At 59.0% G+C, this 67,988-nt stretch overlaps 3 protein-coding genes across 5 annotated transcripts; 1 reads left to right on the top strand and 2 right to left on the bottom strand.

The window, feature by feature from the left end:
- Window positions 1-4,830: 4,830 nt before the first annotated feature.
- On the bottom strand, window positions 4,831-6,526 carry LOC113626559 (tryptase-2-like). Of its 2 annotated transcripts, XM_027118311.1 has the most exons (6): window positions 6,476-6,526; window positions 6,139-6,199; window positions 5,834-5,972; window positions 5,424-5,689; window positions 5,108-5,271; window positions 4,831-5,034 (listed from the first exon to the last, which is right to left on the bottom strand). In XM_027118311.1, exons 2-6 carry the CDS (start codon window positions 6,197-6,199, stop codon window positions 4,870-4,872), a joined length of 795 nt encoding a protein of 264 aa, XP_026974112.1. In that variant the 5' UTR covers window positions 6,476-6,526; the 3' UTR covers window positions 4,831-4,869. The 2 variants fall into 2 exon arrangements, with proteins under 2 accessions (XP_026974112.1, XP_026974113.1); XM_027118312.1 differs by lacking the exon at window positions 6,476-6,526 and having other exon boundaries at window positions 5,801-5,972; window positions 6,139-6,313.
- Window positions 6,527-24,554: 18,028 nt separating this feature from the next.
- LOC113626560 (tryptase-2-like) lies at window positions 24,555-26,206 on the top strand. Of its 2 annotated transcripts, XM_027118313.1 has the most exons (6): window positions 24,555-24,581; window positions 24,858-24,918; window positions 25,086-25,257; window positions 25,369-25,634; window positions 25,787-25,950; window positions 26,024-26,206. In XM_027118313.1, exons 2-6 carry the CDS (start codon window positions 24,858-24,860, stop codon window positions 26,186-26,188), a joined length of 828 nt encoding a protein of 275 aa, XP_026974114.1. In that variant the 5' UTR covers window positions 24,555-24,581; the 3' UTR covers window positions 26,189-26,206. The 2 variants fall into 2 exon arrangements, with proteins under 2 accessions (XP_026974114.1, XP_026974115.1); XM_027118314.1 differs by lacking the exon at window positions 24,555-24,581 and having other exon boundaries at window positions 24,756-24,918; window positions 25,086-25,224.
- Window positions 26,207-28,158: 1,952 nt separating this feature from the next.
- CACNA1H (calcium voltage-gated channel subunit alpha1 H) lies at window positions 28,159-58,259 on the bottom strand. The gene is made up of 32 exons (XM_027117920.1): window positions 54,601-58,259; window positions 54,362-54,495; window positions 53,773-53,870; window positions 51,471-51,630; window positions 50,799-51,117; window positions 50,578-50,670; window positions 48,640-49,417; window positions 47,011-47,453; window positions 44,953-45,104; window positions 43,997-44,182; window positions 43,165-43,282; window positions 42,714-42,869; window positions 42,438-42,528; window positions 42,072-42,280; window positions 40,064-40,474; window positions 39,455-39,555; window positions 39,169-39,292; window positions 39,022-39,090; window positions 38,715-38,899; window positions 38,311-38,437; window positions 37,987-38,112; window positions 37,670-37,759; window positions 37,261-37,453; window positions 35,313-35,464; window positions 34,381-34,490; window positions 34,047-34,180; window positions 33,779-33,849; window positions 32,200-32,278; window positions 31,333-31,454; window positions 30,809-31,241; window positions 30,537-30,694; window positions 28,159-29,936 (listed from the first exon to the last, which is right to left on the bottom strand). The coding sequence occupies exons 1-32, from the start codon at window positions 54,691-54,693 to the stop codon at window positions 28,941-28,943; spliced, it is 6,711 nt and encodes a 2,236-aa protein (XP_026973721.1). The 5' UTR covers window positions 54,694-58,259; the 3' UTR covers window positions 28,159-28,940.
- Window positions 58,260-67,988: the final 9,729 nt, after the last annotated feature.

A 67,988-nucleotide genomic window follows, 5' to 3' on the forward strand; every position in this document is an offset into this window, starting at 1 on the left:
AGCCCTGGAATCAGGCTCTCCACTGACTGAGGCCCCCTGGTGCTGTGGCTCAGGACGCCTCTCCTGATTAGGGTGCAGGCACCTCATGGAGACTTCTGGGTGCGTGAGGCGTCTCCCAGCATCTCAGCCACATCCTACTCGGTAGCAAATTGCTGTTGTGAGCTGAGTGAGGGTTGGAAGGGAGGGGGTGATGAGAGGGGCTGGTAGTGGGGTGGTGGGGGCACTGGGAGAGGCTGAGGAGCAAGCAAGACGCAGCAGTGGCGTGGGTTAGGCACCTTGCAAGATTTCTTCTGAGCGGGGCCAGAGTTCCCAAGGGCCAGAGATTAGGAAGGAGGAAGGGACCCATGAGCCCCAGGGCCGCCCACCGCTCCAGACCCACACGTGACATGCTTCATCCACCACGACCCCAAGGAACGACGTCAGTTCCCTTTTATAAATGAAATCAGCTGGGGGTCAGGAAGATTTGCTGACTGGCCTGAGTTCTCACAGCTAGAAAATGACCACATCCCAGGGGCTGCTTTGTAGATATTCATTAGCTGAAAGTCTGTGTGCCCACAGCTCAGTCCATGCTAAGTTACTGTTTTTCCGGGACAAATATGGGTTTGTGCTCACATATCTCAAGACAAATACCTTTGGAAAAAGACTTCCATGATTCAAACTTTTTTAAAAAATTCAGCTTTATTATGGTATCATTTAAAAACACACTTATTGGGACTTCCCTGGAGGTCCAGCGGCTAGGACTCCATGGTTCCACTGCAGGGGGCACGGGTTCGATCCCTGGTTGGGGTACTAAGATCCCACAAGCTGCAAAGTGGCAAAAAAAAAAAAAAAGAACCACTTATTTAAAATTTGCCAATTTTAAGTCTACAGTTCAAAGACTTGGACAAAAGTATACAGCCCTGTAACCACCACCACCATCAAGTTTACTACATTCCCACCATCCCAAACATTCCCTCCTGTCCCTTTGCAACCAGTCTCCTCCCCACACAGAAACTGGAGAGGGAGCAGGGAAGTCCTAGGATGGGGGAGGAAGGATAGAGGAGGAGCTGAAGGCCAGGCTCTACTGGCAGGCTCCACCTGTTCCTTCTGTACACCCGGCAGGGAGGGCCTGTCACCTGCATTTGTCCCTATGTGGACACTGTGGCCTGGTAGCAAGTGGCCGACTCAGGGGCACACAGACTACAGCAGGGCCAGGTCAGACCCTATGCGACCTGGCTGCAAAGCCTTTTCTCCCCACCTGGGCAGCGATTGGAGTCAGTGCCACCCCCTCCAGGAAGCCCTCCCTGGCTCCTGCTGAGCATACTGTCTCCTCTCCTCAACCCTGGTCTTTGGGGTTTCTCAGGAGGGTCCCAGTTCAAGGTCCAGACTGAGCCCAGTGGAGACAGCTCAGGACCTGTGACTGGAGTCTCTGTGCCAGCTCACCCCCTCCCCCCATTGTCTCTTTCCCCCCACCTTTCCCCAGGTCCCATGGTCTCCATCAGTCAGGCACAGCACCAGCTGCCCAGCTGCCCTTCCTAACTGTCCTCTGTCCGGCCAGGGCCTGATAACAGCTGATTAGGGCCCCTGGGAGGGGCTGGGACTTTCCTGCCCCTCCCTCCTTCCTGCCCCAGCTCCCAACCCAGCTCCTAAGCACCGGGACCCTTGTGGGTCCCTCTGAGACCTTCTAGGTCAGCCACCCCCTCTTAGGTGGGGGGAAACTGAGGCACAGGGGTGGGTAGAGAGCTGCCTGATGATCCACAGGGTGGGGGAGGGGGGCACAGACTTGTCTTCTTCCCACCAGCACCAGGCCCGGAGCCACGGCTTGGACATGTGTGCTCCACGTTTGACCTGGTGACAAATAAGGACAAATAAGGATGACAGTGACACCACCTCTGTGTGGGGGGCCTGTGCTGAGCCCTTGAGGACCGCACACCTGGGAGGCTGTCCCCATCAGCCAGGCATGGGGTGGGGGAGGGAGGAATCGGAGCCCAGGCTGCCCCTCCTAGGGCCCAGGAGGCCTGGGGTCACCCTGTATGGAGGGCGGAGGCAGGTCTGGGAAGACCCAGGTCCTCTGACTCTGGGAACCCCAGTGCCATCCCCGGGTCCCACTTCTGGGCCCCCACCTGTCCCGGCTCAACTCACTCCAGCACTGGGGACCTCTCTCCCTACCTGCACCCCATCACATGGCTCCCTGCAGGGCCCTTAACACCCCCAGGGTTCCAGCCTGCTGTTGAGAAAGAAACTCAGAATTCCATCCCCTCGATGTCCCCTTGATATCTTTGTGACACGGTGCTGTTTCTGTTCCCACTTGACAGGAGGGCAAACTGAGGCATGGGGCATGGGAGGGGTGTGTCCTGCCCGAAGTGCTCCCTCCCTGGGGATGCCCTCGTGGCCCAGGACGGGGTGAGGGGCCCTGTTGCCCAGCATAACTGGGTCATGTGGGCCCACATGTTGGGAGGACACCTGGACAGTCCCAAATCTAGGACTGGACCCTCCTCCTGGCTCCCACCCCTGGCACCAACAGCTCACCCACTCAGACTGTCCTCTGGCCCGAGCCCTGACCCTCCCAGATTGAGCCGTGCTCACTCTTACCTGTAGTCAGTATCTGGGTCTGGTTTTCAGGGATACGGGGACACCCCGAGTGTAAGCTCATGCCCTGCCCTGTTCCTCTGCCCCACCCCCGGCCTGCAGCATCTCAGGTCTGCAGCTCCGGGACTCCAGTGCCCAATTCTTACCCTCCCACCTACCTGATCCCCTGAAATACCCCTCCCTCCACACTCCATCCAGCCCAAGGCCATGTTGTACAGGCTTAAGAAAATTCTGGAAGTCATCACCCCAACAACAGATAGGAATGATCCCTGGTGGGACAGGGGAAGGAGGTTTCTTCGTAACATGTATGTATCCTTCAAGGGTTTACAGTGGGCATGCTCCACGTTTGTAATTAAAAATGATTCAAGACTAAGAGGAATAATGAGTAGCCTTGGCCCCTCCCCCATTACGTAGCTTCAAGTCAGAGTCGGAAGCTGGGGGAGAGCCTGTGTAGAGCCAGGGCCCTGGTCCCCAGGGCTCTGCTGGGTGGACCCTCAGTGCCCCTCGGTCCCCAAGTCTCGGCGGGGATGCAGGAACAGAGGCCGGTGGGGCTGGGGAAGGACTTGGAAACACAAAGGAAACTCTTACCTCAGTGGTTCTGGAGCCTCACCTGACATGGAAATCGGTTCTAGAGGATTAACGTCAAAGTATGTCTGTGTGTGTGAGTGCACACACATGTGCATGAGTGTATCTGTGCCTGTGTGTGCAACAATTCAAATCTTCAATCTGTAAACATAAACACCTCCAACTTTGCAAAGCCAACAAAACAATTTTCAGCAACTGTGGAAGACAAAGTGTTAATGCAGTCATTTCATTGAATACCTTAAAATGACGAAAAGAAACCGAGGACTCCAAGAGCCTCACTAACAAGGAGAAGCAGAGCTGCTGGAGGAAATGATCTGTTAGACAAACACAGGGAGTGTTCACCTCCCCTCACCCCAGGAATGAGATAAATGCAATCTGCAAAATGAAACAGCAAAAGGATGCTACTCGTTACAAGAATTTCAAATGCTGAATATGGATGATGCCTTTTGGCCACAGTGTAGTGTATGATACATTGATTTGATTATGTTTTGTGTATTACATGTATTACACTATGTGTCTTGTATCATGTTTACATTATTACACTTCGACACGATATATTACGTCTCACATTTGTATCCAGTGTGTTTCACATTGTGTCACGGTGTTGGATTCAAAGAAAACCAGAGCAACAGGGGAAAAGAGACCCCAGTACAGAACTGGGCGCCATTCCGAAGAAAGCAGGGACAAGTGGGGATTGTAGCCAAGGAGCAAGGGGTTGGTGGTCAGAGAATTTCCAAGAGGAGACAGCAGGTCTGGGGGAATTCTGTTTAAACCACCCTAAAGAGGCTTCTACTGACACATCCCAGGGAGATGAAACCTAGGGCGGGGAGAGAGGGGTTTTGATCAGATATCAAGGGAGATTGGGTACCAAGGGCAGGGGTTCTTGCTAAACCAACTCAGCAGGGTTCTTGGTAAAATGGGAGATAACCAGGAAGGGCACAGTTGGGCCCAGGAGAAGGTTCAGGAGCCTGACTAAAGTTTGATCAAGCAAAGAATCTCTGTCATTGGCAGTTATGAGGGGAGTGCTGTGATGTGCACAGGTAGGAGGAGACAGGGGAACAGCCTTTCTGGAAATGATGTAGCAACGCCCCCGGGGGTTGTCCGGGAATTTGCTCCAGAACACAATCACCAATAAGGAGACAGTGCTAGAATGCAGATCGAAAAGCAGCCTTGTTCATAAGTAGGAACACACTCCCAATAAAAGCCAGATGGGAGATAGGGGAAACAGGCGTGACTGTGAGATGAAATGAGACAATCGTGGGGGGTGCAGTCCTCTGGGGACTGAGATCTGACAATAGCAGGGGACGGCTCTTCCCTTTAGGAGATGTGTGCTCTATACAAGCCAGCATGCAGAGAAGTGGGCCTGGGTGCAAGGGGCAGGGCAGGGCCATCCCTACAGCAAGGCAGATGCTCAGGGCCCAGGGACCCACAGAGAGGGTGGCTGCACCTGGCTGGGCCCTGGACCCTTTCCTCTCCCTCAGCGACACCCACAGCCAGAAACACAGCGACGACCACATCTGCTTTCCATAATCTTTAATGAGCGTTAGTGCCCACTGCCCGCTCCCTGGGCTCGGGGCAGGGGCGTCAACAGGGGGTGCTCAGGGCAGGGGGCCAGGGAAGGTGGGGAAGGATGCCGCCTCAGCAGGAAGCAGCGGTGTGGGGACAGGAGGGGACTGACTTCTCCGCTGACCCAGGTGGCAACCCTGGGGACCGGGCTCAGGGCTCCTCGGGGACGTACTGGTGGATCCAGTCCAAGTAGTGCATGATGCGGGTGTAGATGCCTGGCCGGTTGGGCTGAGCACAGCCGTCGCCCCAGCTGACCACACCCGCCTGCAGCCAGGTGCCATTCACCTTGCAGACCAGGGGCCCTCCGGAGTCGCCCTGGGGAGGGGAGGGGTCAGCGGTGGCTGTGAGGCCTGGGCGGCTGGGGGCTGCAGGGGGACGTGAGACCCACCTGGCAGGAGTCCCTCTTGCCATTCCCGGCACAGAGCATGTCGTCCCGGACGATCGGGATGTTGTTCCCTGTGTACAGGCCAGTGTGGTATTTCATGTCACAGATGCTGTTTTCCACGACGGGGACCTTCACCTGCTTCAGGGGAAATGGCGGTGGCAGGGGTTCTGGGGGTGAGAGGAGAGGAAGGATGCTGCATCAGGAGAGTGTGGGATCACCGCCCTGAGCCGGCCGGTTGGGACCCTGTTCCCCAGAGGAAACCCCAGGTGGTGGAGCCGCGATGTGCCCAAGTCCCCCTCCAGCGGTCCCTGACACTCACGTCCCGTGTTCAAGTTGCCCCAGCCTGTCACCCAGCACCGAGTCCCTGGGCGAAAGGTCTCCGAGGCAGGGGGCAGGGTGACCGGATGGACGTGGCTGGAGATGTTCACGGGGTCCCCAAGCTCCAGCAGGGCGATGTCCGCTCCGTTCTCAACTATGTAGTAGTTGGGGTAGGGGATGACCCTTCTGATGGGCAACAGCTCGTCCTGGTAATAGAGGTGCTGCTCCCGCAGCTGCACCCTGAGGACTGTGGGGTCTTGGACTTGCCTGGGGAGAAAGAGGGCCACCTACTCAGGGGCTGAGCCACCTCCGGGACACCCAGGAGCGTGAGTAGAGCCCCAGGCCCACCCCTACCCGCCAGGCCCTGTGGAGACTCACGGTCCGATGCAGTGGGCCGCGGTCAGCACCCACCAGGGGTGGATCAGGGAGCCCCCGCAGAAGTGTTTCCAGTACTGGGTGCTGAATCTCAGGCTCACCTGCCAGGGCCACTTGCTCCCAGGGGCCTCCCGTCCCCCTACGATGCCTGCTCGCTGCAGGGCCTGGTCTGGGGCTGGGGCAGGAAGGGCCTTCAGGACACGACATGACCCAGCCATCGGGCTCAGCCCTTCCCTGTGCCAGCACCACCCTGGGCTTCTCTGAACCCACCCACCCATCCCTGGGCTTGTGGGGGGTGGGGTGAGGGGACAGAGACAGAACGGGCCCAGGGTCAGGGTCACCAGCGGCCGCATGGACCAGGCTCACCAGGAGGGTCAGCGCCAGCACCAGCAGATGGAGCATCTGGAAGGAGCGCGGAGGGGCAGCTGGAGCTTGGCTGGGGGTCTGTGGGGTTTGGGTTCTGTGGGGTGGGGTGTGTGTGGGGTGCGGGGTCTGCAGGGTGTGGGGTCTGCAGGGTATGGGGTGCAGGGTGTGGGGTGGAGGTGGAGTCGGGGCCCCTGGTGATCAGGGGCTCTGTCCAGGCCAGGGGGTCTGGGGCCTCAGTGCTCCGGATCTGAGGCTCGGCCACCCTGCTCCACAGTGACACCCAGATGTTGGGGTCCCGCTGGGGGTTCTCACCTCGGTGGGCCCAGCTGCTTTTGCCCAGCCCTCTCTCCCTGCCTCTTATCCTCACAGAGCAGGACAGGGTCAGGGGAGGGATGCTGGTCATCCAACCCAGAGGGAGGAAGTGGATGACTCAGACCCAGTGCCCGAGTCCCTCTGGCCGGGAAGGGGCCCTGCCACACATCCCTGCCCCCCACCCTGCGATGGCAGAACCGATTCCTCAGTGAGGTCAAATAACGTCCATCTCTGGGTGTTATCTGAGCAGTTAACTCTGCCATCAGTGGAAACTTATTATCTGGGGATCTGAGTGCCATCCGCAGAGGGAAGTGAGGGGGAGATGACAGGAGAGGCCAGTGCCAGCCTTCGCTGGACACTCCCCACCAGGCCCACCACCCCTGTCCCCGGTCCTGCAGTGCCAAGGCGACCACTGTACTTGTCCGTCCATCCGCCCCACCTCCTTACTCTCCCCTGAGCCTGCTGGTCACCCTTGGCTTCCAGCCCACTGCCCCACCTCAGGCCTCCCTCTAGCAGACGGTGCTCACTTATTCTCTCAACAAACTGGTCCCAGCGCCTCCAGGTGCTGCATCCGGGTCCCATGCACCGGATTGATGGAGATGGGACCCTAGGAGACCACGGTGGAGGAGGCAGGGACAACAGGTGACACCCTGGTGCCCAGGGCCCGCCAGGGGACTTGGCGGGGCTTAGGGAGCACAGAGGGCCGCACCTCCAAGGAAGGCTCTGATTGGCTCAGCCCTGGGAAGCAGACCAATCAGCAGCTCGAGGATGTGATTGCTCTGACTGGCTAACATTGGACCAACACCTGGCCAGACCGAAGGGGGTGGGAGGGGGCTAGGTGATGGGAAGGAGTTAACAGATCCCACATGGGTCCCCCTGAAGACCCTCTCAGGTGAGTATCCTTAGTACACAAGGACCACCTCCTCACTCTTGCAACCCAGTAATAACAAAAAGTTTAAGTCCCTCATATAAAATCAGTAATAACCAAATAAATAAACAATTCATTGAAGAAATGTAAATGACCATGTGCACATTAGAAAGATTTCACCTAGTTAATAACGAAAATGCAATATAAACTGAGCGATCATCTTGGGGGTCACGTTTGCAAGGTTTCTGAGACGCAGTTCCCTGTGTTGCAAGGTTGTGTCCCACGTGTCCCACGGGCTTGGGAAGAGATGCTGTTGACAAGTGGTGTCATCAAGGGCCTTAAAACAAGTGATCTCTTGACCTTACTGTGGATTTCTAACTGTGGAATGAGTGAGTAACAAGTGAAGGCCATGGGTGCATTCAGCTCCAGGGTAGCCCATGGGGAGGTCTCTGGCTGAGGCTGTGGTCTTTGGGGCCAGACACGGGGGTCCTGCTTCCCCAGGCGTCGCAAGCCACTGGCCTGAGGTGGGACCTGAAGTGAGAAGGGTCAGGGGGAGGACTCCCAGGGAGGAGCCTGGGAGATGCCCAGAGAGCCTCAGCCAGCCAGGGACAGGGGTACCCAGAGGAAAGTGGGGCTGGGCCACCCTTGGTGGGTGGGCTGCTGCCCTGGGGAGGAGGGACCTGGGGGGTGGGCCTCCCCAGGGGTGGGCTCTGGGGGTGACAGGGGGAGCATGGAGGAGATCAGAGTTGGGGGCATGTGTGTGTGTGTGGGGGACTGTCTTCTGTAGCCCTGGTGACAGCTGAGTAAAGGAAAGACCTATCCACCGAGGACATGGCCTGTGTCCCATGGCACTCATCTTCCAGGACAGGCACAGCCACCCTGCCAGCCATCTCAGAGAGAGAGATGCTCCTGTCCCTGGACTGTTGGCCCATATTCTCCAAACTACCTGGAGTTCAGGGTCCCTGTAACATCTGGGACAGTGTGAACAGAAGGACAGAGGACACAGCCAGCGCAGGACCCTCAGGGTCTCCACCAGGCATGCTCCAAGCGCTGTTCTCGTGAAAAGAAGAGATGAAGAGGCTCTGCTGTGTTGGGAGGGGAGCTCGTTCCGTGTGAGGGTAACGTGTGCTCCAGGCTGTCTCCACCTTTCCGAATCCAGCCCAGTGAGGTCAGTAAGGATCCTCCACCCAGGATACCTGCTTCCGGCCAAGATGGGGTTACAGGGGACATGTGCAACCCCCCCACTGTAGGCAGCTAGACACTGGGGAAAGTACGCGAAATAGTGGTTTCAGACATTGGGCAAGGGGCAGCGTGGGACTGCCCCTGAGAGAAGGGCAAAGGGTGAGGCGAGAGCCACAGTGACCACAGTGCACCTGGAGGCAGCTGTGAGGGGGTGGGGAGCCCCAGGCAGCCAGAACTCGTGAGGCCGCGAGCCAGGGAGGAGACACCTGCACACAGTGAGTTCCAGAGGCCCCCGGAGGGGTCCCCTGGGGTCCTGCCAGTGCTTGAGAGGAAAGCATCAACACCAGGAACAAGGTCAGGGACAAGAACCATCTGAGGGGAGCAGGCAGAGGATTCTGGGAGCTCACACAGGCCTGGGAACGTCTCATGGTCCCCCAGCTGATTGGAGAAACCTTGTGATACCTGGCTCTGGCCAAGTCCCATCAACTTAGCAGTGGAGTGAAGTTAGCACAAGAGGGACCGCTTCTCCAGACCCACCCTGACAAAGTTGACGAGCAAGGCTCAGAAGGATCTGGCAGATTCCAAATGACTTAATGGCATTCAGGAACACAGCCCCAAACGTTTGAAGTAACATAGCAAAATCCAGCCACCAACCATAGAGTGTGCACAAGGTCTGGCGTCCAATCAAACACTACTAGGCACGGTCACAAAAAGATGAATTCTGTATGACTCTCCTTGCATGAGGTCCTTAGAGATGTCAAATTCATAGAGACAGAAAGTAGCAAGTTGGGTGCCAGGGCTTGGGAATGGGGAGGGGGGTTGTTTAGTGGGATGGAGTTTCAGTTTTACAAGATGAAAAGAGTTCTGGAGATTGGTTTACCACAATGTGAATGTACTTTACTGAACTGTCACTGAAAAATGGTTAAGATGGTCAAGTTTATGTTATACGTATTTTGACACAATTTAAAAAAATAAGTTTTTAAAAATTACCAGGCATGAAAAGAAATTTTAAGAAAAGATGACCTGTAACCAGAAAAAAAGTCAGTCACTCTAAACAGATCCAAAAATGATGGCGTTCACAGGCAGGGATGCTGAAAGAGCTGTTACAAGTATGTTCAGGTAGAGGAAACGTGAGTGTGATGAGAAAAATGGAAGCTGTAAAAAGACCTGAATGAAACATCTAGACACAAACGATAAAATCTCTACATTGAAAACAATACATCCTAGATGGAGTTATTGACGGATTACACACAGAGGAAAAGAACAGTAAAATTGAAGACATACTAATAGAAACCATCCAAAATGAAGCACAGAGAGAAAAAGCCAGGAAAAAATTAACAGAATCACCTGGGAGTATTGAACAGTCTCTCATAAATTATCTGGGGCCCCGGAAGGAGAGGAGGAGGAATAAACTAAAATGATATTTGGGGAATTAATGGCCCTGAACTTTCCATATTCGGTGAAACTATAACCAGAGATCTAACCATCTCAATGAATCCCAAATAGAATAAACCTAAAGAAAAACATGCCAAAGCACGTCGTGTATTGCTGAAAGCCAGTGAGAGAGAGAGAAGATTAAAAACATCCCCAGGAAGAAAAACACAGTACACAGAAACAAAGACAGGGGACTTCCCCGGTGGCACAGTGGTTAAGAATTCGCCTGTCAATGCAGGGGACACGGGTTTGATCCCTGGTGTGGGAAGATCCCACATGATGCAGAGCAGCTAAGCCTGTGCACCACAACTACTGAGCCTGCGCTCTAGAGCCCACAAGCCACAACTACTGAGCCCACGTGCTCTGCAGCAAAAGAAGCCACCGCAATGAGAAGCCTACACACTGCAACGAAGAGTAGGCCCCGCTCGTCGCAACTAGAGAAAGCCTGTGAGCAGCAACGAAGACCCAAAGTAGCCAAAAAAAAAAAAAAAAAAAAAAAAAAATGGGGGGGAGTCATCGTTAAATCAGTAAAAAAAAAAAAAAAAGAAAAGAGAAAAAGAGACTATGTACATTGAGTTATTTAACCAGAGTAAATATCGTTCACAAAAGGAATGTGAAACAAAGTTTTTCAGTCAAACAATGGCCGAGAGACTCTATTGCCAGTGTACCTGCACTTCGAGCAATGTAAAAGGATGTTCTGGAGACAGTAGGATGTGATAGCAGAGGAAAACTCTACAGCTGGACAAAGTAAGACAAGCTCTGGAAATGGAAATGCCTGAATAAGAAGATATTTTTTTCTCATTTAAAAAACATTTAAAGGATAAAAGTTACTATTTTAAAGCAACAACTGACACAGTGTACCGTGTGGTTTATAGCCTACTTGGAGGTAAAGTATGTGACCACAGTAACACAAAAGATCTGCAGACATTTAAAGCCTATTGTTATGAAGCGAAGTTGTATGTGAAGTTGTATAATCATTTAAAAGTAACTAAAATTTTATTTTTTAGAGCAGTTTTAGGTTTACAGACAGTTGAGCAGAGAGTACAGAGTTCCGATACACCCGCCCCCCACAATTTTCCCATCATGAACATCTTGTGTTAGTGAGGTATATTGTTATCATTGATGAGTTGGTATTTTTTAAATATTTATTTTATTTACTTATTTAGGCTGTGCCAGGTCTTACTTACGGCATGCGGGGTCTTTAGTTGTGGCATGCGAACTCTTAGCTGTGGCTTGTGGGATCTAGTTCCCGACCAGGGAAACTTGGGCCCCCTGCGTTGGGAGCACAGAGTCTTACCCACTGGACCACCAGGGAAGTCAGTCCTGATGAGTCAGTATTGATACATTATTATTAACTAACATCCACAGTGGACATTAGGGTTCGCTCTTGGTGTTGTATATTTTATGGGTTTTGACAAATGCATAATGACATGTGTCCACCATTACAGTATCATACAGAAGCGTTTCACTGCACTAAAAAATCATCTGTGCTCCCCCGATTCATCTTTCTCTCCTGAACCCTTTGCAGCCCCTGATCTTTTTATTGTCTCCATAGTTTTGCCTTTTCCAGAATGTCTTAGAGTTGGAATCATATGTATGCAGTCTTTTCAGATGGGCTCCATTCACTAAGCAGTATACATTTAAGGTCTTTTCATGGCTTGAAAGTGCATTTCTTTTTTATTTTTGAATTTTATTTTATTTTTTATACAGCAGGTTCTTGTTAGTCAATATATGTCAATCCCAATCTCCCAATTCATCCCACCACCACCACCACCCCCTGCATTTCTTTTTATCACCGAATAGTCCACTGTCGAGATGGTCCACAATTTGCTTATCCATTCACCTACTGAAGACCCTTTGGTTGCTTCCAGTTTTTGGCAATTATGAATAAACCTGCTATAAACATCTGTGTGCAGGTTTTTGTGTGGACATAATTTTTCAACTCACTTGCGAAAATGAATACCTAGGAGCGTGATTGCTGGATCATAGGGTGAGAAACTGCTAAACTGTCTTCCAGAGTAGCTGTTCCATTTTGCATTCCCACCAGTAATGAACAAGAGTTCCTGTTGCTTCACATCCTTGCCAGCGTTTGGTGTTGTCAGTGTTTTTGATTTTTAGCCATCCTAATAGGTGTGTAGTGGTAGCTCATTGTTGCTTTAATTTGCAGTTTCTTAATGACGTATGATGTTGAGCATCTTTTCATGTGCTCATTTGCCATCTCTGTATCTCCTTTGGTGAGGTGTCTGGTTAGGTTTTTTGCCTATTTTTGTATTTGGATTGCCTGCTTTGTTATTGTTGAGTTTTAAGAATTTTTTGTATATTTGGACAACAGTCCTTTATGTGATTCATGTTTTGCAAAGATTTTCTCCCATTCTGTGGCTTGTCTTTTCATTCTTATAATTGTGTCTCTTACAGAGCAGAAGTTTATAATTTTTATGAAGTCCAACTTATCCATTTTTTTCCTTCATGGATCTTGCCTTTGGTATTGTATCTTAAAACTCATCACCAAACCCGAGGTCATCTAGATTTTTCTCCTATGTTATCTTCTAGAAGTTTTATATTTTTCATTTCACATTTAGGTCTATGATCCATTTTGAATTAATTTTTGTGGAAGGTCAGTGTTAAGATTCATTTTTTGCATGTGGACGAGCAATGTTGAGCACCATTTGTTGAAAAGCTTGTCTTTTCTCCATTGAATTGCCTTTGCTCCTTTGTCAAAGATCAGATGACTGTTCTATATGAGTCATTTTGGGGCTCTCTATCCTATTCCATTGATCTATTTGTCTATTCTCTCATCAATATTATCATAGCTTTATAGTAAGTCTTGAAGTTGGGTAGTGTCCGTCCTTTAACTTTGTTCTTTTTCTTCAATATCATGTTGGCTATTTCGTGTCTTTTGCTTTTCCATGTAAACTTTATTTATTTATATTTTTAAACTTTTTTTAAAAATTTATTTATTTATTTAACTTATTTTATTTTTGGCTGCATTGGGTCTTCATTGCTGCACGTGGGTTTTCTCTAGTTACGGCGAGTGGGGGCTACTCTTTGTTGCGGTGCATGGGCTTCTCATTGCGGTGGTTTCTCTTGTTGAGGAGCATGGGCTCTAGGCGCGCAGGCTTCAGTAGTTGTGGCTCACCGGCTCTAGAGCACAGGCTCAGTAGTTGTGGCATACAGGCTTAGTTGCTCCACGGCATGTGAGATCTTCCCGGACCAGGGCTCGAACCCATGCCCCCTGCATTGGCAGGCGGATTCTTAACCACTGCGCCACCAGGGAAGCCTCCACGTAAACTTTAGAATCAGTCTGTTAACATTCACAAAATAGCTTGTTGGGATTGGGATTGTGCTGGACCTATGATCAAGTTGGGAATGTTCGGCATCTTGATAACACTGTCTTCCTATCCATGAACATGGATATCTCTCCATTTATTTAGACTCCTGATTTCTTTCATCAGAACTGTGTTGTTTTCCTCATATAGATCTTGTACATACTTTGTTAGAATATTCCTAAGCACTTAATTTTGGGGAGTGTTAATGTAAATGGCATTGTGTTTTTAATTTCAAATTCCAATTCTTCACTTCTGGTATATAGCAATATATAAAATATAACAACTGACTCTGTAATATTAACCTACCCTGCAACCCTGTTACAATACCATATTAGTTCTAGGAATTTGTTTGTTGTCTATTCTTTGGGATTTTTCTAAATGGACAATCATGGCATCTTCAAACAGAGAAAATTTTATGTCTTCTTCCCAATCTGTACACATTTTGTTTCCTTTTCTTATCACATCATTGAGGACTCCAGTAAGATATTGACTGGAAGTTCTTCATTTCTGTTACAGTGTTCTTAATTTCTAGCATTTCCTTTTGGTTCTTCCTTAGAGTTTTCATCTCTCTGATTACATTACCCATCGGTTCTTGCATAGTGTTCACTCTTTCCATTAGAGCCCTTAGCATATTATCATAGTTATTTTAAGTTCTCAGTCTGATAGTTGCCAATCTCTGCCTTATCTGAGTCTGGTTTTATTACTTGCTTTATCTTTTCAGACTGTTTTCCTTGCTTTTAGCATGCCTTGTGATTTTTTTGGTGGAAACTGGCTACAGTGTACTGGCTAATAGGAGCCGAGACAAATAGGTCTTTAGTGTGAGGATTTGTGTTTACCTGGCTGGAGTTGGGGTGTGTTGACTGTTTGTGAGGCTTCAAATTCCTCTGGTGTCCTGGTCCTTTCTCTTCTGTTGCCTTTGGTTTCCCTAGAAGCTCCTCCTTAAATAGAGCTTGTGTCCACAGCCCTCTCAGTTGTGATCCAGTGTTATTATGCTGGAGCCCTGTTGATTGGGTGGGGGAAAGGTTCAATAATCCCATGAGTAAGTCTCAGTTTTTTAGTGGGCTTACAGGAAGGCTGGAGGGGACTGAGTGGCCTACCTGTCCTTCCCCAGGTCTGGTGAAGTGGTTTTCCTTGAGGGCAGGCTTCTGTCACAGACAACAGAAAGCTCTGGGTGCATTTCTAGTTGATTATTTCTGCTCTCCCTGCTTGAAACCTGAAGGCTTTTTTTCTTGGATCTTCTCCCTGAGAGCCTGGTGCAGCTCCTGCAGGAAACTCTCATCAAAGTGCAAGCACGCCCAGGACTGGTGCCCCAGGAAGTTTTAATGCCCAAGCTTCCAGGCTCAGTGTCCAGCAGCCACTCTGCACGTGTTCTCAGGCTCTGAAGCTTCTGCTCAGTGGGAGCTTCTCTGTAATCATCTGCCTGTCCAGTTTGGGGACAGAGGTTTGCCCTGTGACCTAGATTCTCCCATGGGACTTCACTTGGCCTTCAGTTTGTTCTTCACTTTCTTGTTGTGAGGATGGAAATCATGACTTCCAAGCTCTTTATGTGTCAGAGCAGAAACCGGAAGTCTATAGATGTATATTTTTCTGAGATAACGCTAATATACAACAGAATTCACAGACTGTGAGACTCCAGTTCAATGAAGTGTGACGATTGTAACACCTGTGTGACCACCACCCAAAACAAGACATATCGCCTGGAAGGTTTCCTCACGTCTCCTTCTAGTCAAGACCCTCCTCCACCACCCTCAGAGGCAGCCGCTGTCATGATTTTTGTCACTGTGGGTTAGTTTTGCTGATTCTAATGCTGCACATGGAAGTGTCACATGTGCCGTGTGGATGTCCTCTGCTCAGCGGAACGATGCTGAGTTCCACCCAGCTGGTTGTGTGCATATGGAACTGACTCCGTTCTGTGGGTGAGAAGAACTCCATGGTACTGAAGATACTCTCCTGTTTTGTATAGAAGCTTCATTGTGTCAACACCCCCGTTTCACATAAACCCATCGTGAATTAAGTTTTGTGTCTGGTGTAAATGGGGCCCCAGTTTCACTTCTTCCCACACGCTTATCTTATCAGCCCAGCACCATTGATCGAAAAGGCCACCCGTTCCCCATTCAATATCAGTGACATCGTGGTCGTGAATCAAGTGGTCCTGCAGTTCTGGGATCTATATCTACTCTGTTCTGTTCCTTTTATCTTTGTGTGCATCCTTCCCCAATGCATGGTCTTGGTTATTACAGCTCTAGAGTATGTCTTGATGTTGGAGAGGATGAGTGAGCCATCTTTGTCTTTTTCCTCTAAATTTTCTTGGCTATCCCAGGTCCTTTCCCTTTTCGTATTAACTTTTGAATCAGACTGTCAATCTCTGCAAGAGGTAGGGCCGCTGGCATATTGATTTGGATTGCATGAGGCTATAAATCAAAATGGATCTAATTGATATCTTAACAATCCAGAAACATGACACATCTCTCTTTAGGGCTCTTAAAATGTCTCTCGGCGACGTTTTGTACTTTTTGTTGTATTGACTTTGCACACCTTTCTTTAAATGTATCATTAGTGGGTTTTTTTTTTTAATTCTATAGGAAATTGTTTTGTGTTTTTTATTTTCCAATTACTGGTGGATGATATTTAGAAATACAGTAATTTTTGCATATTGATTTTGTGCCTCACAGCCTCGCTGAATTCACTTATTCTGGTGTTTGCAGAAGATTTTTGTTTTTCTATGTATGTGATCGTGTCACCCACAAGTAAAGTGGATTTATTTCTGCCGCGAGCTCAGCTCCGTCCGGAGTCCTGCAGTTTCCCGCGTGTCCACCAGAGGGAGCGCCTGGCTTGAAAAGCAGAGGCCCCGTAGCACCTGCCGGGCAGGGCTGGACAGATGCTGGGACAGGAGGGACTCGACGCCCGGCCACCCCTTACCTGCCCACTGGGTCGCGGTCGCAGAGTGGAGGTCCGACTGCAGCTGCGTCCCTGGCCTGGGACCTCCGAGGAGCAGGCGGCACTGCGCGTGGGCGTGGGAGGTGGACAGCTGGACCTGGAGTTCTGGGGTCTGCAGACTCTTCTACGTGTGACCTTGGCCTCAGTTCCCACGGGGAGAGGATGATGAGCTGGGCCGGACTCAGGGCTGCTGCACTGGTTCTTCCTCCAGGCCCAGCCTGTGGTCTGCGCCCTCCCTGCCAGGAAGGGTCATGGGTCAAGGGTCAGAGGGCGGGAGGGCAGGAGAGCCTGGGATGTGGGTCAGTTAGGGTGGCCAAAGCCCTCACTCAGTTCACCACACCACCTGCAGTCAGGTACTGGCCGACCAAAGGTCCTTCAGGTTGTCCTGGGGGCAGGGTGGGGTTAGGACCAGGATGCCAGGGAGTCAGGGAGTCCCCATCCTCTGCCTCGCATGCCTGGGCTCGCCTGGCATGCCTCCCCAGGCCGTGGGGACACAGCATGTCTGGCCAATTGGGGCTGCCCCCTGGGCCGGGTATTCCTGGCTGGTGGTCTCTGCGGGACAGTGGGGGAGGCTCTGGTGTAGGGGACAGGCTGTAGGGAAAGGGGGGCAGCAGCCCTGTGCTGTGGAGTTACCCAGATACAAGTCCACACATGGGACCCCAGGCACCGACTCACAGTGTGGATTGCACACTGAGCCCTTGGTGACTTACTACAAAGATGCAGTAACCATGAGAGTGTGGTATTAATGGAGGGTAATGTACAGATCAATAGAACAGTAGCCCAGAAAAAGACCCACACGTAAATGGTCACTAGTTTTCAAGAGAGGGTAAGTGTGGCCTTCTTAACAAATGTTTCTGGAACAACTGTGTCACCTGTGTGGGAGAAGACAAGAGACTTGATGCTCGACTTGTAATTCATTCCAAATGGATCTTACACTTAAATGTAGAAATTAAAACTGTAAAACACCCAGAAGAAACCATAGCAGAAAATCCTCATGACCTGAAGGAAGGCAGAGGGGACTCAAAAAGCACTGAAAGAAACAAAAAATTGGTAAATGGGACTTTGCCAAAATTTAAAACTTACACTTAGAGTGACACTGTTAAGAAAATGAAAGTACAATCCCCTAACTGGAGAAAAATATCTGTAATGCACGTATCTGATAAAGGACTTGCATCCAGATTTAGAAAGAAAGGAGGGAGGGGAGAGAACTCTTACAACCCTCTGAGACAACACCCAACATGATTTAAATGGGCAACAGCTTGTGTAGATACTGCCTCAAAGATGAACCACAACCAAGAAACACCTGCTCACCCATCGGGAAAGTGCAGATGGAAGGAGACGCTGCCACACACCCTCTGAAATGCTGGAAAGTCACGGGCTCTGCCCACAGTCTCCCCCACCTTCCTCTGAGCCGTGCAGTCCAAAGCCTGGGCTGGGCAGATTCGGGTGGGAGTTGTGCTCGCCCGAGAGGGGGTCACGCTGCAGAGAAGAGGCGAGGGTGCTGCTGAGCGAAAAGGCTTGTGCTCGGGAGAGAGTAACGGGTGGGAGATGGTGACACGTGAGCACTACCCAAACAAGTTGAGGGATTAGGGACTGGAACCGGGTTTCACCTGCCAGAGAGGGCTGCCGGCAGGTGAGGGGATTGCAGTAAACCCCGCAGTGTGGAACTGGGACTGGGGAGAGCTGGTGGTTTCAATATAGATACTGAACTGTAGATGTGAGGTGTGGGAGCCCGTGTGTGCTCACGTGTCAGCCCGTGTGCGCATTCCCTAGCTACATCCCGGGAAACCCCAAGAGCCTCAGCGTCACCCGTCACAAGGTTCGGTTTCTAAGCACCATTTGCCCCCGAGGCGCTGGGCTCCCTGGAGAAGTGACGGGAGGGGCCTGGAATCCTCTTGTTCAGGGAAACATTCAAAGAGAGCTGAGACCTCCACAAAAAGACTTGAACAGCACCGTTCACAGCAGCTCCATGTTCATGCCCCCAACAGGAAACAGCAAGAAGTCCCCCCCCAGGTGCGAGATGAACATCCTGAGGTGCAGTCCTGCTACCCAAGTGCAGACAAGGCAGGACAACCCACCGTTCACGAGTGTTTGGAACCACCTCCCTGGGTACCAGGTGCTGCCTGGGTCACCCTAGGACTGAGTGGGACCGTGAGACTAAGGGCTAAGGGGCCACACAGGGCATGCACTCTGTTGATGAAGTCAGTTCCCATGGGGTGTAGGGAGTAGTCTCCACACTGCCGTCCAGGCTGGACGTGAGCAGCCGAGGGACGGGATGGGGACCCGAGGGAGCCAGCTTCTCGCCTGGGTGGGAGGTTCCAGATCAGCAGGGGTGGAGGCTGGAGTGACCCCTGTGCTGGTGCATCCAAGGTGGAGATGTGAGTCTGAAGTAGAGTGCAGCTTCACGTAGACGCAGGGGGATGCGTATAAAGTTACCATGGCTACGAGGATACACACCAGTCAGTATACACACAGCCTTGCTCTGTCAGCCGTGGGGGCCTGAGGGCAATGACACCCCAAGAGCAACGAGCACATCCCGTGCCTGGATCTGGGTCTCTAAGTCCTCCTGCAGTAAAGGGAAGTGGTCTCCTCGGAGAAATGATGCTGGGACCGATTCTGGGACTGAGGCAGGAAATACACCAAATGAGCCTGGAGACTCTGTCCCAGCCCAGAGGGGCCCAGGGAGATGAGACAATTAAATGTCAAGTGGGGCCTGGACAGGGGGCCTAGGACAGACAGAGGACACTAGGGGAAAAGTAAGGAAATGTGAATAAACTATGGACTTTAGTTAAGTAATGCATCATATTGGTTCATCATTTTAACAAATGACTCATACCAATGGAAGATGTTAACAAGAGAGGAAGGGACTTCCCTGGTGGTCCAGCGGTTAAGACTCCGCGCTCCCAGGGGGCCTGGTTTCGATCCTTGGTCAGGGAACTACTAGATCCCACAGGCATGCCACAACTAAGAGTTCGCATGCCACAACTAAGGAGCCCTTGAGCTGCAACTAAAGAGCCTGCCTGCTGCAACTAAGACCCAGCAAAACCAAATAAAACAAAACAAAACAAGAGAGGAGCTTGGATGAGGAATACACGGGTGCATCTACACTAACGTTGAAATTTTTCTATAAATCTAAACTTGTTCTAAAAAATTACATTAAAAAAAAAGAAATACAGAATACAGTTTGAGGCCCAGACTGAGTCCAGTGGAGATAGCTCAGGCCCTGTGACTGGAGTCTCTGTGCCAGCTCGCCCCCCTGCCCAGTGTCCCTGTCCCCAGGTCCCGTGGTCTCCATCAGTCAGGCACAGCACCAGCTGCCCAGCTGCCCTTCCTAACCGTCCTCTGTGCGGCCAGGGCCTGATGACAGAGCTGATTAGGGCCTCTGGGAGGGGCCGGGACTTTCCTGCCCCTCCCTCCTTCCTGCCCCAGCTCCCAGCCCGGCTCCTAAGCACACGCTTGGGGTCCCTCTGAGATCTTCTAGGTCAGCCACCCCCTCTTAGGTGGGGGGAAACTGAATCCCGGGGTAGGGTGGAGAACTGCCTGATGATCCACAGGGTGGGGGAGGGGGGCACAGACTTGTCTCCTTCCCGCCAGCACCAGGCCTGGAGCCGTGGCTAAAAAGCGCATGCTCCACGTTTGACCCGGTGACAAATACGCATAAGGATGACAGTGACACCACTTCTGTGTACGGGGCCTGCGCTGAGCCTGTGAGGACCACACACCTGAGAGGGTGGCCTTGGGGGAGGGGACCTGTCCCCATCAGCCAGGCACAGGGTGGGGGAGGGTGGAATCGGAGCCCAGGCTGCCCCTCCTAGGGCCCAGGAGGCCTGGGGTCACCCTGTGTGGAGGGCGGAGGCAGGTCTGGAAAGACCCAGGTCCTCTGACTCTGGGACTCCCAGGGCCATCCCTGGGTCCCACTTCAGGGCCCTCACCTGTCCCAGCTCAATTCACTCCAGCACTGGGGACCCCACTCCCCACCTGCACCCCATCGCATATGTGGGGGGCAAAAGGATGGCCCCTCCAAGATGTCCTCATCCTAATGCCCGGAACCTGTGATCCTGCCAGTTTACAGGGCTTCGCAGATGTGCTTCTGGTGATGAGATGGGAGGTTACCCTGGGTTACCTGATGGGCCCAATGTCATCATGTGAGTCCTTAAAAATCACAGACTCTTCCCCAGCTGTGGTCAGAGGAGCCAGGAAGAAGGCTGCAGTGTCAGAGAGCTGCACCACGTGGCTTTGAAGATGGCAGAGGAGCCAGGAGCCCAGGAACGCAGTGCCTCCAGAGGCTGCAAAAGTGAGGAGACACATTCTCCCCTGGAGCCGCCAGGAAGAGCACAACCTGCCGACACTTGACTTTAGCCCAGGAGACCCATGTCAGACACGTGACCTCCAGAACCATAGGGTAATAAATGTGTCGGTACACGACAAAGTTTGGTAACTCCTTCCAGAGGCCATGGGAAAGGAGCACACCACACTCCCCGCAGGGCTTCCTACCTGCAGGGCTCAGGCCTGCTGCCTGGAAGAAACGTCACAGGCACCCATGATCCGCTGTGTAATCTGGGTGGGATGGGGGAGGTGGCAGCACAAACTGAAAATGCAGGGCCCCTTGTTAAAAAATTATTCCAGATCCCAAAACGGTGACAGCAGAGCAGTGAGTGGGCACGAGGCCTTCTGAGTGTGGGGCTCCAGGTGGTGGCACAGCCCACGGGCCAATGAGGCCATCCTGGCACTGTTGTGTGGTCCCCTGGATGTGGTCTCTGTGACATGGTGCTGTTTCTGTCCCCATATGAAGGCAAGCAGGCGGAGGCACAGGGAGGGGCATCCTGGCCCCAGCGATGCCCTCCTGGCCTGGGGCGGTCTCTGCAGCCCATAAGCCTGGGGCCCCGGAGTGCAGGGCCCTGAGCACCCAGGTGCCATCCCCTAGGGAGGATGCTGGTTCAGCTTGGCCCTTCTCTGGGGTAGAAGCGCCCCCGAGCCCTGCCGCCCCTTTCCAAGGCCCAGGGTGCCCCCGACATAGAGAACCCACAAAGCGGGGGCGCTGCTTGCCTCAGATCTTGCTCCAGTTAGGAGCTTCCTCCGGGAGGCCACCATCTGCCCATCCTCGGGGGGAGCAGCCTGACGCCGGGAGGGGGGCTGGGGCTGGGGCTGTGCCATGACCCTCTCCTTCTCCCTCCCCCAGGCTGCATCCTGCTGTGACTCGGTCTCTACTGAGTGACCCTGGGATCCGCCAGGGCAACAGCAGCCTCTTCCAGCCATAGAATAGCTGCAAGGGCTCGCTCAGGATGGGGAACCCCGGGGCCCTCAGCACCCACCTTGCCCGATGGACCCTGGCCCTCCCTACTCTTTGTCCTAACGTTCCGGGAGCCCATCTGCAGGGACCTTTGTCTCCAGCCCTCAGCACCCCAGGCTCTTTCTCCTGCCACCACCCCCTGCAGTGACTGATCCCCCTCCATCTGGCTGGGCAGGGTCCTGGTGGTCAGATCCATCAAGGGCCATCTGCACAGAGGCGGATCCTGAGAGAGCAGAGCCCTGGGGCCTGAGTTTGGTTGGGGTCTGTGAGGGCACAGGGCCAAGAAGGAGGGCAGGAGGGGTCTGGAGAGGGCCAGGTGCCCCTCCCCCTGCCCTGTGGTCACCCTCAAAGGCCTGCCAGCAGCGGGAGCATCAGTGTGCTCGCCTGGTCACTCCGAGGCCCTCACGTTCTCCCACCAAACTGTGCAGCCATGGCTGTCAGTGGGCGCGTTCCGATCCAGATGAGAGGATGCTGCAGGAGACGCAGCCAGTGTGGAGGGGGGGCAGGGGGTAGATTTAGAGCCTAGGCCTGGGATCCTGGTGTGGCAGGAGCTTGCCTTCAAGACTAGACAGGGGGGACTTCCCTGGTGGTTCAATGGTTAAGAATCTGCCTGCCAATGCAGGGGACACAGGTTCGAGCCCTGGTCTGGGAAGATCCCACATGCCGCAGAACAACTAAGCCCGTGTGCCACAACTACTGAGCCTGCGCTCTAGAGGCTGCGAGCCACAACTACTGAGCCCATGTGCCACAACTACTGAAACCCACACACCTAGAGCCCATGCTCCGCAACAAGAGAAGCCACTGCAATGAGAAGCTCGCACACTGCAATGAAGAGTAGCCCCCGCTCGTCGCAACTAGAGAAAGCCCACACGCAGCAATGAAGACCCAACACAGCCAACAATAAATAAACTTATTAAAAAAAAAAGACTAGATGGGGGTTGAGCACGCAGAGAATGAATTCATGTGCTGGCTTCTGCCTGGGGACCTCAGACACTCAAAAGAGCATCACTCTCACCATTAAAAGAAAACAAAAAGTCAGACAAACTGCAAGCTCACAGCTTTTCTTGAAGTCTCAGGAACTGGGGCTGCAGGGCAAACAACCAACCTGAAATCCAAGGCAAGAGAGAGACAGCACGGGGCTCGCTCTCTGGGAAGTGACAAAGAAGAACCCACGAGCCCAAGAGCTGGCTCTTTGAAAAGAAGCAAAGTGGATTAAACGTCATCCAGACTATACTAGAAAAACAGAGAGAAGACACAAACCCCAACGCCCGGAAGGAAAGAGGGGCGTCATTGCAGACCTGCGACATGTCCAACCGATAATAAACATTGTCAATAATCCGTACCCAGAAATTTGAATTGAACTAAGTCCTTGAGAGATACAAACTACCACAAAAACACTTAAGAAGAAATAGATACACTGAGTAGTCCTATGTCTATTTTTAAAATTGAATTTCTAGCCCCCCCCTCCCAACTGCCCAAACAAAACTTCAAACCCAGGTGGTTTCACTGGTAAATCTACCAAACATTTAAGGCAGAAATAACATCAAACCTACATAATTTATTTCAGAAAATAGAAGAGGAAGAAACGCTTCCCAAATGATTTGATAAGGTCAGGACTACTCTGTCTACCAAAATTAGACAAAGACGTTATAGAAAGGAAACTACAGACCAATATCCCTTATCAACATAGATACAAGAATTAAACAAAATATTAGCAAATTGAATGCAGAGAAATACAAGGGAGATAATACATCATGACCAAGAGGAGTTTTGATAAGAAAACCAAACAGAGACATTATAAGAAAAGAAAACCACAGACCAGCATCTGTCCTATAAAGAGACACCAAAATACTTAATACAATTTTAGCAAATTGAGTTCTTAAGAATATAAAAAGAATGACAGATCATGGCCAAGTACAATTCATTGCAGGAATATAAGGTTAGTTTAACATGTGAAAATCAATCAAGGTAACTCACCATATTAACAAACTAAAACAGCAAAAGTATTATCGCTTCCTTAGATGCAGAGAAAGAATTTTACAAAATTCAACACCCATTTGTGGCGAACAGAAATTCTCAGCAAACTAATCTCAACAGTGCGCTCTAGTTAAAATGCGCGGAACTGGAGAAAGCCTGAAATAGACGTACACAAGGCCAGGTGATTTGTGAGAAAGATGACAAGGTAATTCAGTGGGTAAAAGGATGGTTTTTTCAAAAATGTGTTAAAACAGCTAGACACCTTGATGGGAAAATCAGAGCCTGGGTCTGACCTAATATCATACACAACTCAGAGACTCAGAGATGTCCACAGCCAGACAGAGCATTGCTCACACCCCAGACAAACTGCAAATCAACACACTTTCTTGATCCCATTAGAGACCCGAGGTTACAGGGCAAACAGCTGACACAAAATCTGGAGGGGGCAGGGCTGAGCACTTGGTCACCTGGGACGGATTCTGCTATAGCCAGGGACAGGCGGGCCCCAGAGCCAGGTTGGTGTCCTGGGTGGGGACAGGGCAAGGCTCCCTTAGGGCACAGGAGGAGCCACTTGGGTGGCGGTGTCGGGGGAAGCAGGGGTCCAGGATGCCGTAGGGTGAGGAGGTGGGCTGGAGGCCCTGGGTGACGAGCAGGCCCAGGGGAGAGTAAGGAAGTGGGGTCGATGGACGGACAGGGACAGTGGTGCTGGGTCTGGTGGGGAGTGTCCAGCGAAGGCTGGCACTGGCCTCTCCTGTCATCTCCCCTTTACTTCCCTCTGCCTGTCCCTCTGCTGATGGCACTCAGATCCCCAGATAATAAGTTTCCACTGATGGCAGAGTTAACTGCTCAGATAACACCCAGAGATGGACGTTATTTGACCTCACTGAGGAATCGGTTCTGCCATCGCAGGGTGGGGGGCAGGGATGTGTGGCAGGGCCCCTTCCCGGCCAGAGGGACTCGGGCACTGGGTCTGAGTCATCCACTTCCTCCCTCTGGGTTGGATGACCAGCATCCCTCCCCTGACCCTGTCCTGCTCTGTGAGGATAAGAGGCAGGGAGAGAGGGCTGGGCAAAAGCAGCTGGGCCCACCGAGGTGAGAACCCCCAGCGGGACCCCAACATCTGGGTGTCACTGTGGAGCAGGGTGGCCGAGCCTCAGATCCGGAGCACTGAGGCCCCAGACCCCCTGGCCTGGACAGAGCCCCTGATCACCAGGGGCCCCGACTCCACCTCCACCCCACACCCTGCACCCCATACCCTGCAGACCCCACACCCTGCAGACCCCGCACCCCACACACACCCCACCCCACAGAACCCAAACCCCACAGACCCCCAGCCAAGCTCCAGCTGCCCCTCCGCGCTCCTTCCAGATGCTCCATCTGCTGGTGCTGGCGCTGACCCTCCTGGTGAGCCTGGTCCATGCGGCCGCTGGTGAGTCCTGACCCTGGGCCCGTTCTGTCTCTGTCCCCTCACCCCACCCCCCACAAGCCCAGGGATGGGTGGGTGGGTTCAGAGAAGCCCAGGGTGGTGCTGGCACAGGGAAGGGCTGAACCCGATGGCTGGGTCGTGTCGTGTCCTGAAGGCCCTTCCTGCCCCAGCCCCAGACCAGGCCCTGCAGCGAGCAGGCATCGTAGGGGGACGGGAGGCCCCTGGGAGCAAGTGGCCCTGGCAGGTGAGCCTGAGATTCAGCACCCAGTACTGGAAACACTTCTGCGGGGGCTCCCTGATCCACCCCTGGTGGGTGCTGACCGCGGCCCACTGCGTCGGACCGTGAGTCTCCACAGGGCCGGGCGGGTAGGGGTGGGCCTGGGGCTCTACTCACGCTCCTGGGTGTCCCGGAGGTGGCTCAGCCCCTGAGTAGGTGGCCCTCTCTCTCCCCAGGCAAGTCCAAGACCCCACAGTCCTCAGGGTGCAGCTGCGGGAGCAGCACCTCTATTACCAGGACGAGCTGTTGCCCATCAGAAGGGTCATCCCCCACCCCAACTACTACATAGTTGAGAACGGGGCGGACATCGCCCTGCTGGAGCTTGGGGACCCCGTGAACATCTCCAGCCACGTCCATCCGGTCACCCTGCCCCCTGCCTCCGAGACCTTTCGCCCGGGGACTCAGTGCTGGGTGACAGGCTGGGGCAACTTGAACACGGGACGTGAGTGTCAGGGACCGCTGGAGGGGGACTTGGGCACATCGCGGCTCCACCACCTGGGGTTTCCTCTGGGGAACAGGGTCCCAACCGGCCGGCTCAGGGCGGTGATCCCACACTCTCCTGATGCAGCATCCTTCCTCTCCTCTCACCCCCAGAACCCCTGCCACCGCCATTTCCCCTGAAGCAGGTGAAGGTCCCCGTCGTGGAAAACAGCATCTGTGACATGAAATACCACACTGGCCTGTACACAGGGAACAACATCCCGATCGTCCGGGACGACATGCTCTGTGCCGGGAATAGCAAGAGGGACTCCTGCCAGGTGGGTCTCGCGTCCCCCTGCAGCCCCCAGCCGCCCAGGCCTCACAGCCACCGCTGACCCCTCCCCTCCCCAGGGCGACTCCGGAGGGCCCCTGGTCTGCAAGGTGAATGGCACCTGGCTGCAGGCGGGTGTGGTCAGCTGGGGCGACGGCTGTGCTCAGCCCAACCGGCCAGGCATCTACACCCGCATCACGCACTACTTGGACTGGATCCACCAGTACGTCCCCGAGGAGCCCTGAGCCCGGTCCCCAGGGTTGCCACCTGGATCAGCGGAGAAGCCAGTCCCCTCCTGTCCCCACACCGCTGCTTCCTGCTGAGGCGGCAACCTTCCCCACCTTCCCTGGCCCCCTGCCCTGAGCACCCCCTGTTGACGCCCCTGCCCCGAGCCCAGGGAGCGGGCAGTGGGCACTAACGCTCATTAAAGATCATGAAAAGCAGATGTGGTCGTCGCTGTGTTTCTGGCTGTGGGTGTCGCTGAGGGAGAGGGAAGGGTCCAGGGCCCAGCCAGGTGCAGTCACCCTCTCTGTGGGTCCCCGGTCCCTGAGCAAATGCCTTGCTGTGGGGATGGCCCTCACCCTGCCCCTTGTGCCCGGGGCTGACTTCTCTGCACACTGGCTTGTGTCTCTTTTTGGTGAGTGGCATCGTGGTTTCGGGACAGATAAAGAAACACGGGCCATTTAGATGATTCTCAGGGCACCAGGTACCCAGCAATGGGGTCAAGGGCCGGAGCATCACCCCCCTCAGCCAGGTCCCTCCATTTTGCTTTTGCAGCCTGTCCCCTCCCCCAGCGCCACCCCACCCATCCCAAGACCAACAACCAGGACTACCCAGCCCAGGGGATGGCCCCCGGGGAGGGCTGGCAGGCAATCCCTGGCATGCGAGGCTGAGGATGGGGACTCCCCGACTCCCTCTGCCTCCAGGATGACCTGGAGGGCCTCTAGTTGGCCAGGGGCCAGGTCTTGACTGCAGGCGGTGTGGTGAACTGGATAGGGGCTGTGCTCCGCATCCTTGTTTCTACACAGAAACTAGTCAACTGTCCCATCCTCCTGCCCTCTAACCCTTGACCTATGACCCCTCTCTAGCAGGGAGATTGCAGGCCAGAGGCTGGGCCTGGGGGAAGAACCACTGCCGCAGCCCTGGGTCCGGCCCAGGTCAGCATATTCTCCCTGTGGGAACTGAGGCCAAGGTCACATGCAGGAGAGTCTGCAGACCCCATCACTCCAGGTCCAGCTGTGCCCCGCCCCGAAGCCCACACCAGGGCCGCCCACTCTGGGAAGCCCTGCAGTTCCAGGAGCCTCCACCAGAGGGAGCCCTGGCACCTCCTGTGAGGGGCTGGGCAGGTGGGGAGTGGGGGAGGGGCTGGGCAGGTGGGGAGTGGGGGAGGGGCTGGGTGCAGCCCTGGGCCCTATGCTGGGGACTCACTGCCCACCCGTGTCAGAGCAAATAGGCCCCGGCCTCAGCCAGGTAGAGCCCTGGATGGCACCTCCCACCACCTAGCCCAGCCCAGAGGCAGCTGAAGAGCGTCAGGGGCCTGCCGTCCCAGTGTCACTGGGCTCCTGCTTTGCTGCATGGAGAGAAGGGCTTGGACCCTAACCTGAAGCCAGCTCTGGGTTGGGTACAGCCCCCCATTGTGTTCACAGCCACGGTCTGTGAACTTGTGGAGGATCACAAGTTCTATCCTGACCCAGCCCCCTTCTGTACCTGCTCTCACGGGGAAGGGGTGACTGGGGGTCTGTGCACTAGGGCTGCGGCCGAGAAGCCAGCAGGGCGTGGGGCGGGTCTAGGGTCAGAGCCTTCAGGTAGGCAGACAGCAGAGAGGGGGGTGGCCCCTGCAACCCCAGGTGACTGCCCAGCTGGGAAGCGCTCCCACGGGGGCCTGCCCCCTGCTCCCACAGCACCCATTCCTGCTGGAAGCCCTGGCAGAAACTTGTTCCTAATTGGATCAGTCCTTGTTTCTCCAGTGTGTGAATGATATCACATAGTTCTGGCTGCCAAGATGAGCTCTACTTTTCCAGGGAAGGAGGGCTTTCTATCTGCGATCTGCCCAAGTTGGGGGGGGGGGGAGCCTGCAGGAGGGCTTTGTGGAGCCCCGTGCTGCTGCTGGTGGTGGAGGCATCACCCAGGTTGGCCCTCACCAAGGCCATGGGCTTGCCACCTACCCACGTGAGGGACCGATTCTGACAGTGGAAATCCAACGCATTTCTTAAATAAGTTAATATTTATTCCACTCTGCTTTGCCCCCCTCCCCTCCCCTTGGCTTGAGAAGCCGAGTTTTCTGCATCGGATTATTGCAAATGTTTAACCTGAATTTATAACAGAAACAAAATGAAACAAGGGGGCATCAGCTGAAACTCTCGGCCCAAGCCCCACGGGCAGTGAGGGTCTTATTGCATGGTCCCCACTCCCTGGTGACCAGCTGTTTCCCAGAGACCGGAGTCAAGGGCATTCTCCGGAATCCTGAGGGGGACAGAACGGTGGGCAGTGGGTATTGGAGGGGGGATGAGACAGCAATGAGCAGTGGAGACAAATGGATGAGAACTCAAACTGTGAGCAACGTGAAGCGTGACCACGGTGGCCTTGGGGATGAAGCTGGAGGGCATAAATGGCCCTAAGCATGTATAAAAATAAGCGGATGTGAGAATGGGGCTCTGCTAGGTGGCCTCTGCCTTTCTACTTTTGGTGTTCTCTGGTTCTTGTCCCTTGGACATAGCTCTCGTTATGGGACTGCTGACCAGGCTACTGGCACGGCCTGGGACCATGGCAGCAGACTCGGAAATCCCCAACTTTAACTGAGGCTTCGGGCTGTGGGCTCCCCCTGCTCCACTTCGCCCACAATTGCATCTGCCTCCTTCTCCCTGTTATGACATCCTTCCGGCACCTTTGCCTTCAGTGGGGCCGGACCCAGGGTCCACGTGTAACCCTGCCTGGGCCACCACCCTGCTGGGTGCACCCCAACCCCAGTGCCAAAGCCTGTGGGCACTGCACCCCGAGCTACACGGGCTTGTCCACACTGTCACCCAGGACTGGGGTGGACCCCTTCTTCAGTGGGCTCTCAGGGACTGTGAGGTGCAGCCCCCACCCTTCCTCTGGGGGGTCTCCCGAGGCCACTGGAGGCTCCGTCTGCTGGGGTTCGGGAGGTGCCGTGATGCCTGAGGAGGAAGGTCTGGGTTCTGGGGCGACACCATGGCCACCATCCAAGAACAGGTCCCCCCTGGGGCCCCCCACATCCAGCGGCTCAAAGGCAAAGTTCGGGATGGTCAGGTGCTCCGTGCGGCAGGGGACCTGGACCCGCCGTTCCCCCTTGGCGGCAGTGTCCAACCCTGCACTGTCTGTGGGCTCCAGGGGGTCCCTGTGGGGCACAGCCTCGCAGGATGGGGTTCTCCGCCGCAGGGTGGTGCTACCGCCCTCCGCTGCAGGGGCCCGGGCCGCACCCTCGTCCTCCGCGGGGGGCTCTATGGAGATGCAGGGGGGGCTCATCTTCTTCTTCCTGCGTGCCCCCAGGGCCAGCTCGGCCTCCAGGGCCCGGGTCTTCACCTCCCCGGCCTCTGGGCGGCTGTCCCCACAGCCCTGCTCCCCGGAGGGCCGCCTCTGCTCGTCCGCCCAGCCTGGCTGGTCCAGGAAGCCCTGGGCATTGACATTGTAGAGCCTGTGCAGGTCTGGCTCACCGCCCACCACCCCACAGGCAGCAGGTGAGGCCGAGGGGCTGTGGGCAGAGCTGGTGATGTGGCTGACCTCCTCGTCAGCTGGGTCTGGGGCCTCAGCCTCCTCTGCGCCCAGGACCGGTGGCCGGCTGGAGATGTAGTTCCGTCCAAAAGTGTGCTTGCGGATGCGGATGCTGGTGGGCCGCGGGGAACAGGGTGGGGATCGCAAGGAGGGCCCCAGGGGCGCCTGCCTCACTGGGGTCTTCCCACCAGGCTCTCCCCAGCCCAGGCTGCTGTCCCTGGGACCATCCACCTGCCCTTCTAGGGACTCTGTGCAGACTACCTCCTGCAAAGACATGGAGTCATATGAGACCAGCCAGAGCCCAGGCAACAGGGACCCCACCCCCCACCACAGGCCAGGAAGACCTCGTGACCCCCAAGGCTATGGGCCAGGGTGAGATGGGGCTGCGAGACACTGGTGTGGAAGCACTGTCCCCCAGCCCTAGTGTAGGGGCCCCCACCAACGCTGGTCATGCTGGGGAGGGGCCGTGATGAGCAGAGGGCTGGAGCCCAAGCTTCCATGGGCAGAATCTGCCATGGGCCTCTGGAGACCCGATGGGGCACAGAGCCAGGCTGCAACCACTGCCTGCCTGGCACCACCAGCTCAGCTTGACACCTCAAGGAGGGAGGAAGGGAGAGGGGCCGAAGTCTCAGGTGAGAGTGGTCTGTGGGTACATCCAGGCCCACAGGAAAGGTTGCTGGGGGGGCCTGAGGGAGGGCGAGGCTGCCGCCTGAGGGGACACGGGTCCCCATGGCCAGGTGGCATCATCACAGGCTCCAGGGACACAGCGCCTACTTCCCCAATGTCCCTGTCACTCATCCTTCAAAAGGGGAGGGAACCCCCACGGAGCCCCCAGGCCTCAGCTGCGGACCGGAAGTCTCCTACCTGTGTGCAGAGCAGCCGGCTGAGACTAGGGGAGCGGGCTGCACCCAGAGGGGTCAGGGCACGGAGGGTGTCGCCGCCCCTGGCCGGGGAGGACATAGCCGACGGGACCTGGAGGGATGGGCAGGACTCCACAGGCGGCAAGTGGGCGGTGACTGGGCCTGGGGCAAGAAGGTGCCTGAAATGTGCATTCGCCGCTGGCCCCACCCCTGCCCCTGCCGGCCCTGGCCGGCCCCGCCCGCCCAGGTCCTGGCTGTCTCCACATGGGGCTGTACCCGAGGTGCCCGAGGCGCCCGCGTAGGTCTCCATCTCCACCTCCTGCAGCGGGTGGGGATGAGCGGCCGCAGCGGGTGCCACGGGCCGGAACATGTAGCTGTCGTTTGGCAGTGAGAGCATCCTGGACACAGACACCTTGCGCACGACCAGCAGGTTGGGGGCGTCCGGCGAGGCACCTGAGCTCGGCAGGGCCGTGGGCCTGGGGCGGGCGGAGGGCCCCTGCGCCATCTCCAGCTCGACCTCCGCGTCCAGCTCGGCATCCTCGCGGGCCTCCTTGTTGCTCTCCTCCAGGTGCTTCATGAGCACGGCCACCACCACGTTGACCAGCACGAACTGGGCCACCAGCACGAAAGTGACGAAGTAGATGGGCGAGATGGCCGGCAGGTAGCTGAGGCAGTGCCTGTCCTCACGGGCACACTCCCGCAGCGTGTCCTGCGGGTGGAGGGCGGCGGGCAGGCTCCCACCTCCGTCTGCGGGGCCTCTCGTGGACTCCCACCGCCCCGCCCACCGCGTGGGCCGGTACCTTCATGATCCCGTTCCAGTTGTCCCCCGTGGACACGCGGAACAGTGTGAGGAAAGCCATGCCAAAGTTGGAGAAGGTGGCGTGTCTACTCAGGCCCTCGCAGGGGTTGTCCTCACTGCACTCTGCCGGGAGGGACCTGGTCAGCCCGCCTGTTGGGGCCAGTCCGCACACAGGCCCTGCCCTCCCACAGGGAGAAAGGCACGCTCCTCTGGGATGCAGGGTGGTGGCACAGCTCAGGGGCCCTGGCAGGTGGATGCCTTCAGCACAGGCCCAGCTCTGCATCAGCATGCCCCCCTTCTATTCTGAGGAGTAACAGGGCTGCCCTGGGCATGAGGCGGCCCAGATCCAGGTTGTGGGGCACTAGCTGCTGGGTCTGAGGAGCCCCTCTGGGCAGACCCTTGAACCCACTGAGCCTTCATTGACACCCAAAAGGAAGGGTGCTCCCACAGGGTCTGGGCTGCCACGAAAGGTCCCCACGGACCCCTGCCCGGACTAGCCAGAGCCTCACGCCTGGGGGTCTGAGGAAATCCTTGGTGACAATTAAGGACTTGCTGCAGCATGTCCCCTGGGGACCAGGTGGAGTTCAGGTCACACCTGCGTGTGGGCACGTGCACTCACACTCATGTGCAGCTCTGTCCTCCTGGCCTGGGTATGAACACATGTGCGTGTCTGTGTGCACGTCATGCGTCTGTCACAGCACTTTCGCATGTGCCAAGTCACCTCACAGTGAAGGGCTGACAGGAGCAGGGGCCAGGGCCTCAGCTTGGCCAGCACCCGGAGCCATCCGCGGGCTGTGTGCTCACGCATGATGCTGCGCCTTCTGGGACCCCGTGTCTGGAGTGTGGGCCACGGCGCGGCTGCACTCACCGAGCCTCCCAAACAGCTCCACTCCCAGGGCAGCATAGATAAAAAACAGGAGCATGAAAAGCAGGCCGAGGTTCCCTACCTACATAGGAGAGAAGCAGAATGAGGTCAGTGGGGCCTCAGTCTCACCCCACCCCCTTTACCCAAGACCCGCCCAGCAGGGCATCAAGTTCCTGGGGACTGCCTCGAGCCCTGTTCTTAATCCATCCCTCTTGGCCTCGGAGCTCCTGTGGCCCCCAGGGCTCCCTGTCCTGCCTGGTGCCCAAGGCCCCTCTGCTGGCCTCTGCCCCTGCTCGGCTCCTCATGCCCACCCGGCACCCAGGGTGCTGCCTCCAGCTCCTCTGCTCCCCAGAACCTGGGAGGCCTCCCGAGGGCTCTGGTGGACTCTGTGCAGGGCCTGCCTCCAGCCTCAGGGTCCCCACCTCAAGGTGAAGGCTGAAGCTCTGCAGACAGTGAGGTCTGGTCTGACCCCTGCCCGAGGCTCTGCTGTGAACTTGCCGCCCACCCTCCCAGCGTCTGCTCACGCTCACTCTGGGCTATGGGGTGGGGGGGCGGCGCAGGGGCACCCTCACACGCCTCCTCACCCTGATGTGGCTGCTCCCCCTCTTCTCCAGCACCTGCTCCGGCCCCCAGAGGCATGGCACTGGGGCGTGGCCAGGCCCGGGTTTCCCATCCTCCACCCCCACCCCTTCCCGTCACTCCCACAGACACTGGGCAGGCTGCAAGGAGAGCTGAGTATAACTCAGGTCTGAGGAATGCTGCTAAGGGGACCAGTAGGGGCCGGCTGAAGGTGGAGGGCGTGGAGGGCTGGGGGGTTAGTGGGCAGCTGGGGAGGCAGCTGGGTGGATAGAAACATGCTGGGCTGGTGGACAGACAGCTGGCCAGGAGGGCTGGATGCTGGACAGCTGGACACCTGGTAGATGGGTGGACAGACAGCTGTGTGAATGGATAGACAGACGTGTGGGTGGCTGGGTAGCTGGAAGGCTAGTTGAGAGGGCTAGATCCACGGCCAGATGGACATGTGGACGGATGGCTGGTCAGGTGGACTGGCAGAGGGACTGAGTACTGCACAGATGGAGAAATAAGACTTTCAGCTCAAGAGACCACAAAGGATCAGTGTGGTGGCTGTTGGGCACAGGACGCGAGGTCGCAGGGCCTGAACTGGCTCCAGAGGAGAGAGGCCTGTGGCCAACACCTGAGCCCTGGGTGTGGTCCTCCAAACTCGACAAGCACACCTTTGCCACAGGCTCTGCCCTCTGCCCAAATCCCACTGCGTCCAGAATTGCACTGGGGGATATGGGCACTGGTCATTGGTCTTCCCCAGAGAGACTAGACTGAGGCCCGGAAGGCAGGCAGCACGCCCCTCTCACAGCACAGCCCAGCAGCTCAGTTACTCCTTGCACCCGGCAGGGAGCAGGGTTGGTAACTGCAGTTGCCACGAGACGGGGCGACCAGGTGAACGAGTGCTGATTGACAGTGAGTGAGGCCCTCCCTGCAGCCTGTCCTCTTGGGGGTGTCTGTGATGCCCACCCTAGGAGCAGGGAAGCCAGACCCAGGCCCAGCCCCCGAGCTGCCGACCTACCTGGGGCAGCGCCTGAACCACTGTGTCCAGCAGGGCCCGCATACCCGTGGCCATCTTGAGCAGCTTCAGCACTAGGGCCGGGAGCCGAGCATTAGCGGGGAGGGGGTGGGGCCGGCCAGACCCGGACCACCCGTCCCCCCACTTCCCGTCACCAGCATGACGCACCAGTGCGGGTTGAGGAACGACACGGGGTAGGTGGACCCCTGAGCCCTGTCTACCGGCCCTCCTGACAGCCCGGAGACCCTGGCGGGACGGGCGGGCGGCCTACCGCGGGCGATGCGCAGCACGCGCATGATGCGGATGATGGTGGGGTTGATGGGCAGCGCCGCGTTCATCTCTATCTCCTCCAGTGTGATGCCCATGATGGACAGCAGGACGATGGCCAGGTCCAGCTGGTTCCACCTGGGCCGGGCGGGCAGGCATGATTCAGTGCTGGCCACTGCCTCTTCCCCAGCACCCCTAGCCCTTCAGAGCACCAGGAGTCCCCTCCCTGTCCCCTGGAAATGTCCTGGTGTCACCACAGGGCATCTTGCACCTCTACTCAGCACCGTCACCTGGGCAGGCCTCAGGCCACGGCTCTTTCCTGCCCCTGCTCCACACACCTGTCCTTGAAAAACCTCCGGAACCCAAACGCCACCAGCTTCAGCAGGGCCTCAAAGACGAAGACGATGGTGAACACATAATTGCAGTACTTGAGGGCCTCGTCCAGAGACTGGGGATGGAGTGTCAGGCTCCTGAGTGTCAGGCTCCCTGCCCGGCTGCCCCTTCCCACCCATCCTCCTGCCCCCTTGCAGCACTGGACGCCCCCCCGCCACCGCCGCCCCCGCACCTGTGCCCTGTCCACCCTGCTCCATCTCTCTCCTCTGCTGACCTGGGCACCTCCTCAGATACGGGACAGGTCTCAGCTATTACTGGATGCAGGTCTGTGCTGGGCTGGGGAGGGCCGCCTGGATTTACGCTCGCAGCATTCTGGGGACAACTCTCAGGTGGGGGAACCTGCCCCTCGGAGCCCAGACTTCTGGCCTTGCCTGGACCAGAGCCACCCACAGCCCAGGGCAGGGGCCAGCCCTCCGGATGGGCTCAGCTTCAGCCAAAGAGTCAGAGGCTCTCTGCTGTTCTAGGAGGAGGGGGCGTCCCCGTCTTTAATGAAATGGTGGCGATGCGATCAGAGGACATCTCCCTCTCTCAGTCTGGCCTTTCCTGGACTGTGAAATCCACAGTCTGGGAAGCTGCTGGACTCGGGGACACTCCCTTAGCCAGCATTTTGGATGGGACTTCTCATGGGGTTGGGGAGGCCCTTGGGGCAGATGTGCCCTGGGAGTTTCCACTGGTTTTAAAGGAAGGAGGACCCTTTGTTCCAGCCACACATCCATGTACCCCATAAACCCCGGTGAGGGCTCAGGCACTGCTGCAGACCTGGGGCCCCCAGTTCTTAGTGTGGCACCACCTCACTGAGCAATGGACCCCACCCGCGGCCCTCCCCGCTGCAGGCCTAGAGGCAGGGTGGGTGGGGTATCCAGGCAGCGAACCCCACCTTGGGCTGGTTATAGTGCTCCATGGACATGGTGATGACGTTGACGCCGATGATGAAGGTGATGAAGAGGTCCAGATAGTGGCTGGTGCACAGAGAGTGGATGGAGCGACGCGTGGGTGAGTAGTCCGCATAGTAGGGCCGGCGCTGGGCCTCTGTGGGAAGAGGGCCATGGTGAGGGGGTGGGTGGGGTGGGGTGGGAGGGCTGCCTCCCAGGGGCTGGAGGGTAGAGGTGCTGGGGGAGGGCCCAGGCTCAGACGTGGGCCTCAGGGGCAGGTCACCCACTGACCTACTCCACCAAGAGGGCCCCAGCCCCAGGGCAGACCCCAGGAGTGGGCCTGGAAGCTGAGACCCCACCTGCGTCCTGCCGTGGGGCCCTGCCCAAACCCCGCCCTGCCGGGAGCTCCCAAGCCAGGGCCTGTGTGATCTACTCTCCTGAGCTGGCATCAGGGTTCAGAGACACCTCAGTGATGAAGGGTGGGCAGATGGGAGCTTTCTTGGGGGGCAGGGCAGAGTGGCTACCACACCCCCATCTTCCAGGCTGGGCATGTGCTGCCTCCTGGCCCCCAGGCCCAGAGTCCCTCCACTCCCTGTACTCCAGGAGGCCAGTGGGCAACTGCCTACTGCCTGCTGTCTGGAGTCTGCCCGCTCTCTGGTACATCTGAGGTTGATGGCCATGACCTGGGTGGCGGGGGGAGGTTGTGCATCTCCCAGCAGGTCTGTCTGCACTAAATGCTCCATCTGCTCTAACTCTTTAGGGCAGATCAGTGCCCACTGAGCTCCCACTGGGTGAGCGCATAGCTGCCACCACTGCATAGGGGACCCACCTCGGCCACAGAAGCCCGTGGGCAGGGACCAGGTAGAGCGGGGGCCGACGGGAACCGACCCCTCCCTGGGGCCCGCATGCTCCTTGGTCTGGCATGCGGTCACTAGAAAGCTTGGCTCAGCTCTTGCAGCCAAAGGGGCCAGTGACCAGTTGGGCCAGGCCAGCACTGAGGACATGGAGTAGCCACCGGCCGGCAGGCTTCCCAGAGTGCAGCAGAGAAGCAGTCAGGCATGCAGGCCGGGCGGAGGAACACACACGAGCTTGAAGGCAGCAGCATGGACACCAGGCAGGCGAGCCAGCAACCCTTCCTCCCACTGGCGCCCGGCGCCCACCCCAGCCGTCCCGTGCCCACCCTGCGCTGGACCCCAGTGGGCTTGGCACCCGCCTGCGATGTCCACCCTTCCCTGTGGCAGTGGCAGAGGGATGGAGGTCAGGCCAGTCCGCAGCCCTGTGCAGTGGCCTGCAGAAGTGGGGGTTAAGGCATGCAGGGCGGGGGCAGGTACCTGGGTTGGGGAAAGTGCCTGGAAAGACAAGGAGATGGTCTGAGCTGGCCGCGGTGGGCAGGGCTAGGAGACTCCATGGGGTGGGCGGGCAGCTCAGCAGCCTCTCCTGGAAGAGGCCCTCTTTGCTCCCCAGCTGGGTGGGGTTTTCTAAGACCCTCTCTCTGTCTTGGATGGCTCTGCTTGCTCCCCCCACCGTGGCGTGAAAACTCATGGGGTGAACCTGCCCTTGCGGTGGTGGGGGGTGGGAACTGGGGCCTCATCCATCCCCTGTACCTCCTGGGAAGGGACCCCACCTCCTGCTGCAGCCATCCTTCTCTGAGGGCAAGAAGGGCAAGCGTGTAGAGTCACTCGGTGAGGCCGGAGTTGCGGGTGGGGCAAGGGGACTGGGGCCAGGTAGGGGGCTCTGGGGCCAGGCTGCTGAGCTGCTGCCTGCACAGCCCTGCGCCGAGCACAAGGGAGACCCGGGCTTAGGCCAGCAGCAGCCGGGTCTCAGAGCCACCCCTTGGCTGGTCCCCCGGTCCCCAGCCACCCTCCCACAGGCGAAAGGGGGGCCTCAGGCAGGTGGAAAAGGCTGGGGTGACGCGCAGGTACCGACCCGCCACCGCCACCGGGAGCGCCTTACTCCTGCGTTTCCTCTCCAGGCGCCGCTGCCGCTTCTCTTCCCGCCGCCGCGCCTCCTCGGCCTCCTGGTGCTGCCGGCACTTGTGGAAGTTCTCCACCACGACGCCCACGAACATGTTGAGCACAAAGAAGCTGACGATGAGCAGGAAGGAGATGAAGTAGAGCAGCATCCAGGGGTTGTGGTTGGGCACCGGCTGCGGCACAGGAGTGGCACGTGGGTGCCTGCCCACAAGGGCGCCCCTCCCGGGCACGGCCTCTGCCTGCAGGGTAGCTCTGACCCCCGACGTGGAACTCTCCAGAAGTTCTCAGAGGCCAAATGCGGCCTCTCGGGGGACATTCCCTGAGATGACCAAAGGACACGGGAAGAAAGGTCTGCTTGAAGGAGCAGGGCTGCCCACCGCCCACTGCACCTGCTGGTCTATGCCCACGGCGTCCAGCCCGTCGTACATGATGTTCACCCATCCGTCCTTGGATGAGAGCACGAACAGGGACATCAGCGCCTGCGAGGCCAGAGCAAGGTGGTTACTTCTGGACGTGGCCTCCTGCTGGGGAGACGCCCCAAAGGACCACACCCCCTACCACAGCCCCACGCACAGCAGACCCACCCACGACTCGCAGACCCGCCATGCCGCTCCCACCTTACAGATAAGGACGAGGTTAGGTGAGGTCACCCCCGCCAGGCTTGCCCCCCATCCCGACCACCACCCCACCCCCCAGCCCTGCCCACCTGGCCCAGGTTGTCGAAGTTGTACTTGCGTCGCACCCAGCGGTAGTGCGCAGCCCAGCACTCGGCTTTAGTGGAGATGTTCCTGGTGTCAGCGCCCTCGCAGTAGTAAAACTTCCCCTTGAAGAGCTGACCAGGGCGGGGTAGTCACCCAGAGGGCCAGGCCTTGCACCCCCACGCTCCAGACCCACCCCCACAGGGCCTCCCAGAGCAGCCGGACAGAAAGCAACGTCTCTCTCGCTGCCTGCCTGGGCCTTGGCCCTCCCGGGGCTGCTATGCTGCTGCCGACCACAGACCACCGTCCCACAGACAAGCAGAGCCACGCACCTGCACCCCTAGGATGCCGAAGATGATGAAGAAGGCACAGCAGATGAGGACAATGTTTCCGATGGGCCTGAGTGACGATATCAGAGTCTCCACCACCAGTTTGAGGCCTGGGGCACGGCTGATAACCCTGCACGAGGAGCAGAAGAAATGTGCTGTTGAGCCCACCCAAGGGAGCTGCCACCAGACAGAAAGCCCAGCGCTGCAAAGACCTCACCCCCTGCTGGCCCCAGGCCCTTTCCCTCCCCAGCTCTGCCCCACCCTCTGGCTCCGCCCCACCCTCTGGCCCCACCCCAACCAGCCACAGCCCCGCCCATTCATACCCTTACCTTCCCCAAACTCCACCCCATCCTTCCCCAGCCCTGCTCCGATCCCCGATTCAGGCCCTGCCCCACCGCCCAGTCTACCGCAGGGGCCGCAGTGTCCGCAGCAGGCGCAGCACACGCAGGATGCCCAGGATCTTGGCACCACCGGCCGACGCCATGGCCACGATGATGTCAACCAGGGACACCAGGACCAGCAGCCCATCCAGTATGTTCCAGCTGCTCTGCAGGTAGGCATGCTCACCAGAGACCAGGCCCAGGGCCACCACCTAGTGGGTGCAGAGGAGGGGCTGGTGGACATACGTGCTGCACACGGGGCCAGGGTGGGGCCACTGGGCAGGGCTGTGAGGCCGGATGGACAGATGCCTGGGCTCCCCTGGACACCCTGTACCTTCACCATCATCTCGGCCACGAAGATCGCCGTGAAGATGTAGTTGGAGATGCTGAGGAAGACGCGCTCCTGCAGAGGACAGGATGATGGAAGGGGCCAGCCGCAACGGCGGGACCCCACCCCTCCCAGGCAAGGAGGGCGCCTCACGGTGCTGCCGGGGTCAATGTCGGGCCTCTCCAGGGCGATCGTGATGCAGTTGAGGAAGATGAAGACCAGGACGACGTGATCAAACATCTTGTGAGCAATGATCTTCTGGCAGGAGATGCGGAGCCTGGGGGCCGGGGGTGGGGGTTCAGGGACAGCCCTGGCCAAGCCCTTGCTTCCCGTCCCCAAGGTCCCAGGGGAGGAGCACAGCGCTCACCACGTGGTAGGGACGCAGGGGCCCAGAGGGAGGGGTCAGCTTTCCCAGGTTTCTCCCAGGTGTGCCCCATACCTGTTCTGTGGGGAGAAGAGGTACAGGGCCCAAGGCTCGCGGCTCCGACAGCACTCGGGCTTGTAGGGCTCCAGCACTTTCTGCAGCCGGGAGCAGCAGCTCTGGGGAGGGGGGGGGTCCTCAGGGCCCCTCCCAGCCTGGGCAGCCCCCAGCCTCTCCTGCCTTCAGGCTCAGCCCTGTCCACCCACCCGGGCACTGGGTGAGGGACCTACGCTGGGAGTCCAGGGGGGTGCCGGTAAGTGGCCATCCTCAGATCCCTGCCCAGGTGGGCCTCCCAGCAAAACTGTCCAGGGCAGCAGAAGTGCCTAGCTGAGAAGGTGGTTCTGCTCTCTTCCCCTCTCCTCCCATGGGGCTCTCCTTGGCTGACCGACTCCAGCTCAGAGCAAGCCCTCAGCTGGAGGTGGGGCTGACCCTGGGGCGAATCCCACTCCAGAGCTCCCTGCGGATCAGCTGAGGCCACACCAGCCGGATCAGCTCCTGCCCAGCTTGTCCTGCTTCCCTCCCCCGTCCCAAGGGCCTCCCACGAACGCTGCTCCCGAGTCCCCACCTGGGAAACCAGCCCACGACAGGGGGAGGCGAGGGGCTGACGTGAGGCCCACCCCCACTCACATCCTCCACATCATCGTCAAACTCGGCCGTGTCCTCCTTGTGGCTGTCGATGCGCAGGAATAACTCGCTGGGCAGGGCCAGCCCGTTGCAGTCGTGGAGCTTGGTGGGCAGCAGGGCAGCCGGCCGCAGGGGCCGCAGGTCAAGCGTGCTGCGGTGGTCCAGGGACTCGGTGCGCCGCAGCAGTGTGGCACGTGTGTCTGGCGAGGCTCCCACACCAGGCCTGCTGTCCTCGGCCTCCTCGTCTGTGCTGCCGCTGCCCTTGCCCTCGCCGGACAGCAGCGACTCACGCTCCCCGCACTGGCTCCTGCGCTTGAGGCTAGGTGCGCGGCCCAGGCTGTTCCAGCTGGAGCGCCGGCTGCTCCAGGCGCTGTTGGGGCCCCAGTGGGTGCAGGGCGAGCTGCGGAGGCTGGACTGCGGGGAGGGGGCAGGAGTGAGCAGGTCAGACGCCCCCCCCCAAGTTACCCCCAAACATCCTGGCCTCAGGGGCACCTGGCACAGGGACCTTTCGCATCCAATGGCATTACCATTGACACCCATGGGTGACATCTGTACATGGATCATCTCCTTTAACGAGCAGACAGCCCTGCTAAGGAGAGACACTAGCGGCACTGAACCTTCAGTGGGGCACCTGTGGCACACAGTGGGTCAACAGCTAGCTGGAGAGACGGCCAGCAAGCGTCAAGAGCACTGAGTGGGCCTCCCGGGCCTGCTCGAGGACCAGAGGGTGGGCGAAGGTTATCAGCGGGCCTGGGACCAGCCACGGACCAGGCATCCTCAGATGCCACCGAGCAGCTGAACTGGATCTCTGGGGCGGGGCCCCACATCAGTTTCTAGTTGGCAGACTCTGGACTCACAAAGAGAAGCCGGGTGCTGCTTATCCAGGAGATAAACTGGACTGTGGTCCGGGGACTTCACCTTTGCTGCACCTACCCTCTTTGCCCTTCATCGTTTTCACCTCAGGGGTCCAGCAGGAGCTGAGCTGGAATCCTGGCTCAACAGCCCTTGTCCTCCTCCCAGAGCGTCCTAGCAGTTTGGCTGTGATGCATCTTGTTGCTAGATCACTCGGCCCACCCAAGGCTCAGCCCTGCACCTTTTCTGTTACCAACACACGATCGTCCTGCCTTGATGGTTTGCCTGGACTTTCCTCCAGGTTCATATCCCTGCGCTTTCTCTCCACGGTTAGCTTGTCCTGCTCTGCCCACCCCTCCCGGGCCCTTCTGAGAAGCCCAGAAGCCGGCTCTGGCTGTGTCTGCTGGGGGTGGTGTTTTCTGGGTTTGTCTGGAAACACCCTGTGGGCTCCAGCTCCACAGGGTGCTGTTGGTCGTGATGCACGGAACTCTCCACCCGGCTTCTGTCACCTGCTTCACATCCTTAGTTTTTTTTTGTATTTTTATTTTTGGTTGGGTTGGGTCTTCACTGCTGCACGCAGTCTTTCTCTAGTTGCGGCGAGCGGGGACTACTCTTCCTTGCGGTGCGCGGGCTTCGCATTGCGGTGGTTTCTCTTGTTGCAGAGTACAGGCTCAGTAGTTGTGGCTCGCAGGCTCTAGAGCGCAGGCTCAGTAGTTGGGGCACACGGGCTTAGTTGCTCCGCGGCACGTGGGATCTTCCTGGACCAAGGCTTCAACCTGTGTCCCCTACATCGGCAGGAGGACTCTTAACCACTGCGCCACCAGGGAAGTCCCACATACTCAGTTTTTTACACCTTTTTGCCATCCTTCTCTGTTTTCCCCATCTTGTATGCTGTGCGCTTTGCCAGCTTTTATCTATGATTGCAAATTGGAAGATAAACTTCCGGCCTGACAGTCTACTCGTCTGTTCATACTCCTCCCATAAAAACGGCAGTTTCTGGCTCCATTTATAGAAAACAAAGCACTCAGGGCCAAGGGATTCCTGGGGTATGACTGGGGGTGTGTGTGCGGGACCCTCACTCATCTCTGGGGAAGGCCTAAGGAACTGGGTGGGTGGAGCCTGAAGGTGCCCTAAGGCCAGGGCGGGGGACCATCCCTACCAGAGACTTCTGGTCCCCCAGCTGGGGGTCCACGGAGCTGCTGCTGCCACGTCGTGAGTCCAGGAGGCCAGGGGCCGCATCCAGGTGTGGGGAGCTCTTGGGGGTGGGCATGGGTGTGGCTGCCGTGCGCATGATGAGGGGAGGGGGTAGGCTGGCCTGGCCCTCCAAGTGCCCGTTGGGGGTCACCGCCAGCGAGTACATCTTCATCTCTGGGTGGGGGGAGGAGGCCGCTTGAGCCTGCAGGGCTCCCAGGAAGGATAATCTGCCCGCCCAGGACCCGCCCACAGGAGTCTCAGCTGTGCCCGGACAGGCAGGCAGCTCCCTCTCCATCCTGTCCCCGCCCCGCCCCCTCACCCGCATGCGTACCTGTGGCCCTGAGGTCTCTGAACTTGTCCAAGTCCTCCTCCAAGTGGGTGGAGGTCTTGTCTTCATCTGTGTCAGACCTGGTGGCATCACCCTGTGCCCGAGGAGCACACAGTACACGTGAGGCTCCCCTCAGGTGGAACCCCCCTACAGGAAGGCCAGGCCAGCACGGGGGCAGGTGTGGACGGAAGGGCCCAGCGGGTGGAGGACGGAATTCTCTCCATGTTGGTCTGCCCAATGTGCCTGGCTCCCACTGCCTCCCCTGGAAGCCCCCCTCACCTCCGCCTGGAAGCCCTCCACAAGGATGGCCACCAGCAGGTTGAAGAGCACGTAGTTGCCAAAGGTCATGAGGGCCACGAAGTAGAGGGCAGCCCAGGAGGAGGTGGAGGCCATGCCGTTGTAGAGGACAACGTTCCAGTCCTCCTGGGTGAGGATCTGGGGGAAAGGGGTGGCGGGGCAGAGTGGGCCCAACATGGGGCCGAGGGGGTGCCAGGACGGTGGGTCTGGCTGTAGAAATGCTGACAGGCCCTTAGGACCAAAAGGAGCTCTGGACAAGTGAGACCAGGTCCACCACCCCAGGGGCCAGAATCAATGTCCCTGCTGCTGTTCACAGCTCGTCACTCACTGTGGCCTTGGACAGGCCTCGGCCCGCTCTGGGGCTGTTCTGAGCAGGGCTGTGGCTCTCCAGGGACTACCATGTACGTGAGGGGACGGCCCCACCTGGCTTTACCTGGAACACGGTGACGATGGCCCACAGCAGGGAGTCAAAGTTCTTCCTGTCAGGGACCGTGTCTCCAGTGTCTGTTTTCAGGCTGAATTTGCAGCCAAACAGGTGCATTCCGAGGATGCTAAGGGCGGCAGACAGGGATGCGGTGAGTGCGGGGGAGGAGGCACAAGTGGAGGGATATGGGGGGTGCTGCCTGGTCACCTCCACACCCAGCAGCTGTTCCTCTACACCTCCCCCCGGACCCCAGCTTTCTGATTTGCAGGGCCCTCCCAAGTGCCCACAGCCGAGCTGTTTCCACTGTATAGGTGGGAAGACCAAGGCCAGCAGTAGGAGGGACAACCAGAGGCCACTCTGGCTTCAGGCAGCAGCCAGGACCTGAGGTGCCTGTCTCACCCAGCCTACCTGGGGCTGTCCTCTGCCCTAGCCCCCTCCCCAAGGTCTGAGGCCCCGGGCCAAGCTGGCCCACGGCAAGGGCTCAGCAAACAGCAGCTGAAGCAAGAAACTCCAGCCTGGCTGCCCCGCCCCTTCTCTGCCTCCCTCATTCTTGGCTTTTGGGGAGGGCACGATCCCCAATCCATCCATCTGGGGGCTGGTCCCATCACCCCACTCAGCTATGAGCCGTGGGAGCAGAGCCCAGTACGCCGGTGCCTGGCACAGAAGGTGCCCAGTCAGTCCTGTCGAAAGGAACCAGTGACTGAGTTTCTGCTGCCACTTTGAAGCTCCTGGCACCCCGGGCCCCAAAGCCACAGCACGGGGCCAGCGCGGTGGGAGGGGCCTCCCCTCGGGGGCAGGCATGTGCTCAGTGCCCCAGGCCTTTCCCACTGGGCGCGCCCACCTGAAGATGAAGATGAACAGCATGAGCAGCATGCAGAAAGTGGCCACGTTATCCATGGTCTTCATGAGCACCACCAGCTGGCGCCGCAGCGCGGGCATGAAGCGCACCAGCTTGAGCACCCGCAGCAGCCGGAAGGTCCGCAGCACCGACAGCCCGCCATCTGCCTGCCCGATGATCTCCCACACGCTGTGGGCAGGTCGAGGCTCAGGGGGGCCTTCTCTGGCTGCGCATCCCTGTGCCCACCCTGACCTTGGGATACCCTCTTCCCAGAAGCAGGAACACCAGCCCGGGAGCCACCGTGGCCTCCGCTCAACCCCACTCTGGGAGCAGGTTCAGCTGCATCAAGGCATCGACAGGGCTGAGGGATGGCGGTGACACCTCTGAAGCCTCCTAATCAGCTGCTGTCCTGCTGGCTGCCCGACCCCTAGAAGCTGCCCAGTCAGAAGCTTCTCAAGTGAGGGCCTTTCCTGCTCCTCCGCCTTTCAAGCTGTGCCTGGCTTGTCTATTCTTGTTAGGGTGGGGGATCCCTTGACTCCTGAGGGCCCTGCTTCCTCCTGGGGAAGGGAATTCCCCCAGATTCTCCAATTCGTTTCTGTGTTGATTTTGCTGCAGCAGACACCCCTCAGGCAAGCTGGCCTTCCTCAAAGGTTCTGAGCCCTGAGTGGAGTCCGGCTGTGAGGCCGAAGGGCCACCGAGTGCCCACTCTGTTCCTGCAGGAACAGCTCCACGAGGTTCTACAAACTTTCACCTGAGTTGCAGCTGACATACCTGTGTGTACCCGACAGTGCTTGTGGGGAGGGGTGGGATCCTGCCCCAAGACATCCCATCCCATGAAATGCTGCTGGCAGGGCCTCTCTTGCTGGCTAGGACTCTGCTATGTGTGTGGGGCTGTCTCCTGACACTGGCGAGCCAGAGCCTCCCCGGCCCCTGTGGGCTCCCAGGCGGTGGGGACCCACCTGATGACCACGATGATGCCATCGAAGATGTTGTAGGGATTCCGGATGTAGCCCAGCGGACCAAAGGCCAGCAGCTTCAGCAGCATCTCCAGGGCAAACATACTCGTGAACACGATGTTGCTGATCTCCAGGGCGTTGGTCAGCTCGTCAGGCTGCGGGCAGCAGAGACGTCATCAGGGCCCACCCACGGCTCCCAGTGCCCCTCAGCAGGGGTGGGGGACTGCTCCACTGAACTAGGAGCAGGTAAGTCTGCATCAAGGGGCCAAGGGGCTGTGGCAGCATCTCAGAAGGAGCCCAACTGGCTGCTGTCTGGAGGAGAAAACAAGGACCCCAGCGATGTCCCCTCCAGCTGGACCCCAACCTGCCTGGCCCTCCCTGTCTGGCCCTGACTGTCCCTGGCCCTCCCCAGGCCCTGCCTGACCTTCCCACCAGAATGTCTGAGAAACAGTCCACAGACTTCCCCAGACCCCACAAGCACAGGCCATGGGAAAAGGGGCTGGAGCATCTGCCTCAGGGTTCCAGGGTGGGCATGTGGGTGCACGGGGTGCAGGGCACACAGTTGGTGCCTCCCAAGAGCTGCCCCGATCCCTGGTGGCCTTGCACACCCTTCCCTGTCAGCAGAAGGCCCCAGAGGTCCCTCTCTTACTGGGGATGTGCTGGCCCGCCTGTGTGTGTGCACACCTGCACCAGTGTAAATGCTGGTATGTGTGTGTGCCAGTGTATGGCCTGTTTGTGCGCACATGTGAGTTTGCATGTACCTGCATGTGCCGTGCATGTGCACAGGGCCTCCCACGTATACACATCTGTACACATGTCCACATCTGCACAGGTAAACCTTGCTTATGTGCGTGTGTGCACGTGCGTGTGTGTATACACGTGTGTGTGCAGAGGCTCTTCCTTGCCGGGGATTCTCTCCAGCCTGCTGCTGTCCCTGCCTAGGTCTCACCCTCACAAAGAGAACCTCCCTGCCGGGGCTGCTGGAGGCTAACACTGCTGGCATTTTCCCTGAATTGCTCCAGGATGAAAGAACATAGCTTAAATGACTTGAAAAGCCCAGAGGGTGGAAAACGAGGAAGGCAACCTGGTCATTAAAAAGTGAACTGGCCGCGGGGCTTCCCTCGTGGTGCAGTGGTTAAGAATCCGCCTGCCAATGCAGGGGACATGGGTTCAAGCCCTGGTCCGGGAAGATCCCACATGCCATGGAGCAACTATGCCTGTGTGCCACAATTACTGAGCCTGCGCTCTAGAGCCCACGAGCCACAACTACTGGAGCCCGTGTCCCTAGAGCCCGTGCTCCACAAGAAGAGAAGCCACAGAAATGAGAAGACCGTGCACCACAACGAAGAGTAGCCCCTGATCTCTGCAACCAGAGAAAAAAGCCCGCATGCAGCAATGAAGACCCAATGCAGCCAAAACAGGAAAAAAAAAAAAAAAAAAAAGTGAACTGGCCTCGGTCCCCAGAGTGGACGCCCTCTCCCTGCCGGACCCAGCCGATGCTCCTCCCTGGCGAGGCCCCAGTCCCGGGCAGGGGCTACTGGGGGGCCAGGCACCACACATACAATTCCTCCTCTGGGGGCCATTCCATACCACTGGCCTCTCCGGGCCACCCAGGGGCATTCCAGTGGGCACATTCTGGCTCATGTAAGGGGGGGCCACTCTCTGTGAGAGCTGGGCTGTGGGAGTCCCATCCTGAGAAGAGCACTGGGTGGCCTGGTGAGCGCCCTCAGCCCCCTGCTGCCTCTGGGATTGTGATTTCAAACCCCCACCCCAGACAGGAGGACCTCCAGGCGGGAGCCACGGTTTCTCCATTCACCCCTCAGCAGAGGCCCAGCCAAGGAGAAGCACGAGCGTTTGCTGAGTGGCTGATAAAAACGGCCACAACAGCTGACATTCAGCTCTAACGCCATCCCTGTTCCCCATCCCCCAGAAACCCCTCTGTGGGGCCCTGTAAGAGACTGAAGTCTCAAGGAGACACGAGGAACGTGCTCCCCGGGGGTCGCTCCAAGGGCTGTCCATTCAGGCCCACTTCACCTCTGGAGGGTGCACCGGGCCGCCTACCTGCTCATGGTACTCGATGCCCATGCTCAGCGTGTTGGTGAGGATGGCTACCATGATGCCGCGGTTGAAGTACTTGCTGTCCACGATGCGGCACAGCTTGCCGCTAAAGGAGGCCCAGACACGGCCCAGCCCTCCCTGCTCGCCTGCCACCGCCCGACGCTGTGCCCTCCGCCGCGTTCCTCCTGAGTCTGGCGTGTCCGCCGCTGGGGGTGGCTGCATGGGGTCACGGCGGTCTCCATGCCGCACATCCCGTGTGAATTCGTAGACCCCGTTGCTGTCCGAGTCTCCACTGTCTGAGTCGCTGAACTCCAGCTCGGGGTCCTCCAGGGCGCTGGTGCAGTACGGGCAGCTACTCAGCTCACAGGTCAGCGTGCCCGCCTGGGGGCTGGGCAGGGGGCAGGGCACGCTCAGGCCTGACAGACGGCTGGGGGCCTGGCCCAGTCCTGCAGGGAGAAGGATGTGGGCAGCCTCAGGCCGCTCAGCTGCAACACCAGGTGCCTGGGACCCACATGCACAAGCAGGCTGCCATGGGGTGAACGGTGTCTGTGTAGACATGCACATCGTACACATGTACATGCCTGGGCACTCACACCTGGGTATATGTGCACATGTGGGAACATTCATACACACCTCGGCACACGCCTGAGCACATGCACAGACACACATGCCCACGCCTGGGCACTCACACCTGAGCACATGCACGCCCTGCACAGGTACTCTCTGTTCACTCAAGGCTAAAAAGAGGCAGAGGGGCTCATCCACCAGGGGGCCATGCCATCCACAGAAATGTGACGTGAGCCACTTTCCAGCAGTCACGTTAAACGGATGACGTGACTGGGAACATTCCAGGTCACGACGCGCAGGAGCCATCGTCGCTCGGTGCTGCCTGCCCGGCTGAGTCTCTGGGGCCCAGGTGACTGCACCGGCGGCGGCTTAGACGCCCCACAGCCAGGAGCCCTGCGGGGCCAACCTGCCCCAGTGGGCAGTGCAGGACTATAGGCACGTGCATTTCGACACAGTGCCTCACTGTGTGAGGACACACACACCTCTACCCACTCCAGGCACCCTGAGGGCTACTGCCCGCGCATGCCACCTGGGAGGGCCTCAGTCTGCATGGGACGCCAGTGTCTGGGGTCGCAGTGTCCTGCCCGTCCCAGGTGGGTGAGGCCGGCACCTCAGGTGGGAGGACCGAGTATACTGGGAGGCACCCCGGCCCCTCTCTCCTCGGCCTTTGGGAGCTCTGTGACCTCGGCTTTCCCTTCCCTCTGCCCCAGCCTCAGTCTCCTCACCTAGAAAGGGGGCCGGCCACTCCTCCTGAGAAATGACCAGGCCATGGACAGTTGGTCCCTCTCAGGGCCAGGCGTGGGCAATGGAGCACAGCCCCAGGTTTTTTTTTTTCTAGCTTCAGAATTCTCATTTCCATATGGCAAACGCTCAGGGCTACAGGATGGATGGAGGTGGGGGGGCACCTTCTCCCATCTGAGGTGCCCAGGACCTCCCCCACCTTCTTCCCTTCATCCAGGGCTCCAAGGGAGGAAGGCTGAACTCACGAGGGTTCACACACAGGCGGGGATGTCCCAGGAGCCCATCCCCCACTCCCCACTGCTCCCCACAGGGTGATGTCCTTACCGTGCTCCCCGACCAGATGCTGGATCTTCTCGCAGGGGTCGGGGCTGCTCAGGCTCAGTGGGCTGTGCCCCCCGGCTCCCAGGGGTCCACCAGGACGCTTCCCCTTGGGCCCGGGGCCACCTTTGCCACTGCCTGCGGCCGAGGGCAGGATGGTGGGGTAGTTCATGGCGCCCAGCCCAGTGGCCAGCTTGAGGCCGGTGGCGGCGGTGGCCACAGCATGTGCCACCCGGGCCCTCTCCTGTGGCCCCTCCACGTGGCAGTCTGCATGGTACACGCTGTGCACTGACTCAGCGTCAGGGGGCCCATGTCCGGGCGAGGGAGGTGCTCCGGCCCGCACCAGCCTGGTGTCACTGCCGCCTGGCTCGGGGCCTGGCCGGCGTGGGCTGCCATGGCTGAAGTGGTAGTGGTGGTGGTGGTGGTGGTGGTGGTGGTACACAAGATGGTGGATGGAGGTGGCGCGCCCTCCCGCCCGCCGTGGCCGCCACCCAGCGCCCTGGCCGTGCGGCACGCCGCTGGGGTCCACCTTCTTGCGCCAGCGGCTCTGCCAGCGGGCATAGAGGCGGAGGCCACGGCGCTTCAGCTTGCGGCACACGTGGCCCACGTACCGGAGGAGCTCCTCATAGCAGCTGCCAGGCTCTGAGAAGCTGGCCAGCGTGCTGTCGTTGGACAGGTAGCGGGCCCGCTGCTCCCGCATCAGCTGGCTCTCCCGCTGCTTCGTCTCCGAGAACTGCGTGGCGATCACCACTAGGCACAGGTTGATCATGAAGAAGGAACCCACCTGTGGCGGGCGGGAGGCAGCGAGCTCACCGGACGAGTGCCCCAGGGAGGCAGGGAAGCGGGGACACTGGGACCCACCGCCCTGGGCGTCAGGACTGGGCAGGGCAGGAGACCAGGACAGCAGCTGTGGTTTCTACACAACAATCAAGCCCCTGATGAGAGAAATACTGAGCCCCAATGTGCGCTGCCCATTCTAGGGGCCCGGGATATGGCCCCAGGGTAGCCGGCGGCGGCAGGGCACCCTGTGATGGGCAGGGTCCTTGCTGATCCGATGTTGAGCCCCAGCATTTGGGATGGGTGGTGCAGGGTAGGTGCTCCTTGCCTGTTTGTGGACAGTTGCAGGACATGTGGGGAGACCCGCCTTCCCGTCATCTGTGTGGTTTGTCCCCTCGTCCTTCAGCTCTGTCCCCAGCCACACCCTCCCGCCCGGGTCAGGTCTTCCTCAGCCCCCACGGCTGCACTGTCCTCTGTGGCAGGGTCACCGGGTGACACTCTGCTGTTTGTGATTATGGTCTGAGATAAGGCAGGACAGGTGCCTGATTTAATTCACTGCTGGTCTTTTCAAACCCCGCCCCAGGCACCAGGGGCCACTGAGAGAACCAAGTGAGGGCCACCCCTGGGGGCCACAATCCCTGTGGAGGGCCGTGCCTGGGGGAAACACCTATACTGTGGAGAACTGTGCTGAGAGCCCATGTACACTGTGGGGGGACTGTGACCCCAACAGGTGATCCTGACTCTCCTGCAGCCTCCTGATAGGACCTGGCCATGGGAGGGCCTGAAGGACTGTCTGAGGTCTCTCTCCCCTCCCCACACACACAGGCTTCTCTGTCCTCCCAACCCTGCCCACCTCCTCCTGGGGCTGGACAGAGTCTCCCCCCAACTCCACCAAGGGCCCCCACCCACCTGCCCTGGACACGACGGCCCTGGGTCTCTGCTGCCCCCGCCCTGCCCTATAGCTCAGTCAAGTGCAGGGACCCAAGAGGGCCAGCAAAGGCCAAGACGGCGCTGCACCAGGGGCACAAGCAGGATCTCGCTGGACCCCGGGGACAGGACGACGCCTGCTAACAGAGGAGGAGCTTGGGATCTGAGACAGGGCTGTCGCAAAGCGGGGGCGCCCCCCCACCCCTCGCCCCGTGCATCCCACTCCGCCCCTGCACTTACAATGATGAGCAGAATGAAGTAGATGAAGTTGTAGAAGGAATGAGCGTCCATGACGTAGTACATGATGTCCACCCAGCCCTCCAGCGTGATCACCTGGTGGGGGGCAGGCGGCTGGACACACGGACAGCCCTGAGAGGGCAGTGGGCCCTCCACGCCTGCCTGGTACCAGCCCCCAGGCCCCGCGTGCTGGGCGCCCAGTGCAGGGGAGACCCAGAGCCCACCTGGAAGATGGCGATCCAGGCATAGCCGATGTTGTCGAAGCTGATGGCCCCGTTGTGTGGGTTGGAGTCGCCTGAGCGGCACACATTGTAGTACTGGTTCCAGTTGATGCAGGTGTGGTGGCCCGTGCCACCGGCGCCCTCGGCCTGTGGCTGCCCATAGGCCTCCCAGCCCAGCGTGCACTCCACGCGCAGCTCGCGGCGGCTGGGGATGTGCGAGCACTTCTGCATGCCGTTGTCCCGGCGAGAGGAGCAGATGAAGGGGTTTTCCTCACCCTCCTCCGGCTGGTAGTATGGCCGCAGGAAGCTGAGGTTGCTGTTCCTGAAGGCACAGAGATGGAGAGACAGAGAGAAACAGACAAACAGACACAGTCAGACAGAGATAGAAACGCAAATAAAAACCAAAAGTAACAGAGACAGACCCAGGCCCACCAGTGCTAGTGCTGCTCCAGGAAGGGTGTGTCCCTGGGAACAGGGCCTGGAGGAGGCCTGTTAGGGGATGAGCCTGGAGAAGGAGGAGACTGTTGGTGGAAGAGCCCGTTAGGGGAGGAACCTCTGGGTGGGGAGGGGAGGGGCCTGGAGGGGGAGGAGCCTGCTAGAGGAGGAGCCTCTGGAGGCAGGCCCTGGGAAGAGCAGACTGGGGCATGTCCTGCAGGGTGGGCAGGGCCCCTGCACCTGGCGAAGGTGCTGTCCAGGAAGCAGCGGTTGCGCAGCAGTCCAGCCCAAAGCTGGACACCCACGATGCCGAAGATGAAGAAGACAAAGAAGCAGAGCAGGAGGACGTTCCCGAGCATGGGCAGCGTGTCCAGCAGCAGCGTGACCAGGATCCTCATGCCTGCAGGTGGCAGGGCAGCCGGTCAGTGCAGCAGAGCCCTCCTGGTAATCCCTGAGGCGCCAGGCCCTCCTGGGAGCCCTGAGCCCTCTGCCATTCACAGATGGACACCAGCACCTCTGTGAGGGACATGAGCTGGGCCCCCCCAAGTCCAGCATGCCCCAAAAGACAAACATCTGCGGTAAGACACCACAGAGGGGAGCAAGGCCATGGCCTGGAGGGGCTCAGGGCGGGAGGTCCCTGATCCTTGCGAATGCCGTATGGGAACACACTGCAGCCAGGCAGGCCCCCAGGGTGACCAGACCAGGAGTCCCGCGGCCCCCGGCTCCTGCATGCGAGCAGTAGCCTGGGGGTCTTGCAGCAGATACTGGGTTCAGGAACCAGCGGTTCTTTCCATTCTCTGTGAGAATCACGTTGAGCAGAGCCCTGCACTGGAGGGGAAGCAGGGGCTATGGGCACCCCAGGGCAGGAAGCGGCTTTTGAGAGGCAGTTTTGAAGCTCTTGTTCCTGGGTGCGATGGGCTGCGTGTACACCAATTATTCGAGGGAGTGGGTCAGCCAAGCCCCATGCGCCCCTTGGTCCCGGGCCTGCCCCCGTCCCAGACCTCAGTGAAGATAAGACTTGTTTCCAGAAACAAGCAAGAGCTGACCTAAGGGTGCAGGCAGAGCCCTGGGCCAGGGGGCTGAGCCAGGGGGCCTCGTGGAGAGCACCCTGGAGCTGTTGGATGGCAGAGGTGGGACCCCTGGGGTCACAGCGGGGAATCACAGCTGGGAGAAGCACTTAAGTTTCAGAAATGGCCAGGAGGAAGATTCATCAGGGACAAAGTGAGCACCACCCTGGCCAGACAGCAGGTGGCTCAAAAGGCCACATGTGGTCCAGCGTCAGAGTGGACCCCAGGCAGCCAGAGTGAGACACTGGGGGCTCACTGCGAGGGGCACATGGTCCTGTTTGGGACCAGGGCATGTCCCCAGAGCAAGGCCAAGCTGCTGGCATTTGGTCTGAAAAGTGAAGATCTGTGTTGTGAAAGGGGCTGTATTATCACTTCACACACTGAAAGGGGGTCCAGGTGAGCAGACTGAGTGCCTGATGGTGCTGGGCACAGAGCCAAGAACCACGTGTGACACCTCACCTCAACCCACAGCCATCCTTGAGGAGGACCACATTCAGAGTTGGGTAAACTGAGGCTCAGAGAGGTACAGTACTTGCCCAGGATCACATAGCATCTGAGCCCTGTCTGATCCCTGAGGGTATAGCCAGGTGGCAAGCAGAAGGAAGGCCCAGGGGTCTCACAGCATAAACCTCACCCACCTGCCCTTTGGTGGAGCTGACAGCCCCAGGGGGAGGGAGTGACCCACACTGGGGGTGTATGACTTCTTGGAGGGGCCGCAGGACACACCCTGACCACCCAGACTTCAGTGCTGAGGCCACCAGGACCCAGGCCAGGCAGCCAGAAAGGCTGTGCACACCTACACAGCACACACAGACCCACATGCACGTGTGTGTATACTCACTTTACAGTCACACGGGCACCACCCACACACAACCCCAGGAAAATTAACGGCTGAATTCGATCACATCCCTGAAGACTTGGAAGACACAGAAACTCCCAAACAGCCCCATGTGGGCAGATGACCTGGGTCCGGACAGACCACATTCCAAACGAGCAGCCACATGACCCCCTGGAAGCTTCTCCACCCTTCCCTGAGCACCAGACCCTTTGGCAGAACTCAGACCTGAGAACCAGGGTGGGACAGACAAGAGAGCAACCAAGTCCTGCACAGCTCTCGGGCACGACCCCAAATGCTGTGCAGATGAGGAATCTGAGGTTCAGAATGGCCCCTGTCACTCAGCAGCACTGTGGGGAGTCGGGACCCCACACAGTCTGACTGCGCATCACACCCCAACTCGGCCCAGGGTTGCTCTGTCCTCCCCAGAAAAGCAGTGGCAAATCCTCAGGTTCCCATGGCGAGTGGCAGGAGGCCAGCCTCTCCTACCCCGGCACTGGGGTCTGGGCTGGGGCCAGAGCGTCCAGACGCCACACAGGCAGTGTGGCCTACTGGCCTTGTGCCCCAGTGGGTCCTCAAAAGCTCTCATCAGGGCTGGCAGGACACGCCTGTCCCAGGCCCGGGTGTGACGGTCACTTACTGGGCACACGGTTGATGGCACGGAGGGGCCGCAGCACACGCACTGTCCGGATGGCCGAGAGGCTCACGTTGTGTCCATCCAGAGAGTACTCCATCATGCTAGGAGCGGGGCAGAGGGAACGGGCGCTCAGGCGGCCGACAGGTGCTCTGGGGTCAGAGCCAGGCCAGCGGGCACACGGTTCTCTCCAGGGCACCCTGCCAGCTGAGGCCAGGAGGCCCAGGGCAGGTGAGCACATGCCAGAGGCCTGGTCCCCACACCAGGCACCCAGCCTGGCGTGGGCTCCAGGGCAGGGGAAGTATAGCCTTAGGTTACCACTGGGGGCTCCTCACCACTCACAGGCCACTCCATCACCCTGTGTCTGTCCTGCTGTCCCTGGTGCTGGCACAGGGAGCCCTGGACAAATGTCCTGCCCCTGGCACCCCAGACCCAGCTACCCCCCAGACCCAGCACCACCTGAGTACACCTCCCCATCCCTCTTCCTGGGGGACCCAGGGGCTGCCATGGGGTCTGAGGGGGGCAGGGCTCCCAGCCAGGCCTGGCCAGGCGCAGGGGCCGCCCTGGTCTGGTCTGCGGTGGGGCAGGGCCATACCCCGCCATGACGATGAAGAAGTCCAGCCTGTTCCACGTGTCGCCCAGGTAGCACTTCTGCCCGAACAGCCCGAGGGCAATCATCTTGATGACCATCTCCACCGCGAAGAAGGCGAAGATGAAGTCGTCAAACGCCTGCAGGAGAGGGGCCTGAGAGCTGGGCCTGCACCCCTCACACCCAGCCCAGGTCACCTGTGGCCAGTCCCGCCCCGCCTGCCCCGCCCCGCCTGCCCCGCCCACCTCCAGGATGCTGCAGCGCTCCGAGCGGCACTCGACGTCCTCGCAGGGGCGGAACATGCCCAGGGTCACGCAGTTGAGCATGATGACCAGCATGCTGACGTGCTCGAACCATGTGGGGCAGGTGCCGAGTTAAGGGTCCATGTGGCAGGTGGGGGAGCCCCAGAACCCACCCCCAGCACCCCCTACAGCTGCCACAGGGACAGTCCCTCAAAATCCGCGCCCCCGTGCCCAGGCCATCAGCTGGGCAGTGAGGGACAGACCCCCAACACCGGCCTCTGGACACTGCTGCCAACCCCTCATATACAGCAGGACCCTGGATGGAGGCGGGAGACCAGCCACTGCCCCTCTGCCAGACTCCCCCAACTGTGATGCCCTAAACTGAGATCAGCCCCTCAAATTAGCAGTCTCACCAGCACTGTCCAGCTGGGACCCCAAGTACCACAGACACCTCATGAGGGCAGCCCTGAAGACCTCTCCCCCTGGCCCTGCATGAAACCCTCCGTGACCCCAGCAGAAGGAGAACGCCCTGACCACAGCGATGGGCGATGAGCAATGTGGACTTGAGCCCAGCTCAGTGCCTGGGCCCGGAGGACCCGCAGCCCTACTGTGTGCCCAGATGAAGGGGGCCGGGACATGGACGAAGGACAGGTGAGTGAGGACACCCTCCGCCCCAAGTTAGTCCTGGGAGTGGAAGCCGCCAGCCCGTGAAGGGTCCTGTCCAGGAGAGTCTTCCCTTTGGCAGGAGGGTATCCAGCCAGGACTTTAGGGCGCCGGGCCAGCAGCCAGGGCTGCATCCCCTTGTGCTGTGTGAACCTGGCCACCCTGTGGGGTCGCTGGCCCTCAGAACGAAAGTCACCCAGGATCCCAGAATGCTCAGCCATTCTGGGAGTGGCCACCAGGTGGCACCGTGGCGCCACAGAGGCCATGGCATTACTTTGGCTATGACGCCCTCAGTGGCTGTCTCCAGACAGGGGTGCACCCCCATGTTCGCTTCCGTTGGCTCATCAGGAGATCGGGGAGCCCTGTGGTGGGCCGGCCGTGTCATGTATGAGGAAGGGACCCACACCCCAGGCAGGTGACCCAGGGGCTGCCCGATGGGGGATAGGCTGCGTGGGGGGGATCCCCAGCTGGGGGACTGGGGCTTCACCCAAACTCCTGGATGCAGGTAAGTGCCCGTCAGATGGGAGGGCCCTGGAGGCATTCCTTGTACCCCACACACCACCCCCATGTCAAGAACCCCCTCCCACCGCGACCCACCCTCACCCTCCAAGGCGGGCTTTCTGTGGGGCTGCCTGCCTGTCCTGCCCTGTGCTGGAGAGAGCGAGGGCGCGAGCAGGAGGCCCCCAGAGGTCTTCTCTGGGCTGGTGCGGGGTGGATGGGGGACTTTCCTTTAAAGAGAGAGAAGTCAGCACTTGGAAAACACCGCGTGTCAGTAGACAGCCTGAGAAACCTGGTGTTGAGACCCTGCACCTACCCACTTGGGGACCACCCCGTCCTGCAGCCCCCACCCTGCCCTGCAGCCCCGGCCCGCCCGGCGCTGAGCGGCCTGAGGCAGGGACAGCGCATCCACCCTCAGGTTCCTTGGCTGCAGCATGTACTGGCTGTGTGACCTGGAGCCTTGGTGCCCCTCCGTTTCCCCTGTGTTCCTCCAGCTGGGTAGGTGGACGCGTATCTCATGGATCAACGAGGTGACCAAAGCAGCAGGGCCCTGCTCCCCAAAATGAAGGTCAGTCCCAGGGCCGTGAGTGCCCACTCCATGCTCCACCACATGTGGGCACTGGGCCAGGGGTCCATGCGGCCCCACCTGTGAGGAGCTCTGAGGCCAAGGGTATCTCACAAACTGGCAGAGGCTGTGCTGTGACTGGAGTCAGGGAAGGACAAGGCCTGGGGAGGTTCAGGGCCTGCATGCTTATTCAGGTGTACAGGCCCCGGGATCAGGGCAGGAGGAAGGCCAGGCCATGTGTGTCCTTCCTTTGTGGGGCCCGGCAGCCTGCCCCGCCCAGACCCCTCTCCCCCTGCCTCCCTGCAAGGGCAGGGCCAACAGTTGCCGCTCTGAAGCCCCTGGCCCTTGGCACACTGCACAGTGTGGCACTGGGCCACCAATGTAATTACCCGTTCCCACTGAGAGCACCATAATTACACTTAATGGGTTCAGCAGTAACAAGTGCCTTTGCTGTGATTTGGCTGCAGAAAAACAGAAATCAGCGTCCTGCTAAGACAGCGCTGAGGGCCCAACCCCACAGGCCTGTGACAGCGCAACGGGAGCTGGCTGAGAAGGGCTGGCAGGGTGGCTCGGCGCACAGTCAGGGCCTGTGGGTGCTGCAAGGTCCCCGTGGGTGGGGTGGGGGGAGGAGAGAGCTGCAGCCGAAAGCTGCTCCAAACACCCATAGTGCACCTACTGTGCGCCAGCCAGTCCAGCCCGCCCTGCACAGACTGGGAGCTCTGGTGACTCGCCCGAGGGCACCGGGCGTGGGTCCCAGGCTGTGTCATGGGATGCTGAGGCCACACACTGAAGCCAGTCCTAGGGCACCGCAGCTCTCCCCGTGTCCTGACCCCGCCGGCTGCAGCCCCTGGGAGCTGCGCACGGCTCCTCTGTCCTTCACTGCTGCAAACAGCACCTCTGGAAGAGGGGCTGCAAGGGTGTCATTGTCTGTCTCCCAGGAGTGGGGGTGGGTTCTCAACACTAAAGCTGTGGATGACATGCCTGAAGGACAAGCACCCCCAGTCCCACCAGCGAGGACACTGCCACACAGCAGGGAGCAGGCAGCTCTGGGTCTGGGCGCACGAGGCTCAGACGCTCCCCAGGCCTGGCTGGACCCTTGGTCTTGCAGGCATGCAGCCCCCCCCAACCCCTGCAGGGAGACAGCACAGAGCAGCCTGGGCCCTCAGTTTGCCCATACAGGCAGTGGGGGTGTGGGGACTGTCTGCTCCTGGGTCCTGGGACCCTCCTTCCTTGCCCCACTTCTTCGAGCTCTCCCCTGACCCCGAGTGCTTCTGCCGGGCCAGCTCCCACCTCCCACATGGCGAACATCCTGCTCCATCCAGGAGCATCAGGGTTTCCAGCCCAGCCCAGCCCAGCCCAGCCTGCCTCTGAGCCCTCAGCTCTTCCCTTCTTCCACCAGCTTCATGCCCCTCATCTCAGACTGATGTCGTGAGCCTGCTGCCCGATTTCTCCCAGGCCCATGCCCATGTTCACTCTGGGATCACCATAGACCCCGGAGCTGGCGTTGAGCAGAGCTAAGAACCTTGGTCCTCAACGGTGCAGTGCATGTCTGGAGCCCTGGGCTGGGCTGGGCCAGGACCCATGAGACGTTACTTGATCAGGGGCTAGGGGGGCCCAGTCTCCAGCAAGAGCCACAAACTAGGCTCCCAGCAACTTGCAAAGATAGCCCAGCTTGAGGTCCTGGGCCGGGGTCCTACCTCGATACCTTCCCAAAGCACTAACAAGCAAAAACCACCCACCAACCTCGGCTTTCTCCTGACCCCACTGGCCCCATGGCCCCACCTGCCACCCCTGCCCTGGAGGCAAGCCCTAGGGGCTCAGGACAACCTCCACGGCCACAGTGACCCCATGCAGCAGGATGAGCACAGGTTTGTGTGTGAGGTGGGGACACTGTCCATGTGGCTGGGGTGACCAACCTGGTCAGCACGGCCCAGAAAGTTCCCTATCCATCCTCATGAGCATGCCCCCTTTGGGGTTACTATTCTATGATACACCCCAGCCCCCCTCCCCCACCACCCCAAACACCCTGGGAGGGACGAGCTCCTGGGGTCCTGCTCATCTTTCTGTGCAAAGTGCACACAGGAGAAGCACTTAGAGCCACCCTGCCCAGGGAGGAGCTCCCCACGCACAGGGTCCCACTGGCCCTGCCCAGAGAGGGGATCCGCCAGCGGTGGGGGGAGGGCTCCATCAGCCCCACACGTCACAGCCGTTTCCTGGTCACGCCTTTGTGGGCAGCTGAGGACAGGCGGTGCCAACCGGACTCTCATCACAAGGCCACTGACTTCCAGAGGCTTAATTACACAGATGGATTTTCTGAGTTTTAATTCAAAATCCTTTAGGTTTTGAACCAAATTCTACAAATTAGAGTCAATTTCCACTGCGGGTCCAGAGAAGCCAGGCTGATGTGTGGCTGGGAAGAGGCGGCTGTGCCAGCACGGCAGGGGGGCTGTGGTGCTGCCTGAGGCCTGGCCACACACAGAGGGGCTGGGGGCATGGGTCTCTCCATGGGACCCCATAGCCAGGAAGGCTCTGCCCAGGTCCAGAGGTTGAAAGAAGGGCAGAGAGCCCCCTGACCCATGTTCCTAGACCACCCTAGGCCTTGACCCATTAGGACCCAGGGATGTCCCCTGGCCTAACAGGCCCCTGGTGTCCAGCCTGGGCAGGGTGGGGCATGGAGTGACTCTCCCTGGGGCAGCCTGTCCCCAGGCTGGGGACTTGCGAGAAACTGGTCCCCAGAGAGGTGTGGAAATGAGCCCAGAGCCAGGGCTAGAGCACGGATCAGCAGTGGGAGCAGAGCACTGGTCCGTCCAGGGACCCCTCAAATGCTGTACCCCCCCGTGGGTCCCACACTCCACCCACAAAGCCCTCCCAGCATTTGGCCGACCTGTCCCAGCATCAGCCTCCTTCCGGTCTCCTCCCTCCTCCCTCCCTTCTCATTTCTGCAGCCTCGGTGGGGCTCAGCAAGGACTGACCCACCTTCCCACCCCAGCAGCCATGCCCGTGGGCCAGCCTCCCCCAGTCAGTGCAGAGCAGGTGCTGGCTCCATGGTCTCCCAGACCATGACAGCAATGCACCCCAAACAAATCCGATGCCCGGCCCCCGAGGGCCCGGAGGCCAAGAGGGATGGTGGCCGCTGTCCGTGGTGCTGAAGTGGCCACGTCCCAGCAAGCTCAGGGCTGGGGAGAGGCACTCGCCCAGCAGCCAGAGGGCCTGCTCACCCAGGGCCTAGGTTTTGCGGCACACCACTCCAGAGTTTCTAGTTCCACGTTCTTTCTTATTCCTGCACTTCCAGATGGTTAAAAGCACACCAAGGGCTGCTTGGAACATGGCACTGGCCCGCCTGGAAGCCAGCTCGGAAGTGGGGCCACCCCAGAGGGCAGCAGGGCAGACATGGTCATCTCTGCACTATGATGCCGCGAGGTGGGGAGCTGGCGTGCGGGGAGTGTGTGTGGAGGCCAGAAGGGGCTCGAGGCCAATCAGCACACGTCAGGGGCTGCCAGCACCCCACTGGCAGCCATGCCACTGTCTCTCACCAATGATGGTGGCCTCCAGGGTCCTGGAACAGGGTGGGGGTCCCCGAGGCCTGTGTGGTTTAAGGTGGTGTGGCCCAAAGGGTGGTCCTGGATCCCCCAAACCAAATTCTCATTATTACGCAGCTGCCCACAGCCCACCCAGACCTGCTGGCTCAGGGTCTCTGGGGCCCACAGATGGGCCATCTCTCACTCCATGAGTCCGGGGATGAGAACCCGACCCCCAATTCTACCACCAGCCACCCCTCACCCTTTCTTAGCCTGTTTCCCTACCTGTAAAACGGGGGTGACAACAGTTACTTTTCAGATGCTGAGATTCTCCCAGACCCCCTTCTATAAAGTATCCCCCATCCCGTCCCTCATCCTGATGAAGGCCACCTCGGCCCCTCCCCCTGTTGGCCCCAGACACACGGAGGGAGGGGACGTTATGTCTTCCCCATGCTGTGGATGCTGAGGACGCAAGCAGGATCTGCGGGACAAAGGGCTGGATGCTGTCACCAGGAGACAGACAGCGGAGCTGGGCGTCCCTCATCAGGAGACACCGCTCCAGGACCCAGAGCCACAAACCAACGGGGAATACGATGGCTCGAGGGCCGCAGGGAGGGGTCTCCAGAAGTGGCTGAAGTCAGGCCCCTCCAGTCACAGTGGCCCCCACACAGGGCTGTGTAGGAACGAGGCCTTGACCCCACAGGCCATGCTCCCCCCATGGCCATCGTGAGATAACACAGAGGCAAAGCTCTCAGGAGGATGAGAAGGCCTGAGCTGGCTGCTCCCCATAGCAAGCTGCTGGGCCAGCTCAGCTCCCTTAGGCCCACCCAACCCTCGACAGTCCACATGAGCGTCCACATGCCCAGGCCAGTGATGCAGCAGAGGGATCCCGGCAGCAGGAAAATGGGAGCCCAGGGTAGGGTGGCCCAGAGCCCCCGACTCAGGACGCCTGGGTCAGCACCTGTGCCCTCCTCACCATGGCCATGGCCACCACCCAGGCAGGCCACAGTGGCTTGAGCTGGGACCACCGTGGCAACCCCCTCTCCCCCCCTGCTGTCTGCCCTGTTCCCACAGCAGCCGTCCAAGCCCCGTCCTCCCCGCACTGCCAGGGCCCAGGACACACATACGAAAGAGGTGGCTCTAGGTGATTTCGACCCCTAGCAGACAGGCAGGACCAAGCTGGACACACCATATGGGAGGCCCTCGGGGCTGCTGTGCATGGGTGGGGAGCCGGAGATGGCTGCGCTTCCAAACCCACCCCAACATCCAGCGCCGTGACCTCCTGTGTGGTATGGATGAGCTGCCCCAACAGACAGGGAGATGTGAGGACCAGCTTGAAGGGTGGACACCAGGCTGGTCCTAGGGCTCCCGACCGGACCTACACCAGACCTGCCTGTAGACACACAGCCCGGGGAGGCGGGCCCTGGTGGGTAAAACCTTCCCTGCCCTGGGGGAGGGGGCCCTGCGGCCGCCCCTTCCCTGCTGCTCTGCGCCCGGGCACCTTCAGCCGGCACGCCCACGTGGCCCCAGGTTTCATCTCTGGAAGCACTCAACCTTGCGCTTCCAATCTGCTGGAGGAAGAAAGCACATGTTTATTTATGGGGGAGGAAGCACTGTCTTCCTGCGTCTTGCGGAAGAACCAGCTGGACCACTGAGGAGGGGGCGTGAGTGCGCCCACGCCCTAAGGCCTTGGCTGAGGCAAAATGACAGCCCCGGGGCCCCGATACCCCACGGGGCCCAAGCCAGCCGCGACAGAGGATCAGTGGGAGGCATGGGAGACCCCAGGACCGGACCCCTCCTGGCACAGCACGGCCCCCAGAACTGAGCCCTCTGTCCACACGTTCACCAAGAACCGGGCAATTCCCGGACCCACCGAGGCTGTGGGCCCAGATACCCTGAGGTCCACAGCCCAGGTGCAGGTGGCCCACCACACACCAGGCAGCAGCATCTGCGATCCCAAGACCAACACGTCGAATGTCTCAATGTGAGGGAGGTGGCAGTGCTGTCCTATCGGCACAAACACGTCCTGCGACGGAGCAGGAAAAGCCCACGGTGGGGAACAGGGGACCCATTATGGAGAATGCGCAACCCAGGAGGCTGCTTTGCAACGTGCACGCCAAGCTCTGCAAAGGTCCAGAAGCCTCACTCCAGGGAGAACGTGGCCCGCTGCGGGTGAGGTAAGATGGGGCCAGGACAGGGGAGAGGAAGGGGGACACTGTAGTCGTGCATTGTTGGTGCAATGACAAAGGTGAGGTGTCAGGAAGTCCAGGCGCTGTGGCCCGTGTGGGCTGTTGACAGACCAGTTTCCTGGCTTTGGGGCTACCCACCCAGTTTCCTGGCTTTGGGGCTACCCACCCACCCAAAGCAGACACACTTAGCCCTATGCTCACCAGGGCAGCGGGAGACCACGGGCCTCCTGCTCAGCCCCTCAGGCGGTGACCCACATCTCCCAACGTTGCCACGGAAGGAGACTCACAACAGCCTCCCCTTGCCAGTATCTGAACAGAGAGCTGCGTTGTTGTTTTTTTTTTAATCCGATACACACACCACTAACAAGAGAGGATGCCCTAATCAGCCTCACACTGGCAGGAACCCCACTGAAGGACCGGTGGCACACACCCCAGACCCACGACCGTGGCCCTGTGATGGCCGCCGCCCAGGCCGTTCTGAGCACCCCCCAGAGGAGCAGGCAGGATGGTGATGGCTGAGCTGGCCAGCAGGGCCCTCTGTGGACCACCAGCTCACATAGACCTCAGAAGGCTCCTGGCAGGACCTATGGCCACCGTCCAAGTGCAGCTCCCACTCTGGACACCCGGGAGGCTGGGAGATGAGGAGTCAACCACCTGGAAGTTCCTCAGACGGCTAAACCCTAAGTCCCCACACAGTCCAAGTTCACACCCAAAAGACCTGAAAACCAGTGATTAACACACATACACACGCATTCACAGCAGCCAAAAGGTGGGGACAACCCCAAGGTCCAAGAGGCAAATGGACAGAGTGTGGTCCATCTGCGCACTGGAGCGTTACTCAGCCATGAAGAGGAGTGAAGTACCGACACCTGTGACAACACAGATGCGCCTTAAAAATGTGGTGAGCGAGAGACCAGACACAAAGGCCATGTTTTGTATGGTTCCATTTGTATGAAACACCCAGAACTGGCAAATCCTGAGGCAGTGAATCAGTGGGTGCCAGGTGCTGGCAGAAGGTGGGCGGGGGTCCCTTTGAGATGAGAAAATATTCCAGAATTAGGGAGACGTAGTGATCGGCCACATTGTTAATGTACTAAATGTCCCTGAACCGTTCACTTTATAATGGCTAATTTTATGATATGTGAACTTCATCTTGGGTGATGCTGTTTGAAACGTGCCTCCCATGGGCAGGCCCAAGGGCAGTGCAGCCTGTGGGAATGGGAGGGATGGGGCAGGGCGGGGCATCCAGAGCTCAGGGTTGCCCAGGGTCAGCAGCTCACGGGTGTGGATGAGACGGGGCTGGGGCTGCAGCTGATGCCCAACAGGCAGGGGCTGAGCCTGACCAAGCGAGAGCAGGGCTCCTTGGACATGGGGGACCCTCCGCCGCCTTCAAAGGCAGGGCAGCAGCTGCACACGTGGTGCTGAGGCCATGCTGTTTGGCATCCACCCTGGCTGTCAGCATGGGTATCCCCAGGGCTGGGCCTGGCCCTTCGTGCACCCCCCAGGTCCCAGCAGGGCCCAGGGCTCCAGGCCTGCACTCCAGGGCCTCAGCAGATCCTCACCTCTGGGGGTCTCCACCCCTTCCTCTGCAAGTGATGCCCAAACCTCCAGGGACTCAGGCTGGACCCTCAGGCAGGGATCTGCTCCCTGGTCTCAAGGCCCTGGCAGGTATCCTGCCCGTGTGGCAGCCTGGGGGCTTCCTGGGAGCCTGGGACTGAACCCCCTCAGCACTAAGAGGGCAGAGGGTGTGCATGGAGGCCTGTGTATGCCTGCCTTCCCCCACCCCAGGGTGGGCTTTGGCCCATTTCCCCGCTGCCAGCCTCCACATGCAGCCAGAGGGTCTAGGCAGAGACAGACCCCTGAAACCTGAACGTTTCTGCCCTGGCCTGGGGGTCTGGTCTCACTTGTAGCACCAGCGCAGCACCCCAGGGCACATGCACCTTCCCCAGAGGCTGGAGACAGTTTTTCCACAAGCACTCTTGGCTAATTAGTTAGCGAAGTAATTCATTAATTAAGGTTCCTACTACAGTGATGGGGCCCTGCCAGGGGCAGGATGTTCTCCTGCAGATTTGGGGGTCTCCAGACAGTGGGACAGAACAGGCATCTGGGTCACCTGGCACATGTGTGTACACACATGCACATGTTCACGCACGCTGGACTGCAGACAGGGGAGACAGGCCAGCATGGCCAAGACTGGCAGGTTGAAACAAGGGGATCTGGGTGGCAAAGGGGCCCCAACACAGCTGTGCTGCGTCCACCAGGAGCCCCCCAAGTGGACACAGACACCTCTGCAGCTACATCCCTCAGCTGCAGCTTGGCGGGTGAGCCAGGCCAGCTGCCTTCATTCCCTGGGGGGTGCCCAGGCCACTACCTGCAGGGACATACAAGCAGGGCCCCTGCCCCTGAGGGTGTGCTGATCCTCCTAACGTGGAGGGGTCCTGACTCCAGGGCCTGGTGGGGAGCAGGTGTCTGCCCCCAAGGGCTCAGAACAAAGCCAGCTGCCAGGGACTCAAGCCCACTGTGCCATCTAGGACCTGTCTCAAGAGTCAGGTGACAAACCCAACAGGGTGTGGGAGCCACTGGTGCCCGAGGGACTTCCAGAGCAGGGCCTGAGCACGGCCATCCCAAGGCCAGGAAAGAGCAAGGTGGGTCTCCCAAGGGGCCTCTGAGGGGGAGAGGGAGGGGGCAGCTCAGGACATGATAGAAGGAAGTTTCCCTTTCCCCTGACGCCGTTGCCATGACGACAAGCTGCTAACAGGTGAGGGGGACCTGGGTCAGCTTAGGGCTGGCGGGGGCTCCCGCAGCCCAGGGACCCCCTCAGTTCAGCTCCCAGTCTCCACCACCTGCCCACAGGAAGCCACCACAGGGTTTTAATTTGGGGAGGGGGTGGGGTCCAGAGGGATCCTGTTAGTGTCTGAGAAGTGGGGAGGGCAGGAGGGGGACCCAAGGGACCAGTGAGGAGCAGGGTGTGTGGCCTCATGGCAGTTGCAGGCAGAGTAATTTGAAGTTAGAAATAAAAGGGGCCCGTTGGCCCCCTCCCTGCCCACAGCAGCTCTGCACATGGAAGGGCCCCAGTCTTCCATGGGTAGCTCCAAGTTGCCCCCTCATCCACATCTGTGGGGACAGACGACTGCCAGTCCCCAGAGGCCACTCGTGCCCCTCGGAAGCACAGGTCTGCCTGCCTATCCTAGAACTCCCTGGACGCAGCTCACCCAGCATCGCAGCAACAGGATCCATCCAGGCCACTGTGGGGCACAGTACCCCACTCTCCTCCTGCTCCGTCCCGGGGGGCCAGGGGCCTGCTGTGGTCACGCGGGGCAGGGGTCTGGGTCAGGAGCAGACCATGAGGACCAAGGCGGGCGAGGGTCCCACCTGCGGGCTCTCCTGGCCCCTGTGCCCAGGCGGCATCCGTTGGCCTCCCCTGACTGTCCCTCTGCTCTGACCCCTGCTGCAGGGATCTGGCCTCCCCCCACCCTGGTCCCCCCACCACAGTCTGGGCCCGTGTGACTCACTAGTTCTACTCAGCCGGGTGGGGAGCGAGGAGAGTCAGCCAAACATGGAGCTGTTTGTTCTCAGCTGAAGATCGAGGTCACGCGGGGGGGACTCGGGGCTGAGCTGTCCCTGGGAGGGCAACCTCCCTGGGAAGCTGGGGGGCTGCAAGCCCACTCCCCACGGGAGCCCGCCCCCCCCCCCCCCCCCCCCCAGTGATGGGAGCTCACCGCCCCACAAGTGGCTGGCCAAGGCTGCTGGAACGTTCTTTCTCCTCCTGGACCCAAGTGTGTTCCTGAGAGCTTCTCCCTGGGCCAGCGGCCCTAAGAGGCTTCCGGAGCTGTGCCCAGAGGCTCCTCTGGAAGCCAGCTCTGACCCAGGTCTGCACGGAACCCCTCCCCCAGTCCCCTGGGCACTCGGGCCTGCAGGACGTGACCCAGGCCTCCAGCACCAGGACACTGGGTCTGAATTGCCACGTCATCCAGAGCAGCTTGGGCGCAGAGCCCCCACCCCCACCCCCACCACCTGTGAGATTTCTGAGCTAATCCGGGCAAAGCACTGTTCTCACCCTGGTGGTCCGCACCCATGTGCCACAGGAAGGGCAAGCAGGGCAACGGGACAGTGGGCAGCCCCTCGACTCCAGTCAGGTAGGGCCAGGGGGCGGGTGCAGCCCACAAAAGCCAGGCCCCAGCAAGAGTGAGCCTGTGCCCCTGTGTGTGCTGGGTGTGTGCATGTCTGTACTCTGCCTGTTCCTGCGAGCCATACACGGTCCAGGCGTGCATCCGAGCAGGACTGCATGTACACGCTCACACATCTGTACACCAAACACATAATCACGCACACACACCATCACACACATATACACATGCTCTTGCGCGCGCGCGCACACACACGCGCGCGCACACACACACACACACACACACACACACGTGCGCATCTTCCAGGTGGTGGCCCCGAAGGCCTAGCGGTCATATTTCTCAGGGAGGAAGATCCCCACCCCCAGGACTACAGGACACCTAGGAGCAGAGCACATGCCCACAGCTCCCTAATTGCACGGGATTCTAAGGACCATGCTAATTAGGAAGAGTGCTAACGTCTCTATTCAGCTCTTAATAAAGAGCTGGATTCGGGAGTTTTTCAAGGCATAATTAAGTGGAAAAGTGCCCTGTCTCCACCTCCAATCACCATGCCGGCAAGAAGCCCCTGTGTAGGCCATGGAACCTTGTGAAGACCCCGTCAGCCACTTGGTGGCAGCATGCACAAGTGCCCTGGGGGCCCAGAGCCGCCGCCCCCCCCAACCCCACCGTCAAGGAAGGTTGCTGCCTGAAAGTGAAGCCAACCCCCAGCCCCTATTCTCTCCCTCATTTCCAGCTTTCTTGACGGAGCTCCAGGTCATGGCTCTGGCGTGGCTCCTGCTGGGAGCAGCTGAAGGCTCAGGAACTGTCCCCCCAGGCTGCCTCTGTCCTGGGATCGAACGCTGGTGAGGCCTCCTTCCAGCCACGCCTCCGCCCATCTTGGTCTCTCTGTGGGGGGCTCTGCACAGCCCATGGACCTTGGAAGGGAAAGGCGTGGGCAGGGGGCACAGAGCCAGGAGGGGCCAGGAGGGGCCCCTCGGGAAGATGACCGCCCCGCTGAAGGGACAGGCTTGTGGGGCCTGCTCTGGGCAGGAATTCTCCAGGCCAGAAATAACTGCCTCAGCGCCACTGCACAGCTGCCCGCGGCCGGAATTAGCGACCCCGGGGGACTGCTCACTCCTTCCATGGGAACGTGGTCTGGAGTGCCCTGCCCCCCCAGCCGGCAGGCCATCCCCAGAGAGGGGGCCCAGGGTCTGCAGAAGGCTGGCTACAGGAGGCTCCTTCCCACGGGGGAACTGGGGTGAGCGCACCTGGGGCCCCCCTGCTGGGCCCCCACAGCCCTCCTCATCCTGGCCTCCCCCTGCTCTGCCCGCCAAGCGCGGGACCCCCGGCAGCTGAGTCCCTCATGCTTCTGCACACTTGGACAGTAACGCCACAGTCTGACCCTCTGTGTTAAGACTCAGCTCACACCCGGGAAGCCTGGTGACCGTGGTGGGAACACACTCAAGTGTGGACATATATCTCTGCACACGCAGTACCTGGTCACCCCAACAGCAGGCACCCGGGCAGCTCTGCAGCAGGCGCCAACCCTGTGCCCACACCCCACGCTGGCGGCTCTCTGCAAACCCAGCTTCCCCATGAGTGTTGCCCAGCAACCGGGCACTTATTAAGGAGGAGGAAGGCCAGCCCTGGCCTGCCAGGGGCCTGCCTGCTCTCCCACAGCACCTGGTACATGCCGGGTTCACCCAGGCTCCCTGCGCTGAGGGCTGGGTCAGCCAGGGCCTGTTCTGGGGTGGGGGTGGGGTGTGGAACAGGAGAACGGCCCCTCAAGGCTGAGGTCAGGTACCCTGGAGCCCCCGCCGCCCCACCACAGATGGGACCAGACACCTTCACC

This window comes from Aethalodelphis obliquidens, unplaced genomic scaffold (genome assembly GCF_003676395.1).
Source record: "Aethalodelphis obliquidens isolate GAN/ISIS:26980383/991018 unplaced genomic scaffold, ASM367639v1 scaffold18, whole genome shotgun sequence".
In the NCBI taxonomy this organism is placed as follows: Eukaryota; Metazoa; Chordata; class Mammalia; order Artiodactyla; family Delphinidae; genus Aethalodelphis; species Aethalodelphis obliquidens.

What these genes read in the sequence shown, in the direction of transcription:
- LOC113626559 (XM_027118312.1), bottom strand. Translation starts at nt 6,199, where the DNA reads ATGCTCCATCTGCTGGTGCTGGCGCTGACCCTCCTGGTGAGCCTGGTC. An exon ending in CCTGGTCCATGCGGCCGCTG is followed by an intron (nt 5,973 to 6,138) that starts GTGACCCTGACC and finishes TTCCTGCCCCAG; the next exon opens with CCCCAGACCAGGCCCTGCAG. An exon ending in GCAAGAGGGACTCCTGCCAG is followed by an intron (nt 5,035 to 5,107) that starts GTGGGTCTCACG and finishes TCCCCTCCCCAG; the next exon opens with GGCGACTCCGGAGGGCCCCT.
- LOC113626560 (XM_027118313.1), top strand. Translation starts at nt 24,858, where the DNA reads ATGCTCCATCTGCTGGTGCTGGCGCTGACCCTCCTGGTGAGCCTGGTC. An exon ending in GCGGCCCACTGCGTCGGACC is followed by an intron (nt 25,258 to 25,368) that starts GTGAGTCTCCAC and finishes CTCTCTCCCCAG; the next exon opens with GCAAGTCCAAGACCCCACAG. An exon ending in GCAAGAGGGACTCCTGCCAG is followed by an intron (nt 25,951 to 26,023) that starts GTGGGTCTCGCG and finishes TCCCCTCCCCAG; the next exon opens with GGCGACTCCGGAGGGCCCCT.
- CACNA1H (XM_027117920.1), bottom strand. Translation starts at nt 54,693, where the DNA reads ATGCTGGTCATCATGCTCAACTGCGTGACCCTGGGCATGTTCCGCCCC. An exon ending in ACTTCATTCTGCTCATCATT is followed by an intron (nt 49,418 to 50,577) that starts GTAAGTGCAGGG and finishes CGCCCGCCACAG; the next exon opens with GTGGGTTCCTTCTTCATGAT. An exon ending in GGGCGCCTCGGGCACCTCGG is followed by an intron (nt 30,695 to 30,808) that starts GTACAGCCCCAT and finishes TTCTTGCCCCAG; the next exon opens with GCCCAGTCACCGCCCACTTG.